At 53.1% G+C, this 71095-nt stretch overlaps 1 protein-coding gene across 1 annotated transcript; it reads right to left on the bottom strand.

Annotated features, from left to right (window-relative positions):
* Positions 1-14565: 14565 nt before the first annotated feature.
* Positions 14566-54855, bottom strand: WDR1 (WD repeat domain 1). The gene is made up of 15 exons (XM_029234959.1): positions 54646-54855; positions 54058-54179; positions 43929-44019; positions 39260-39407; positions 37887-38067; positions 30611-30688; positions 30179-30259; positions 29612-29845; positions 26351-26438; positions 24683-24839; positions 23859-23946; positions 20500-20610; positions 19228-19401; positions 17131-17275; positions 14566-15435 (listed from the first exon to the last, which is right to left on the bottom strand). Exons 1-15 carry the CDS (start codon positions 54659-54661, stop codon positions 15329-15331), a joined length of 1821 nt encoding a protein of 606 aa, XP_029090792.1. The 5' UTR covers positions 54662-54855; the 3' UTR covers positions 14566-15328.
* Positions 54856-71095: the final 16240 nt, after the last annotated feature.

Here is a 71095-nt window from a genome sequence, read left to right as displayed (position 1 = left end):
GGCTCAGGCGTTCATGTGTTATTAGAGATGCTTAGATATTCCTAGTGTGCAGCCAGGGCTGGGAGCCTCTGGGCTGAATGAACATTTGATCCCCCACCTCACCCCCTGCTGGATCGCCCGGTGGAGATGAGCACGGGCTTTGCAGCAAAGTGCGTTGGGTTTGAGTTCCACTTCCTTTCAAGGGAGTTACGAGCCGCTGGGATGGTCGTTTTACCTGAGGCTGTTGGTTAAGAAGATGTCCCTGGAGACATAACATCTGCCATATGTCAATATATGTCTGCTCCACCACCGAGCTTGGGATTAACAACCGGGGTGTCCCCTCCCTGTCATTCTAACGTTCCTGTTAAAATATAATAATAATCACACTTTGTCTAACATGTATCAAGCTTTGAGACAGATGCTGTGCTACAAGTAAGCATTATGAATCTTCACAATAGTCCTACGAAGAAGATTCTTATAAATAAGAAAAAGTGAGGTACAGAGAGGTTAGGCAGCTTCTCCAAGGCAGGAGCAAACCGTCTGAGAGTTATCTGACACAGAAGGTTAAAGTTTTAAGGAACTTGCTTCAGGAGATGTAAATCAGGGTTACGGCCTCAGGGAAGAAGGAAACAAAAAATGGCATCGTTCCTACATGTCACCATTGTGTACCTAGAAAATCTAAGAAAATAGAAATAAAAATTCTTAGAATTAATATGGGAGTTTAGCAAAAACTTGGTGCATATCCAAAACCCAGATATGTTCCTGGTGATTGTCAACATTCAGTGGAAATCATATGTGAAAATAAAGAGCTCATTCAGATACAGCCATCTAAGCAGTGAGATGCTTTTTGCCTGACTGTGCCTGGGCACACTCAGATCCAAACTAATTTATTTAAAAAAAGCTGCTTCAGAGTTAAAAAAAAATTTTAATTGTGAAACAAAGGTTTAATTGTGAAAAAATCTTATATACATATTTATATATATATCTTATGTATAATATATACATACACACACGCACACACATATATATACACAATTGTATCTATATATATACAATTTTAAAAATAATTGAATGAACACCCATATGACCACCTGGGCAGACACACTCTTAAGGAAGCCCCATGATCTGGCTTTCGTGTGCTTATGTGACTCATTCCTTTGAGCGTGGATAGAACCTGTGACCTGCTTCTAAACATATGGAATATGGCAAAATATAAAAGAGCTTCTTAATATGTGTAAAAAGAGCTCACACTGACACTCCCAAGACTAAGAAATTCATATCTGGAAAAACAAAAATCATAAATAGATTAAAAATGATCAGCTTCACTGAGGCCAGTTGAATTTCGGTGCCATATTGGCCAAGTTGGTTTTGGAGTTAGGCTGAGTTATGATACCCAAAGTTGGCAAGCACACAATAATACAGGCCCTTGCTCACTGTGGAGAGGAGCACAAATTAGTAGAATGTTGTCGGAGAGTAGTTTGGCAAAATAGTTCCCGTGTCTTAAAAGTGTGCATAGTCTTTGTTCTAGTTATTCATTTTTAACATCTTTTTTTTTTTTTTTGCGGTACGCGAGCCTCTCACTGTTATGGCCTCTCCCGTTGCGGAGCACAGGCTCCGGACGCGCAGGCTCAGCGGCCATGGCTCATGGGCCCAGCCGCTCCGCGGCATGTGGGATCCTCCCGGACCGGGGCATGAGCCCGTGTCCCCTGCATTGGCAGGCGGACTCTCAACCACTGCGCCACCAGGGAAGCCCTAGTTATTCGTTTTTAATAATCTATCCAAAGGCAGCAATCCTCAATGCAATGACTGATGTGAAAACACGTTGATCAAGACATTTGCTCTGGCAAAAAATGGAAATCGGAAACCAGCCCCAAATGTGGAGGGCAGGGAAAGACCCAAGAACAAAGCAGACCACTCAGATTGGTAGGTATCAGGCTTGATAAGCGAGAAAACTTACTTACCAGGCTTGTCTTGGGCAGCTGCAAGACCCGTAGATTTCTGCACCCGCCAGCCAGAATCTTACAAGTTTACAAAGATGCCTTAACTGGAGTCAGTCACATACCCAGTTAGGGTAGCCTCAACTCCACATTTCTATTTCAAGGCTGTAGCCTTAGAGCACTTTTGGGAGCGGGGAAGGCAAGTGGAACATGCATTCCAAGGGCAAGAGGAGGGGGCAGTGGTGGGGGACAGCCTCCAAGTGCCTGGGTCCAGCTCATGGGTCAGCTGGTGGTCATGTCTTCTTGATGACCTTATTCAACAAATATTAGTGGAATGATTACATATATTGTGCTCTAACCATCCACTTTTTGGATAATATGCAGATATTAAGATGACGCTTGCTTATAACTTTTAATGACAAGGATAAATTCTTATGGCTGAAAGTTAAAACTAAAACAAGACAGGAATCCTTAGTAGACTCTTCCCACCAAAGCAACAGCAATTTTTCAGTGGAGTTGGACAGATCAGGGTCAAATCCCAGCTGTACCACCTATTTGCTGTGTACTTATAGGGAGTTGCTGGATCCTTTCAAGCCTCGGGTGTGCTCCTAGGTTTGTTTTAGGGATCCAACGACATCACATAAGCAAAATAGCCTTACATATTCTAGACACTTGGCGAATGTCACCTGCCTGTTTTTGTTAATAATGCTGAACGTGGGGATTATGACACATGGAGAGAAGAGGACAGAATCAAAAATCATACACAGACTGATTATGCCTTTAAAATACATATGTGCCCACTCAGAAGTAGAAGGATGGAAACAGCTTTTTTTTTTTAAATTTTTTAATTTATTTATTTATGGCTGTGTTGGGTCTTTGTTTCTGTGCGAGGCCTCTCTCTAGTTGCGGCAAGCGGGGGCCACTCTTCATCGCGTTGCACGGGCCTCTCACTATCGCGGCCTCCCTTGTTGCGGAGCACAGGCTCTAGACACGCAGGCTCAGTAGTTGTGGCTCACGGGCCTAGTTGCTCCGCGGCATGTGGGATCTTCCCAGACTGGGGCTCAAACCCGTGTCCCCTGCATTGGCAGGCAGATTCTCAACCACTGCGCCACCAGTTAAGCCCCAAAACAGCTGGTTTTAATTTTTAATTTTTTAAAAAAAGCAGAGAAGAGTTGCTGGTCTGTATTTCCCTGAGAGTGTGGCTTCTGCCTGGGGTAGAGACCATGACACTCTTGTTCACAGGATCCTAGTACCCGACCTTAAGAAGGGAGAAATCTCATGCCAACCTTATTCCCTAGTGAGAGCAGAAGTCTTGTAATATTCCAAGCCAGATGGGAAATGGAGTGTGGTGTGCTCTGGGGGACAAAACACCATCTGTGGACCATCTATACAGCCCACATCACTGGCAGTCAACCTTCAATGGGCATTCACACCACCAGGGATACAAAATGCAGATTCCCACGTACCCATACTGAGAGATTCTGATTTGGTAAGTCTGGAATGAGGCTGGAAGTGTGTGTGTGTGTGTGTGTGTGTGTGTGTGTGAAACATATAGTAAAGTTTGTAAATCTTAAGCATAGGGCTCAATTCATATGTATATACCTATGAATGTATGTTATGTACGTAACCGTAATATACCATAGGTAAATTCCATATAGGTATCTATCTACCGATCGATTGATTGATTGATCGATCAATCTATCTACCTATACATAGGTATATACCTGTATAATCACTATTCAGATCAAGATACAGGACAGTTTCAACACCACAGATGCCCTTACCCACCTCCGCAGAAGGTAACCATTATTCCAACTTCTGTCAACTCAGATTCGCCTGTGCTTGAACTTCCTATAAAGGGAACCACGTAGGACTCCCTCTTTTGTGTCTAGGTTATTCCATTCAACATCATGTTTATGAGTCTGTATCGGTAGTTCGTTGAATTTTATTGCTGAATATGGATAAGCCACAATATCTTCTCTGTTGTCCTGTTGGTGGGCATCTGGGTTGATCTCAGTTTGGGGCTCTTTTGAACAGCACTGCTCAAATGTTCCTATCCATTCTTTTGTTAGACATACACGCTCCATTCTCTTGTATGTACTTAGGAGTGGGATTGATGGGCTACAGGGTGGGTATGTGTTTAATTTTGGTAGACACTGCCACACAGTGTAATCCACATTTGTATAAGGAATTTCTGATGCAGCTGGTCTTGGACCACACTGAAAAACACTACTTCGTTGAAAGCCCTATTTTGTGAGCAAACATATTCCCTTTATCTCACCTTTCCTTGGGGTATAAGTGCGAACAAACGTGCTTACATTGAGATACCAGCTAGGTGATTTGGAGAAGGGGAGAGAATGAGAAATTAATACCAGCCCTTAGCACTGCCTGGGGACAAATATTTGCAATTTACTCTTTTGCCCAAGAGAAAGAAGCTGAGAACAGGGATGTTTGATGGGGTTGGGAAGGTGAGAAGTCAGGTCACTTTGCCTCATCAACTGAGCCCCCTCCCACCCCAGCCATGAGCTAGAATCAGGTCCGTTCATTTGCTGGTGAAAAGGTATCTGCTTGGGACCTTGGGTTATCCCTGTGGGGAGCGACTGTCTCTTTTGCTCATTTTAAACAACTGCAAAGGGGTTTCCTCCGTTCTGATAGCCAGCCCATGGATCTTAACCAAAGAATAGCTTGCAGGAGATGAAAGAGATGGCATTCCTCCTGCTGCGCCCAGCGTGTTGGATCTGACAACAAAGGCCAACCGTCCTTTTCGGATGACACAGACCCAGCCAGCTCCTCTGAGGTCAGGAGACCAAAAACCAGGGCTTCTTGCTGGCAGAGGCCGAAGAAGGGCTGTCCTGGAGTGTTGACTATGCGTGGCTTCCTTGGTCCCTCCGCCAGGAGACAATTTTCCTTCCCTGTTTCAGTGCCTCCAGCAGGTCGGCCCGCCTCCGAGATGTGATCTCAAGCCGCTCTCTGCTGTTCTTAGCCAAACACTACAACCAGGGGCTCAGAGACCAGAGACAGCAGGGCTCCCGAGATGGGAGAAGGCTGGGATGTGGTGGGAAAGGAACCAGGCTCTGTACATCCAGGATCTCATAAAGCCGGAGGGGTGGGCTAGAATCCCCACCCACCCCAGGCTGGATCTCACGTCCCTTATTTAGACACCCATGACACTCTGAGCATCCTCTACCACAACCCTCCTGCCCTGGATTCATTTGTCTAAACTCTCCCCCGCACACTCTGTAAATGGAGAGAAACAAGACAAACCACGTCTGTCTGATCTCAAGGCTGAGTGTGTTGCCTGGTACCTAACAGATGATTGATGAATAGTCAGTCAAATAAATGAGCGAATAAAAGGTTGAGTGGACTTTGAATGAATGAATGAAAAAGCCGAATACCTGATTCATGTTCTTTTTAAGGGAATTAAGCTATTAGGATCATGGAGTTGTAAGCACTTCTACGTAACAACAAAACCCTAGCTCTTTCAAAATAAAAAGGGACCCTCAACAAGTGAAAGGCACGTACTATATTGTTGCTAACACTTTAACTTGCATCATTACCTAAAAAGATTTTCTAAGCTCTGCACCCCTAAGTACCTTGTCTTTCAATAAACCTATGAAAACAACTTCTTATCTTCCCTCAGATTCTGCTTCCTGGTGGCTGCTAATTGGATGCCAATGGCCCCTGATTTTAGACAGGATTATGATAGCTAGGGATATCTCAGAAAACAGCAGACTCACGGAAACCTAGGACTTAAGGCAACAATAGAAAAAAACCCCAGGGATTTTAATAGTAAAGATTATGAAGCTTATGCAGACGATGCAACCGACAAGGGATAAATTTCCAAAATATACAAACAGCTCATCCTACTCGATATCAAAAAAACAAACAACCCAATCAAAAGTTGGCCAGAAAATCTAAGTAGACATTTCTCCAGAGAAGACATACAGATGGTCAACAGACACATGAAAAGATGTTCAACATAGCTAATTATTAGAGAAATGTAAATCAAAACCACAATGAGGTATCACCTCACACCAGTCAGAATGGCCATCATCAAAAAGTCTACAAATAATAAATGCTAGAGAGGGTGTGGAGAAAAGGGAACCCTCCTACACTGTTGGTGGGAATGTAAATTGGTACAGCCACTATGGAGAACAGTATAGGGGTTCCTTAAAAAACTAAAAATAGAGCTACCATATGATCCAGTAGTCTCACTCCTGGGCATATATCTGGAAAAAACTATAATTCAAAAAGATACATGCACCCCAGTATTCATTACAGCACTATTTACAATAGTCAAGACATGGAAACAACCTAAATGTCCATCGGCTGTTGAATGGATAAAGAAGATGTGGTGGGATGAATTGGGAGACTGGGATTGACGTAAATACACTAATATGTATAAAATAAATAACTAATAAGAACCTGCTGTATAAAACTAAATTAAATTAAAAAAAGACTATGTGGTATATATACACAATGGAATACTACTCAGCCATAAAAAAGAATGAAATGTCATTTACAGCAGCATGGATGGACCTAGAGATTGTCAAACTAAGTGAAGTGAGTCAGACAGAGAAAGACAAACATCATATGATATCACTTAGATGTGGAATTTAAAAAAATGATACAAATGAACTTATTTACAGAACAGAAGTAGACTCACATAGAAGAGAAATTTATGGTTACCAAAGAGGAAAGGGGTAGGGAGAGGGATAAATTAGGAGTTTGGGATTAAAATATGCACACTACTATATATAAAATAGATAACCAGCAAAGACCTACTGTATAGCATAGGGAATTATTGGGTGGGCCAAAAAGTGCCTTCTGTTTTTTAGTAAAGATAAAGGACACATTTTTCATTTTCACGAAGAACTTTATTGAACAATGTATTCACCCTTTTGTTCCACTACCTTCTGCCATTTTTCAGGCAACTTCATAATGCCATCTTCCCAAAACTTCTTATCTTTTTGAGCAAAGAACTGTTCCAGATGCCTTTTACAGTCTTGCAGGGAATTGAAATTTTTTCCATTAAGAGAATTTTGTAAAGACCGAAATAAATGGAAATCCAGAGGTGCAGTGTCTGGGGAAGATGGTGGATGAATCAGAACTTCCCAGCCAAACTGTAACAGTTTTTGCTTGGTCATCAAGGAAACATGTGGTCTTGCGTTATCCTGATGGAAGATTATGCGTTTTCTGATGACTAATTCTGGACGCTTTCCATCGAGTGCTGCTATCAGTTGGTCTAATTGAGAGCAGTACTTGTTGGAATTAATCATTTGGTTTTCTGGAAGGAGCTCATAATGGAGGATTCCCTTCCAATCCCACCATATACAAAACATCACCTTCTCTGGATGAAGACCGGCCTTTGGTGTGGTTGCTGGTGGTTCATTTTGCTTGCCCCATGATCTCTTCCATTCCTCATTGTTGTACAGTATCCACTTTTCATTGCCCATCACAATTTGTTTTAAAAACAGAACATTTTCATTACGTCTCAGTAGAGAATCGCATGCGGAAATATGGTCAAGAAAGTTTTTGTCTCTTAACTAACGTGGAACCCAAACATCAAAGCGATTCACATAACCAAGCTGGTGCAAGTGATTTTCAACACTTGATTTGGATATTTTGAGTATGTCGGCTCTCTCCCATGTGGTATAACGTTGATTGTTCTCAGTTAATGTCTCGATTTGATCACTATCATCTTTAACTGGTTGGAGCATCGTCCAGCGAGAAATCTCTGGCACGGAACTTCGCAAACCACTTCTGACACATTCAATCAGCCACAGCACCTTCTCCATACACTGCACAAATCTTATTGTGCGTTTCAGTTGCGTTTTTACCTTTCTTGAAATAATAAAGCATAATATGCCGAAAATGTTGCTTTTTTTCTTCCATCTTCAATATTAAAATGGTTACACAAAAATTCACCAATTTTGATGTTTTTTAAATGCATGCTGATATGACAGCTGTCACATACAATCTAACAAAATTGTTTCAGATGAAGTTAAAGACAACTAAGCACTCCTAGAACCATCTTATGGAAAAAAACGAACGAAACTTTTGGCCCACCCAATATATTCAATATTTTGTAATAAACTATAATTGAAAAGAATTATATATATATATATTTATGTATAACTGAATCACTTTGTTGTACACCTGAAACTAACACAACATTGTAAATCAGCTATGTTTCAATAAAAATTAAAAAAAAAAAGACTGAAAAAAAAAAAAAAAAAAAAAAGACTGTGAAGTTTATAATAGCTTACCTCCATAGACAAAAGGAAGGAATGAATCCAAGGAAGAACATTGGATGATATTAAGCCCCGCCTTGGATATTTTCCAGGAATGTCACGTCCTGAGTCCTGTTGTGCTTTCTGAAAGCATCCTCCACAGCCTCAAGGGACCACCTGCTCCAGGAAGCCCACCCTGATTTTCCTCCTCGAATTCCCCCTGGACTTCACGTGGGCTCCTCCTGGGGCACAGGTCACTATGTGTTGTATATTATCATTAATTGGATATTAATTTTGTGTCCTGCATTCACAACAATAAGTGCCATTTATAGTTTGCTAACTGCCTTCTGTATCTACAATAATGTCTCATATTTATTGCGTTTACTGTGGGCTAAGCACTGACTTAGGGCTTTCCCTGGAGTAGCTCATGAGTAGCCCTATGAGATGTGTACCATTAGTATCCCCATTTTACTGATGTGGAAACTGACTCACAGTGTCATAGACACTGCTAATAGCCCCAATATGCATCCCATTCTTTTTTCTTTCTGAGAAGTCAGCTTAGGATAAACTGTGTTGTGGTAACAAAAAATGACATCTTAGTGGGTGGAATAAAAGTTTACTTCTTGTTCATAGCACAGTCTGCTGCAAGTCCGGTGGTCTTCCACCATCTAAGACAAGCCTTTCTGGAATATGTGGCTGCCAAGGTCAGTGCTGGGAAATAGAGATGGAGGATGAACACTGAACGGTCTCTGCCTGAAGTGCCCACACTCCCCCTCCTGGCCACAGGGCCCCAAATGAACTGCAAGGAGACTGGAAACGTAGGGACCAACCCATATTTGGTGAAGCACAAAATGGCTCTGTCAGTTTTGCTCAGGGCGACCAAGTGTCCCACTAAGACACACGTTCCCCAGCTTTCCTTACACGGAGCAGTGGCCCAATTCTGGTTCATGAGACCCAACTGGAAGGCAGCCGTCATTCTAGGAAGTCTTGCTTCCCTGATACAAGGACAACCTCTTCCTCCTCCATCTTTCTTCTTTAGTATCCTTCCTGGAATGCAGATATGACATTGGAGGGAGAGCTGCCTAAAAGAATATGAGGCAACAGCATGAGAATGAAAGACACAATTTAAAGATGGCAGAGCCAATGGGTGGGAGCTGGGACAGTGATGGTTTCCTGGAGGCGTACACAGGACTGCCCCCTGTTACTCCCTGATTGCTCTGTCCTATCTAAGCATCTGAAAGCTGTTGCTAAGGGGGACAGTCACAGAGCCGGGGAGGGGAGGAACCAGGCCCTCTGGCTCCTGTTGGGTTTAGCCAATGGGAGGCACCAAGAGTACCCCACTCCCATTCTTGACTGCCGCTCTCTTTGTGAACTGGTACTAGTGCCTCCCCATGTGCCCTCAGGCCCAGCATCCTGCTGAGTGAGTTCCTGGGTGCTTCACCACCCCTTCATGATCTCCTTAACCCCACTCACACCTCTCCAAATAGCCCTTCATTCAAGTATCTTCAATTAACCCTTTGAGCTGCCGTCCATTTCCAGCACACAAAGAGGAACAGGCAGCTCACTGCTTCGAAGGCAGCCCATCCCACTGTAGACCCGCAGTTAGTCTCCCCGTGTCTTCTACTCTTTGGTCTTCACTCTGCACTCTCACATATTAAAGAATTTCCAGGCAGATCCAATTTCAAGTCTATATTCTCCTCTCTGCAGGAGTTCAATCATTTGCCCCAAACTACCCAGCTGATAATTCTCGGTTGCAGCATCTGTTATGTGGGGATAACACCCACACACCACATAGGACTATTGTGAGAATTAAGCAAAATAACAACATACGTAGCAAAAAAGTACAGGATGTCCAGTTACATTTAAATTTCAGATCGACAATGAATACTTTTTTAGTGTAAGTATGTCCACACAATATTTGGGATATACTTGTATTAAAAAATGATTTGCTGCTTATCTGAGATTCAGTTGTAACTGGGTCTTCTGTATTTTATCTGGTGAATAGCACATTGCCTGCCCTTTTCATCATCCCCAATAAATAGTAGTAGTTGATATTCTTCTTCTTAATCCTTTTCTTCCCCCAGCCCCTAACACAGTACCAGACACAATGCTCAAAAAACATCAACTTTATTTGAATAAAGAAATGAATGAGCAAATGGAGAAACTGAGAGCCAGGGAGGTGATTTGTTTGAGGGGAAAGTTGCCCAGCTGATACGTGAGAGAAAGGTGTGGAATTTGGGCATCCTTACTTCTGGTCCAGCATTCCTTCCTCCAAATCACGTAGTGGGACACAGTGAAGGAAACTGCCCAGCAGGGAGGAGATCCAGGGATGGCACTGAGTGGCTGGGCACGGGGTGCTACATTTCCCAGCCCCCACCCCCTACTCCAGCCATCCCGGTCCCTGCAGGTAGGTGTAGTCAGATGACTGTGTCCCCCTAAAATGGGAGTAGAAATTATGGGTGTGCAGGCCCTAAAGACCACCTGTGTGCCTCTTCCTATTGGAAGGTGAGACCAAAATGCAGAAGCCACTCGACCTCAACCAAGACAACAAGACAGGAGATTATGGGAGGACCCCAGGGAACAGACACACCCAAGGACCTAGGTTATTCATTTGGAATTCTTAAGTTCCCTGAGCCGGACAGCTTCCTTCCCAATAGTTAATGATGTTTCTGATAAGGCTGGCGATGATCTGAACAAATATGATTTTTTGATATTGTACAAAATGTGTTAACATTGGAAAGCTCTGCACAAGTCATGGACCAGTATTTTTCAAATAGTTAAAGAATGTTGCAAAATTATGCACGAATCAAAGATGCATTCAGAGTGGATTTTAAAATAACAAAGTACAAAAAGTTCATTGACAATGGTTTCAGATTCCACCCTGAAGATAACCTTTAAGAAATTTCCACTTGTCGAGTTTTGGTATGGTGTCAAAGAGGAATATCTGCAATTTTCTGAAAACGCTATTCAAATACTTGTCCCTTTTCCAACTGTGTATCAGTGCAAGGCCACGTTTTCTTCATAGACTTCAACTAAAAGATGTATTTTGTAGATTGGAGAAGCCAGACCTTAAAGACATTTTCCAAAATAAAAAACAATGTCATTCTTCTACTATTTTTATTTTCAGGTTTTGGAAAATATAATTATTTTTCTTAAAGGTGTGCTAACATGGAATGGGTTTATAATTGTTAGTTTTAGATACATACATTAATAACTATTTTTTCCTTAGTGTTCAATTTCTAGTCCAGTATATATCGATACATATAATCCACATAATCAAAAGCTCTTTGGGGTCTCTAATAATTTTCAAGACTGTCAAGAAACCATAGGTCACTGCACTGGTTTATATCACAAGGTGGGGGGGTACCCAGGCCTCAGAGGTCCAGGTACGTGACGTGAAGCTGTAACAGGCTTAGGGTCACACACACACACTGGGTACAATCATATACAGCAGGACCCAAGACATGCTTTTTCCAGCACAGGAATCACTTGGAGAAGTATTTTCATACCCAACTGTTGGTTGGTTTGGTGATCAATACAACAATGTTAATGCAGTGACCAGTGGTCAGCAGTAAACTTGGAAACAATCTTTTGTAGCAGGGAACTCCATTCTAGCACATCCTCATATTCAGCACAGGGATGCACACAGACGCACTGTTCAAAAATTGACCAAACTGTTCAGATGCATGTTATCGACATGGTTGTTTAAGAAAGGCAGTGCTCCCAAAGAGGCCCATAGGAGTCAACATTCTTCTAATTGAACTTCATCTCACCAACAAAGAGGAAGGCTTGGAGAGGATGGTGACTTGCCGCGAGGTCACACCATAAAGTAGCAGAGCTGGGACAGAATCCTAGATCGCTGACTTAGTTCAGCTTTCTCCCCACATTGCCTCTCTAGGGCAAGTACAAGTCTGTGCTCAGCCCTGAGCTGGCAAACTGAGCAGGATAGATGTGTGCCGCCCCTCCAGGTGTGGGTCCTTGCCAGGCATTGCTGATCGATTTCAGATCAAGCACGGTTCCAGGCAGCCTGGCAAGGTCCTGGGATCCTCGTAACTCTCCCAGACTACCAGAGCTGGCCTGCACCAGTGAGGAAATGACACTGGTGCACAAAGCTATCACCCCTGCTTTGTGTGGAGGGCAGGTCCCAGCTGGGTCACCCCTGTGGGCGCAGCTTTCCTGCCCCCCACTCCCCAAACAAGGAATGTGACCTGGGGCTTGGGCTGTGAGCACAGATCACCGGCAAACTGTTAGCTCACAAAGGCTGCGTTCTCTCTCCAAAGATAGAGAGAAGTGGCTTCTTTATTTCCACATTGTTTTCTTGTTAAGGCTTTTGAGTATAAATGCCTCCCTCCTTGAAATGAATGGCGTGTTGGGTGTACTCAAGCTCTTCTGTAAAAAACTCTAGTCTATGAGTGAAGGGACTGAGGGACGGAGGCAGCCCTAGGGCTGGCTGGTGAGCACCCTCCTCACCCCTCCCATGTTTTTTTTTTTGCGGTAAGCGGGCCTCTCACTGCTGTGGCCTCTCCCGTGCGGAGCACAGGCTCCAGATGCGCAGGCTCAGCGGCCATGGCTCACGGGCCCAGCCGCTCCGCGGCACGTGGGATCTTCCTGGACCGGGGCACGAACCCGTGTCCCCTGCATCGGCAGGCGGACTCCCAACCACTGTGCCACCAGGGAAGCCCCCAACACTTTTAAATTCTGATCCTAGTGTCTTTTTCATAACTGTGGTCAGTCTATATGCATTATTCTGAGTTTCTGGTCATATATTTGGAAAATTTTCCCATGGTAAACATATAATTCCCATTTAAAAAATTACACCAAGCATCAAACATACTTACGTATCTTCTTGTCTGGCACGTGTTGAAGGTATTGGTGTCATTTGCCATATTTTAACATTTTATGGTGTTTTTTTTTTCCTCCTTCAATGTAGATTTACAGCCAGGGACTTCCCTGGTGGTGCAGTGGTTAAGAATCCACCTGCCAACGCAGGGGACACGGGTTCGATCCCAGGTCCGGGAAGATCCCACACGCCGTGGAGCAACTAAGCCCATGCGCCACAACTACTGAGCCTGCGCTCTAGAGCCTGTGCTCCGCAACAAGAGAAGCCACTGCAATGAGAAGCCTGTGCACAGCAATGAAGAGCAGCCCCGCTTGCTGCAACTAGAGAAAGCCTGCACGCAGCAATGAAGACCCAATGCAGCCAAAAATAAATAAATTAAAAAAAAAAGTCAAATGTACCAATATTTTCTCCTTGACCATTTTTGTCATTTTTAGAAACACTCAGGTTTGTATGACTATACAAGGTTGCATGTTTTCTTCCAGCACTCTTAAACTCCATGATTTAAATTTCAAAACTTGGATCTACTTTTAGATCTTGCATCTGGTGTAAGGACAAAACAAGTAATCCTACTTTTTCAGATTGTTAACCAGTTTTCTCCACAGTTTACTGAATAGCTATTTCCCCACTGATGTGAAAGGTACCTGGCCCCAGTCCAAACACACACAGGACACAAAGCACAGTCCTGTACTTTGTGTCCTGTGGTGGCCCCAACTTCTTTTCCATTTTTAGCTTCTTTTTATATATGAACTGTAGAGGCAATAAGAGAACAGAAGGGGGAAAATTTTTATCGGGACTGCAAATTTATAGACATCTTTATGATGTTATCTTTCTAGCCAAGAATAAGATAGTCTTTTTTTTTTTTTTTTTTGGCGGTACGCGGGCCTCTCACTGTTGTGGCCTCTCCCGTTGCGGAGCACAGGCTCCGGACGCGCAGGCTCAGCGGCCATGGCTCACGGGCCCAGCCGCTCCGCGGCATGTGGGATCTTCCCAAACTGGGGCATGAACCCGTTTTCCCAGCATCGGCAGGCGGACTCTCAACCACTGCGCCACCAGGGAAGCCCAGTCTTACCATTATTAATTTGAATGCTTGGGAATTTAGTTTTTTTCAACATCGGAATGCATACTATTCCTTATTTTCGAAGGCAGTACCAGAAAAGTCACTAACTGCCACAGGACTTGAGAATCAGGCAGGATGGATCAATCTCACCTGGTCCAGCGCTTTCTGTTCACAAATCTAGGCGCAGAGAAGTGTGATGGCCCAGGTCACACAGTGATTGGGGAGTCAGGATGGGAGGGGATCCCTAGGTCCCATGCCTTCCCGAACCATCCCCTGAGGCTGCAGCCTGGTGAGATACCCAAGCCATGGGGTTCCAAGCAGCTTCCCAGTCCCCTGCCCCCACGTGTCCCTGTCACACAAAGTCAGCGACCCACAATGAAGAGAAAAGGTATTTAATTATTTCTCCATCTAAACTCTTAAAGCGCTCAAAGTGTTTTCACAAGTGCCAGCATTTTACCAGTGATTCCGACATTCGCAAAGAAACTCCAAATCACCGTGCTTTATACTTATTTTAATTTCTGCACTGGAAAAGAAAAGGAAGGTGTAAATGACAGGTTAGTTTACAGTGACTCCATCTTTGCCTTTAAATTAATCTTTGCTCTTGGGAACAGAGGGGGATAGAAAGACAGGAAAACATCAAAGCACGAGAGTGAACCGGTGACCAGGATGCCTCCCCGTCCTGCTAACTAGGGATCTAACAGCCTAGAGGCAGCGCCGTAAACACTGAGAGACATCAGTTAAGATACATTAAAAAAAAAAAAAAATCCCCACGATTCCATTCTCAAAATCAAGCACAGAAACTGACAGTGAAACACGGGTTCCATGTGCGCCCATTGGCCCTGAACGAGCGCCACTTGCTCTACAGCATCCGCCCTGCCGGCCAGGAAGGACCCGCAGGTGGGGAGTGGGAGGGGATTCAACCCCCCCGGAGCCACAGGCGGGTCTGTGTGCTTTGGAGGCTCTGCCTCTGGAATGTTCTGCGCGGGCAGGCGGTGGGTTTGAGTCACGCGCCACACGTGATTGAAGTGCTCACTTTATTTTCCATGTGCAAACTGTCACCGTCTAAAGCTTTCAGAAGGACTTGTACAGACAGCATCACCCTGCGAGCGGGGCAGGCGGGCAGGAGGCAGGGTCCTCCCAGGGGGCGGGGCCGAGGGCGGGCACGAGGTGAGGCCCCTCCCCCAGGGGCAGGGTGGGGGCGGGGCAAGGGCGGGACACAGAAGTGACTGTGGAGCTGCGTTCAACCCAAGTCCCTGATTCCGTTGGTCCCGAGGAGGGCTCCTCAGTAGGCGATTGTCCACTCTTTGACAGAGGCGTCGTGGGAGGTCGTGACCAGCGTGTGCTCGTCCAGCCAGGCCAGGCTGCTCACGTGGTGGAGCCGGTGCGCATCTGGGGAGAAAGAACATGCGTTCTGAGCCAAATCCAGGAGCTCTGCTCCCACAGGTACCTCAGACCAGAAGATGGGAAACCCGGGCCGAGATCACCCACAGGGCCACCGAGAAACCCAGCTGGATCCTGGTCAACCAGACCCTTTTCCTCTTCTCAGTGGGGAGCGTCTGGGTAATGGGAGGGGAAGCAGGTGTTCCCAGCCCCCCACCACTGACACTCCCTGACCAGCAGCGATCCTGGCTGCAGCTCCCAGCGCGAGCACAGTCCTGACAACCACAAACGCCCCTTGGAGGCAAAACTGCCCCTCCCCACAGGGGGTGAACAAGTCTTTCTACGCATAAAGCAACAATGTACAGACAATACACAAACAGTGCACAGTATATCTGTGGTGTTAAAATGGGGAGATGAGGAATAAAACGTTGAGAAACACAAGGCTGGGGTACCTGTGCACACAACAGCCCAAACTCAGGCCAATGCACGTCCAGTGACCTGTGACCCCATGGCCCAGACAAGGACCGGACTTTCCACCCTCTACCCTGCGAGCTCTTGCTGCCTCTTGAACTTGCCCGAGTCTGAGTCTTACTACGAAACTGCTGCTTTCTGTGGAGACCAGGATGGCCCATCTGAGTCTGCTCTGTCCCCGCCTCCATCCTGGACCAACCGCCTTCCCACCCACTTGGGGTCAGCTTGCTGGTCCCCTCCCTCCCCCTGCTGGGCATGGTAAAAAGCTCTGTGGGGTTGAAACAGAACAATTTTTGAATAGGAAAGGATCCCACTTACGTTCAAGACAAAAGGCTGCCTGCCAGGTAAAGAATGGATGGAAAGGGACCAGAGCCCATGTGAGGCGGTGACACGGGAACAGGAGATCTGAGATCCACCCTGGATGGGTAGGGTCCCCACCAGGGCCATGAGCCAGATGTGACTACAGTGCCCCTGAAGTGAGCTACTGCCACATGTGGAAATATGTTGGGTTAAATAAAACTTACTATTAATAATTTCACCTGTTTCTGTTTTAAATGTGGTTGCTTGGAAAATGTCAAGTCCACGTGTGGTTCTTGTTATACTTCTATTGGACACTACTGTCCTAGAGTGAGAACCCAGTTATGAGTTTATATTGAAGGGGGGTGGGGTGTGTGGGAGAAAGCAGGTATTACAGTCTGAATGTTTGTGTCCCCCCAGAATTCCTAAATTAGAAATCTAATGTCCAAGGTGACGGTGTAGGAGGTGGGGCCTTTGGGAGGAGCCTACGTAGGTCACAAGTGGGATGAGCGCTCTTATACAAGAGGCCCCTTCCACCACGTGAGGACACTTGACGAGAAGTCTGTGACCTGGAAGAGGACCCTTTCCCGGCCAAGCTGACACCCTATCCTCGACTTCAGCCTCCACAACCGTGAGCAGCAGACTTCTGTGCTTTAGGGGCTGCCTAGTCTGGGGTATATTGTGACAGAGGCCCGAACAGACTAAGACGAAGGAGATGCCAGGAAAACCCTTTTACTCAGTGTGTGTCCCAGGTACCGAGACCACCTGCTTTCACGCTGGGCACACGGGCGTCCTCTGCCCAGACCAGCAGAGCTGATGTTTGCTGGAGCGCCAGGCTTCCGTGAGGCCACCTCCCTGAAGCACAGAAGGGACCCTTGAGCCCTGGGGACACCTCTCCGGAGCTGCCTGGGGAGCCGAGGAGGGCACGTGAATCACCTTGGATCTTGACCCTGGTCTCGGGGTCACTCAGGGTCCACACGTACACCATCATGTCCATGCCACCCGAGGCGAAGTGCTCGTTGTCTGGAGACCAGGCCAGGCAGACGATCTTCGCGTGGTGTCCATAGAAAACGTTGTTCTCCTGGGTGCAGATTAGAAACAGGTGGCGGGTCAGGGTTCAGGCCAGAGTGAGTGGGCAGCACGTCACCTAACCTTCACGAGGGCCAGTGCTCATGAAACACTTTCTCTGTGCCTGGCTTCTGAAACTCTCACCAACTCACTGACTCCTTGTAACAACCCCAGGGTGCCCACTGCTTGAAGGCACAGAAAGGGGCAGCCCAAGATCAAACAGTAGCCACCGTGCCCCCCAGGACCCGGGACTCCAGGGCTGCCCTTGTAGCATCTATCACATGGGCCAGATGTGCCCATTCGCCTGCACAGAGCTCTCAGCCTAGGGAGCGGACAGACAGAAGTGCAAGAATGGGAGGCGCGAGAAGGTCTTGCCTGGCGTGGACGGAGCTCTGTGCATATGCGGACGGAGGAGGGGGCTGCCCAGACACACGCCCTCACCCTGGAGCCTGGGTGGGGTGGGTGTGGCCTGCAGGTAAGCAGACGTGTCTACAAGAGCATGTGTCTACCGCATGTCCCAGCCTCGAGCCACTGCCTTACCGAGCGGTCGACATGACCAAAAATAACGCTTTCTGCTGAAGCTTTAGGAACGCTTTTACTTCAGAGCAGTCCATCTTGTTCTTACTCCCTATATTAACCATGATCTTCTTCTTCAAGGTTGCCTCTTCCATCTTTTGTTGATTCTACTCTGCAGATTACTTAGCACGCTGTAAACAAGGCTTGCTACATGCAAATGAAATTGCTTAAAGTGTGATAAACGCAGAATCTGATAAATGTGATACTGAGGTGGAAAGAACCTCCTGGGATGTGATGTGTTCTTTATGTTAATGGAGGTGTGGGCGTACGTGCAGGTGCAGGCATATGCACAGCGCTGGTGTATACTTATGTTCCCACTCATCCTTCATTATATGTAAATTTTACAGCCAAAGATAAAACTACTAAACTCTAGTTAATAATATGTAGGCTGATATATTATACAGATGCCTGTAATTTACTTTAAATGCACTAAAATATTAGATTACTAGATGGATAACGTGACATAGTAAAATGGTAATGGTAGAATCTAGGTGGTAAATTCTTTTGACTCCGCTGTAGATTTCAAAACTGTCCTAAGTGTTGGAGGTTGGGGGGAGGGGGCCAGGCTGACTCCATGGGAAGGACTGGAGGACGCTCCATCTGCCCCACGCCCTGTGGTCCAGTCACACCCAGCGGGTGACCGAATCCCTCCAGAGTGCAGTCTTGTTTGTGAAATGCGACTAACACTGCCCAACAGGGTTGGCTGGTGACACGTGGGCACTCTCACACCTCACACGATAGTGTCCTTGGCTGTCCTGCTCAGAGCGGGAAGAGCTTCCAGGGCCTTGGCAACCGGGTCCTCTCTCTCACCCATCCACCGCTAGGGAACCTCCCCGCCCCCGAGTGCAAGGCCACATCCGGACGACCAGCGCTCACACTTTATAGGACTTGAAGCAGCAGTGAGATTCAAGGGAAAAAAAAAAAAAAAATCCAGCCTAAGCCTTTTGACAGAAGAGAAAAATAAGGCTCCAGAAGTCACTGAACCAGGCCGCCAGGTGAGCCAACCAGCCCGATTCCACAGCAGCTTTGCTGCCACCAGGTGAGCCAACCAGCCCGATTCCACAGCAGCCTTGCTGCCACCAGGTGAGCCAACCAGCCTGATTTCACAGCAGCCTTGCTGCCGCCCAGGTGAGCCAACCAGCCCGATTCCACAGCAGCCTTGCTGCCGCCCAGGCCCCTAACCTTTTGACAGCTGTTCTGTCTCGGGCCCACAAACTGCTGGACTGCAGGGTAAGTCTCCTTTTCCCACGTCATTCACGCTCTAGGAGCAACGAAGCTGCGTGTCCTGGGCACCCGCCCGGTCGGTGATGACAGGGGAGAGATGCCAGGGCCCCCTCCAGCCGTCTGCGCTGCCCAGTGTGGAGACAGGGAGGGGGCATGCCCACTCACCGAGTAGCCGTCAGCAGTGCTGAAGACCGTGACCACTTTGCTGGCGTCGCACACGGCGAGGAAGGCGCCGTCATGGGAATACGCCAGGTCCGTCACAGGGCCCTTGGCCTCCAGGAGCTTGCCCTCCTCCTTCAGCGTGCTGCCCAGGATGGAGTATAGGCGGACGTTCCCATCCTGTGGGAGGACAGAGGGGCAGTGGGTCACTCCTGACACGTGAGTGCGTGCGCGCACGCATGCACGCACACACACACACTCCCCCGACGCCCTTCTTTTTGGAGGGAGGCACCAGGGTATCAGTAAGAAGCAGCGCCTTTCCTCCTAACCACTGCCCTGGCTCGGCCACCTGCCCACGCGCTGGCTCCTGTGCCAGGAGAGCTGCTCCTTTGTCCCCCTGGCACCAGAGGGCAACTCCTACAGCCCTGCGGCAGCTCTCGTGGTTGCACAGGCACAGTGGGCAGAGTTACATTAAGATAAGTTTAATTATTACATTAAAATTACATTAAAACGCAGAACCCCCCAATTGTGATTCTGCGTGTTTGGGGGCTCACGAGTCTGCTTTTTCCACAAAAACTCCAGTAAGTTCCAGCGCAGGTGTCCACAGGCCAAGCTCTGAGAAGCACCTGTACAAGAGTTACCTCTCCAACAAGGGCCCCTCATCTGCCCCGTGCCCTGTACCCCACACCCGGCAGGTGCCCTCAGGCACCAGGCTCCTCTCCCTGCTCTGTCGAGCCCGGCTCCTAGCAAACGCCCCATCCTCGTAGGGTCCAGGCACCTCTCCTCGGGGGCCAGGAAATGAGGGGAAAGAGCAGGGGACAGAGGAGCCGCCAGGATGCGGGCAACACGAAGTCCGACTCAAGGGGAGCTGAAACCCTCAGGCTGGCACTCCACTTCATGGGTGTGAAGAATCTCCTGTCGCCTCCCTGAGCCCAGCGAGCCCGGCTCGGGACGCAACTCCTTTTACACGTGCTCCATCCACGAGCTCCCCAGGCCAAGGCATCCCTGCCCTGTACCCGCACCCCAGCAGAGCCCGTCTCACTGCCTGGGACCCTTGGTGTCCCGGGAGGCTGCCGTGTCACCTGGGGCTGGCAGCCTGGGGGGAGGGTGGCCTCGCAGGGCAGCCCAGGGAGGCTCTCTCTTGGGCGGCAGGAGGCACCCCAGCTGGTTCCCGCCGCCATCCCTCCTGCCCTGAGGCAGCCCGGCACTCACACAGCTCACAGCGCCCCCAGCCCGGCCACATACCCCAGGGCGGAGGGTGTGGGGACAGGGCCTTACCGCACCCCCGATGGCCACCGTCTCGCCACCCGGGTGCACAGCCACCACCTCGGGCTCATAGCCGGGGCTGTCGATGCTGAAGCACTTCCTCTGATCCTTCAGCAGGACGATCTGGGAAACACACAGGCAGCCGTTAGAGAGAGGCCCCAGGACCGACGGCCCAGGCCCGGGCTGGGCTCCATCTTCAACCTTTTGGGGGCCAGGCTGGGGCTCCAGCCACACTAAGTGGGACTGGCCCCGGCCCTGTGGTGTTTCTCCCTCATCTGTCAATATGAATGGTGCTGTTATCGCCACCTGCACGGGCTTCGTCAAAAGCCATCTGACGCCTGAACTTTGGTTCCTCCAACTCTACGTCGAGTGTAATAAATGATCTTTGCTGAGCCGAGTTCTCACGGGTTCAAGAGGATGCAGCCCTCGGAAGTGGTGAAGCTATAAGCTGACACGGGAAATGAACAGGACAGGCTAGACTTCCAAGTTCTGGCTTCTCGGGTCCAAAAAACACCCTCTGCGACCTTGACCCGTGGTGTGTGAAAAAGCTGATGATGTCAGTGAGTGAGTCCCCGCAGCCCAGGGACACTGGGCTGGCACCCCACCTGCTGGGAGGGAACCCAGGTGCTGACTACAGCAGGTAGGCAACAGCGCTGCGAGGCTCTCCGCTAGCCCTCAGCCCCGGAAGGGAAGGGAGGACAGGACAGACGGCTCACGGGGAAGTGGCCTGGAGGCACCCAGTGCACCACCCCCTTGCCCCGTCCCAGCCAGCACCTGCCAAGTGCCAAGGGGCTCACGAGTCTGCTTTTTCCACAAAAACTCCAGTAAGTTCCAGCGCAGGTGTCCACAGGCCAAGCTCTGAGAAGCACCTGTACAAGAGTTACCTCTCCAACAAGGGCCCCTCATCTGCCCTGACTGTCCTCGGCCGAAGCCATCTGCCCCGTGCCCTGTACCCCACACCCGGCAGGTGCCCTCAGGCACCAGGCTCTTCTCCCTGCTCTGTCGAGCCCGGCTCCTAGCAAACGCTCCCTCCTACTTGACAGGGCAGCACACGGTCCACGGACGGGGCTGAGCGCTTGGGTGTGCAGGCCCCACTGAGGCGCCCTGATGGCCTGGCTCAGCCCCCTGCTGCTGGGGGTTGGCGGGGTGGAGGGGATGGGATGGGTCACACACACCGGTTCATGAACTGAACTGAGCCTTGGCCTCCTAGGAGTAAGAACCCAGCAGTGCCTAGACGTCACGGAGACGGAATGCAGGGCTCAGAATAAACACCGGGCCTAGCAAAGGCAAACAAAAACAGCAGCTACAGCCCACCGTGTGGGAGCCACGCGCCTAATTAAGCGCGGTGTGTCCGTCCCTGGCATGACAGGGTCACCTCCCGGTGTATAGGAGCAAATGAGATGCAAGCCCCGCAGCTCTCAGGGCCATGGGGTCCCAAAGCCCCGCCCTGGCAGCCACAGTGTGCCTTTGCCCTCTGGCGCACAGCCCAAGGCCACCTGGCACGGTGACCTTCCACCGTCCTCACCCCCTCTCGCCCCTCGCTACACCCTCCTGGTTCTAATTCACTGGACCGTCCCCAACAGGGTAGCCTCTCTCTGTGACAGCTCTGGCTTCACCCCATCACATCCCTGCTCAAACCACCAGCTGTCCCAAGGGCAAGCAGGCCCCTCCCCACCCTCGGGGTGCGTTGCGGCCTGTGCTGTCAGGTAGGGGAGGCAAAGAAGCACCAGGCGGATGGGCGGCAGCACCCTCCCTAAAATTTGCTACAGAAAACGCACCTTGAGAAACATTCACCTGCATCACCTGCCCGACTCCGGAAGCGCACTTACCCACCTACACCTGACAGGGAAAGCCTGAGGGCACTGGCCCAAATCTGCCTCAGAGGCAACACTTGAACGTGGCTGTTCCCTGACCTAAAATCGCGGGCCCCTCCAGGACATTGTGCGGACCCTATGACCAGCCATGGGGAGTTCGGGTCAGGACGCCCTAGAGAACCAGGGCAGAGACAGTACATCACAGGACAATCGTCACACCTGATCCCATGGGCCCTGGACTCCTTGGAACCTGGGGGTTGGACCCTGCACTCGCCAGCCCCTCCCGAGCAGAGCCCCAGGCGGCTCTTCCCTGAACTTCCCCACGTGAGCCCAGCGTGAGCCTCAGAGGCCACAGCCTGTCCCGACCGCAGCTCCAGACAGGAATCTGAGGCCAGTGGAGGAGGCCGAGCAAGGCCGCAGAGCCCAAGGTCTCACCTCTCACCTACAGGCCAGGTGCTCAGACACGAGGCTGGGGGAGCCCCCTCCATGGAGCGGCAGCCTTCCCGCCCGTCCTTCTAGAAGGTCCTCGTCCAGTCTTTCCCCCACTTGCTAAGGCGCTCACGGCCCTTGATTCCTCTTGCGCCCCTGCTGACTGCCCAGGCTGTCTGCAATAACTGCTTGACAGGAGGTTCGTGTTATCTAGGACACACAGGAATCCACTCTCCCCAAAGCACTGAAGCTCCCAGAATGGAGGAGGGGTGGCGGATCTGAATGACAGCTTTCGGCGGCGGGTCTGTCACTTGTGCCAGTGGGCGGGGGCTCCGTCACACCTGCCTCCTCTGATCTGCACGCTGGGATGCCCAGCCCGCTGACAAATGGCGTCTGCTGCAGAGCAGGATCCTGGATAAAGTGGGTCAGGCTTGGGTCTCAGTCAAGGGTGCTTCGTTCCAGAAATTCCAGGAGACGGCGTGTAGAGACCTTACCGCCTTGAATGAGAACCCAGGCTGCGGGGCTGAACGCCAGACCCCACTGTGCTGAGGAGCGGCCCTCTACGCCACCCGCCCATCACGTGGCCTCAGGGAGTCATGGTCACGATCAGCCTCCTCGCTCATGGAGATGGTACAAGGAGCCCGACACATACTTCCTCATAATCCTCCCCGTGAGCTGCGATGGGTGAGAAAACTAAAGCTCAGAGAGGGTGAGGAAAACGCCCGCAGCCACACCACCCCAGTGCTACAGGGCTGGGATTCGAATGCGAATGGACACAGCTGCCTGGGCCGTGCCTCTCGTGGGCCTCACGGGCGAGGGATGTGCAGGGTGTGTGACCCTTGAGCGCAGGCTCTCACCAGGCTGCCCGGGTTCAAATCCCAGCTCGGCCCTTTGCTAGACGCAGACTTTGGGCAACTTACTCTCTGTGCCTTGGTTTCCTCACCTGTAAGGTGGGGATGACGCCATGCCTGACTGATAGGACTCCAGAGGATTCAGTGAACACGTGGGAAGCCCTCAGCACACGCAAACGGGGCTCAGGAGAAACGGGGTTGAATGCGCCTGAGAGGGGACGCGGGGACCAGACACTGCGCAGCGTCAGCCTGAACTGAACCCGGGTGGGAGCCATACCTGACCGATGCACACGACCACAGTGTAGCCCCCGGGGCCGACAGCCACGCACTTCGGCTGGATGTCCAGTTTCACGACTCCCTGTCCGCTGTGGAGAGGAGGAAGTCGTTATTTCAGTCTCCAGGGGCACAGGGTGGGTGTAAATACACACTCACCGCAGGACCACAGCACTCGGGTGACTCAAGGAAATTCCACCTTGATCTCTACTGCATGAGCCTTTGCTAAAACACAGGAGGGGGTAAGGGAAGACTCTGCCTCTGGGAGAGAGATGCGGAGTCATGATGGGGGCTGGGACGAGGGGAAGGGGGTGGCGAGAGGAAGTGAAGGGATCACTCCCTGTTCCTACGCATCTGTGCCAAGCGCCGCCCCCACAGCTGCCCTGTCCTGGCTTCTGCCCACGTCCACCAGCTAGAGACCCCGGAATTCCCCGGGTACGGACAAAACTGAGCTCTGACCCCACCCGCCCACAGTCATAACCAGTCTCCTCTGCAGGGCAATTAAAATAAAAAAAAAACCTGATACTTCTAATTGGTGAAAATTGTGTTACCTTTACTTTTGGTTAAAACTATGAAAACACAAACTAGAAGAAGTTGCACATGCAAAGAACTTCTTGAAAATGGTAAATGGAGAAAAATTCCACGTAACTGGCAAGTGTGGCGTCCCCAAGGCTCAGTGAACGGGCCCCTGCGACCGGGTGACCAGGCCGTGGCTCTGCCCCGGGTCCTCTCATAAGCCGAGGCTCAGAGCAACAGCCCGGCCCCGCAGAGGGCTTCACCAGGGACGTGCTCAGGGAGGGGCATGGACTGGCCCCAGGCAGCTCTCACCTGTAGTCCCGCAGCGTGAGGTTGGTGTACCGCACCGTGTCGTCCATGCTGCAGCTCACCAGCTGCCCGCACTCGTCCACGGTCATCCTGGACACCTGGTTCGTGTGGCCCTTCCCGGCGAAGGAGTCGTTCTCCCCCGTCTCTGAATCCCAGTAATGTGGAGCAGGGGTTAAGGAAGAGCCTGACGTCCAGGGCGCGGCGCGAGCCCCCCAGGGAGGCTGCAGCCAGGCCCTCGTCCCGGGCCTGGGGGACTCCTTGTGCACGTCCAACTCCGAATTTCAGGCAGCAGACGTTCTGGGGAGAGGGCCAGTAGGCCATTTACAACCCCACACACCCAGTTAGACACAGTCCGCCCGTCTTCAGAACAGGAACCGGGCAGTTCACGGGACTGCGCTGCCCTGTAACAATGCAACAGCACAGCGTCTCCCTCTGAGAGCGGGCTCAGAAAGAAGATACCTTTCCCTGGGACCCTGCGCAACTGGGCCAAAACACAGCCCCCCTCCCCCGGCTCTTTCTAGCCTGCTGTCCAGCCCACGGCCCTCAGCAGGAGGCTGGCTGCGCCCCGTGGCTCAGCCGATGGCCACCTAGGTGCCACCAGGTAAATGGGCCTGGGGCTGACCCACCTGGGCAGGGCCAGCGTGTGGACTCTCAGCTTGAGGGGCTCAGGTGTGAGGTGTTTTAAGTTACAAGGTTCTCTTTTTACATCAACAAATGAGAGTGTCATTTGCACCGAAGACTGTTCCCTTAGGAAGCTGCATGTATATTCCACTCCTGACATGGTCTTGTGAAGGGACCGCCAGCCATCGATACCACAGGAGGTTAATGTATGAGTGGGGAGGAAGGAGCGGCTCCAGGAGGGGGGACGCTGGGCAAGACCCTCCGCTGTACCATCTCCTTACGTATGATGGGGTGGAGGATGACTTCTCTGCCCTCCTCCCTCGGGGCTGAGGGAGACCTTCCCAGGGAGGAAACCCTACAGACCAGGCGGGTCTGCGGAGGTGGGAGAAGCAGGGGTTCTGGAACAGCCCCTCCAGGAGGCAGGGCAGCCGCGGACCAGGAGCCAGGCTGCACGAGGGCAGGCCTCTCTCGCAGCCACGACACACGCACTGAGGCGGGCCCCTCAGACGACCCCTCCCACGCTCGCCATCCTGGGAGAAGGAGGTTGGAAGGGCTGCCGGGAACGTCTCAGAGGGACTGCAAAGCCCCTCAGCGGGGAGCGGGGGTTCGGTTCCCGCCCAGCTCAGCCGTCGCCAAGCGGTGCAACGCTGGGGAAGGCACTTGAGGCATCTGAGCTACACTTTCCCCATTTTTACAGTAAGGGGACTCTCCCAAAAGGCTCTAAGTCCTTTGGGATTCTAACACACGTCGATTCTGCTGCTGCTCGTGAGAGGGAAGAGGCCGACACCAGGTCACAGACGGGGAGAAGCAGCTCAAGTTCAGGGAGGTCCAGCAACCATTCAAGTCTGCACTACGTGACCCACCAGGTCAAGGCCGCGGCCTGGAGCTGGAGGCCCCGAGTACGGACACGGCACCTCCCGGCAGCCAAGACCGGTCAGAGGAGCCCTGTGGCTGCCAGCCGGCTGGCCTCGCCTCTGGCACCGTGGGAACAGGAAACTCCCGACTCTCCTGCCAGGGGCCCCAGAGCCAGCGCTGTGAGTCAAAGGATATTAATGTGTCCGTCGTGGCTCCCAGAGTAGATGTAAGACTTGCCGCCGTTTTTATGCACCGTCAGGCACTGGATGGATTTGCTGTGGCCCTGCGGAGGAGACAGGCGGGGGGGTGAGCTCAGGACATGCCATCCTGCCTGTGCTTGTCAAATGCTCTCCACCGGCTAAGCCCCTGGGAGGGGAGGCAGAGCCCTCAACGCCGCAGCCCCGGTGGGCCCGAAACAGCCCCAAGCTGAGCGACCACCTGACAAACCCTTCAAACCCTCGACATTCGGGCCTCCCCACCGAGCCACTCAATCCGACCTGGGTGGAGGATGGGGGTCTAGTGGAAGCCCCAACAGCGCGCCTGGTCTGTGCAGACGGACCCAGCTACCCTCCCTCCCCACACAAGGAGGAAACGGCCACAGAGGGTGAGCCCCTACCCGAGGGGAAGCAGCAGTAGTGGGGAGTAGTCTTGGGAGGGACCAACCCTTGCAGAAGCAGGCAGGGGGACCCCCAGGCCACTCGGAGGCCCAGGAGGTCCCGGGTGCTGCTAACGGTTCGTCCTCTACCCAGAAGCACAGCTCGCGGCTCCGGCTCCAGCCCCTGGCTCGTGAGGTGGTTTCTTCTTTCCCAGCTCTCCCCTTCCCCCGGAGACTGTCCCAGGGCTGGGGCCCCACAATTTCCCCGACCGGCAACATGGTGGGCCCAGATCACTCATTTACAACCAGTTGTTTGCTTCAAGAAAGGCACTTAACTTCCCCCATAACTGCTCCTTGGATGGAAACAACCCGGAGGTTTGGTCTAATCATAGTTCTTTCCCCTCACCAGAGGCAGGCGGGTCCCTCTGAGCTTTGCTGACTGTTGCCACAGTGTGGTGTGTATCTTCAGAGAAAGGTACACACCGTTCCCAGAGACGGGAGAACCAGTGAACAGACCCCGAGTCCTTTCCACAGGGCAGCAACCCACTGGCCCTGCTACTTAAAAGCGTGGTCCTCAGACCAGTGCTGGCCTCACCGGGAGTGTCGCCCCATGCAGCCTGGAGACTGAGAACCTGCGCTCAACAAGATGCCTGGTGACTTGTGCACGCCCCCCGCCTAGGGCAGCAGCCTCGCCGGGAACTTGTGAGAAATGGAGCTCTCCCGTGTCCCACAGATGAACCCTCTGAGCGCCGGGGGGTCGCCCACCTACCGTGTGCTAACAAGCAGCCTGGCTCAGGTGACTGATGCGCCTTCAAGCTTGAGCCGCAGGGTCACCTGGGTGCGTCTTAAAAGTACCGGCACCTAAGAGCCATCCGTACGGTCTTGGTCTCTGACCGCACCCCGCTGGGCCCGTACAGAGGCATCAAGCCCTTTGTGGAAGCTCCCAGGTGATCTATGTGCGCCGGGGCTGAGAGCCGCTATTCTAACTATGTTCTTCTAACTCCAGCTTGCTCCTGGGTTCACTCACAACCCGACATTAGCACCAAACACCGCTCGGGACTCACACGTGTGCGGCAGGAGGGCTGGGATGTTTTCTCTGACAACTGTAAACGCCCATGAGGTTCCTGAGCTGACCTGGGGGTGGGGGACAGGAGCCTGGATAGTAGCGCCTATGCTGTCGGCGACAGTGACATCAGCGGGAGCAGTCAGGCCCAGGCCTCCATCGCTCCCAGGGCGCCAGCAGACATGGGGCGATGCCTGGGACAGCCACCCGAGCCCAGCAACAGGGCAGCTCACGGGAAGCTGCTCTTCTGGGCAGAGGAAGCAGGTGGACAGTAACGCCTGACTCTCTCCAGCAATTTCTCACCATGGCACGGAGGCCCAGAGAAGTGACTGCGCCGGGAACCCCTCCCAGCTCCCCTGGGCTCTGTGCCAGGATGTATATACCTTCACTTTACACTCATCACACTGGGCTGGAACCTGTGGAGCAAGTGGCCCCAATGGCCCCATCCTCAGGGGGATGTGGAAGTACTTCTACTTTGTGGAAGGAGAGGGTGCAGGGCCAGCACTGAGGGCCGAGGCAGCTGTCGCTCTGGATCAGCCCTTCCCGTCAGCAGCGCCCCACCTGAACGGGATGCAGCAGGCACCGAGCCCACCTGGGCCTCACGAGCTAGTCACACAGGGTTAAGGGGGCAGACAGCCAGGCTCGGCCCCTTCCTTTGGGCAAGGTCATCTGCACACCGAGTCCACAAGGGCCGCGACCTCAGAGACTGTGGGATGGGATGTACAAAGCACTGCAGGGCCGGGCAGCTGGCCCTCACTGGGCCTGAGGGGAACAGTCCCAGGCTGGCCAACCCCAAGCCCACAGGGCCCAGCCGTCTCCCAGAGCCTGTCTGCAGAGCCCTGAGGCAGCTGAGCGAGCAGGCTGCGAGGAAGCACTGGGGTTTGGCCCCAGGAGGTTCAGCTGCCAGGACGGGGTGCAGCGTGGAGCTGGGCTATGGAAACCCCTCCCTTGAGGGCACAGCTCATCCAGGGTGACAGAGCAGGCGAGGCCGACCCCGAGTTCCCACCGCAGCCCACCCTCCAGCAGAAGCAGGTCTGCAATGGGCAGTGCCCAAGCAGGGCCCCAGGACACAGGAGCTTCTAGTCTGGTTGCGATTTCCTGAGAGGCCAAAAATTCCAGGGCTGACGGAGGGGCAAGGAACAGTCCCCACTGGAGGGGACACTCAGGGCAGACCCTGGTGATCAGCCAACCTTGAGTGAGCCGTTCTGGGAGACGAGGACGGGAGGCAGGCTCTCCAATCACTCCCTGCTGCCCAAACCTCACGCCTCGGCACCTTGGGCTCCGACTTGTCCATTTCCTCCCAGTCCCCAACACCCGCTCATGCCTGCCCTGCTCTAACCACAGAGGACAAGTGCCTGCCCACACCCATTCCCACGTTCAAACCCCGCACACTGTCAAGGCCCAGCTCCAAGGCCTGCTGGCCACCCACGTCTGCGGTGATGCCCCATGACGTGCCCTGTCTTGGGCTTCAGCATCTTCCTGGTCCTGCCTCACGAGCGGACACAGCCAGTGGCCTCCTAACTGGGGGAGGCTGATCCCCCCGAGACAAACAACCCTGACAGCAGGGGCACGGGCTGCTGCCCTGAACCCCAGGCCCCGAGCATCCAGCTCCACGGTAGCTCAAAGGGGAACGTGGCATCTGGCCTCCCACCCCTGCTAAACTCACATCCCCAAAGCAACCAGCATCCTGCCATTCCACTGGGCCTCACTTCACCTCAGTTGCCCTACGTCTGGCCGGGCGCCCACCTCCCCTCCAGCCAGCCCTTGCACACACAGCAGCTCCACAGCCCGGCCATACCTTGATGACCCGCAGAGGTTTGCTGGGGTTGTTTTTGTCCAGGTAATTGATGTAGCCGGACAGGGAGATGCTGAGGAGGTGGTCCTTCTGCCACAAGCAGCCCAGCTGCTGGTCCAGAACGTTGGAGCCCATGGTAAACGTGTTGACAACAGAGTTCACATTGATGTCCCAAATTTTAGAGGTTTTGTCTCCGGAAGCAGAAAGCAAGTGGGTGCTATCGGGACTCCAGCTGATCTACTCAAACAAACGGTGGTCATGGGTCAAGCATTCCAGAGGGGGGAGAGACTCAGACAGCAGCTTGTCCACAGCCCCCATTTCTGAGCAGGGAGGATGGCCCAGAAGGTGGTGGGACACACCAGGGCAAGGACAGGATGAGCATCCTGGCCACTGGCCTCTCCAGGCCACGTCACCGTGTCCCACGTGACCCTGAAGGTCTCTGCCACTGCCCCTACTTCTAACCCCCCATCTCAAGCTTCCAACTTTAACACGTGTGTACAGATGACAATAAACGCAGACACGGCCCGACCACGACCACAGACCACGTTGTGAACACGGACCCATACTTACAGCATAAATGCCACCATCGTGAGCCTTGCTTCCTCCCAGGGCACACAATTTCTCCCCTGTCTTCCCGTCATAGATGTAGATCTTTCAGGAAACACAAATAGATGCAGATCAGGCGTGCGTGTGTGGAGGCCCAGCAGCTGGCACACTAAATGAGCTCCTCATTCCTGCTCCACCATCAAGAGGGAGGCATCAAGACTGTGGCTCTTACAACAAAGAATCTAAAGACAGATGAGTTTCGAGCTCCTTTAAAAGGAGAGAGATGGAGAGACGGGTCTACCATGCTTTGAGGACAGAGCCCCTTAACTGAGCTGCATCCCAGGAGTGGGAAGGAGGGAGCTGTACATCGACACCAGCTTTACTAAGTCTGCCTGTTCTGAACCATCGCAGAGGACCAGGAGACGAACCCCTCCCTCCAGGACCCGCAGCCCTTACCTGACCGTCGGCCCCGGCTGTGGCAAATCTGTTCCCATCAGGAGAGAAGCGCACACAGTTGACGAAGCGGCTGTGGTCCTGCACGAAGTGGGACAGTTATCCGGTGACAGGCAGTTCAGGAAAGCTCTCTATGCACCACGCGGTCCACAACCACCACGCGTGTGGATGCCGGTCCACGGAAGATTTTAGAGCTCAGCGTGAGTCCCAGCCCGCCTGCCGTGGCCGGGTGCATCTCTGCCTGGAAGGCCTCCCTCTGCTGTGACGTGCTCCCTGAGCTCCGTAGACAGTAACGCCCCCCACCCGCCCTCCAGCCCTGGAAGGGGGCTCAAGGCCAGAACCCTTAGGCTTATGAGGCCGGGACCGTGAGGCCTCATCCCCGAGTCCTCAGGGCCTGGCCCAGGCCCGGCACACGGCAGGTGCTCAGCGGGCATTTGCTGAACAAACTGAGGTTTTCAAGAAATTAAACAGTGGTGATGACCTTTGTGGGAACAAGAGTCTGAGTGACTGAGGGGATGTGACCTCCAGGGGCGGCTCTGTTGCCTGAGTAAGTAAATGAACTCATTCTTCCCTCAGTCAAGAAGGGTCTGCATCAGAGAATGATCCTCTGAAAACCCCACCAGCCACCCATGCAAAGCCTGGCTGCTCTCCCACCCCACCTGCAAGCACGCAAGCAGCGTTAGCTATCAACTCTCCTGAAGGCACGTGGGGTAAACTGCCCCTGCAGCCACGGACGCCCAACCTGCAGGAAAAGCAATTCAACTCAAAGTGTATCACCTGCACCCACCAAGGTAAACCACCAACAATTTTAAAACAGGAGCTGCTAGGGTGGTAGGAACTGCATGTGTTTGACTGTGTAACGTTATGGGTTGACTTGTGTCCTGAAAAGGTAGGTTGACATCCCAGTACCCGTCAATGTGACCTTATTGGAAACAGGGTCTTTATAGGTGTACTCAAGGTGAGATGAGGGCCTTAGCGTGAACCCTGATCCAACACCACTGGTGTCCCTATGGGAAGAGGGAGATTTGGACTCGGTGCAGGCACAGGGAGACCACGTGAAGATGGAGGCAGAGCCTGGGTTATCCCCTCACAGCCAAGGCCTGTTTTGCCTTCTTGGTTTCTCGGGTACATCTATCCTGCTTCCATGGCCGAGCTTTCCTGCTCTAAGGTTTGTGTTCTGAGCTGGAGGATGGCCATTTCCCAGGAGGCGCACAATGCAACAAAAGCAATGATCTTTCCAAACTGGGATCTCTCAGGCCCTCTGACTGTTCTTCCCCCATGACTGTCACTCACCCATCATCCACCTCGAGGAGCCCTGGGGAGCCTCGAGGGGCCCTGGGGAGCCTCGGGCACTCTTCCTTCTACAGGAGACAGCCCCAGCCTGGAGAGGCTGGGTTCTGAGAGCCCAGGTCTATGGTTTCTCGTCCAGAGCTCTCTACGCGAGCAAGCTGGCCCCGAGCCCTGGCCAGGAGGCAGGCAGACCGGGCAGGGAGCCAGCTGCACAGCCAGGGCCCGGGGCCCTCTGTCCCTCGGGTGGTTCAGAGCCCGTGGTGGGAGGGCTGCTGAGACAAAGCCCCCAGGTCTCTCCCAATCCCCCCAGGACCACTCTGTGGGAAGGGGAGGATGGACAGGCAGACACAGCTCCTCCTGGAGGAGGTCAAAGGCAAAGCTCTTAAGTGACAAAACCTCCCACACAACTGCCCAAACGTCTGGTCCTCTTGTCCTGACCTCTACTGGCTGACCCGGCCCTGCTGCTCCGGGGGAGGAGGCTGGAGCCGGCTCCCTGGGACGGACGGAGCCCCGGCCAGACCCCCCGAGAACCGAGGTGCCGAGAGCTCCCCTGGGTGGAGCAGACCACAGGGCTGAAGGGGGGCTGCGGTGGGCGGCGTGAGGAACACGCCGTGAACCAGAGGGACCCTCGGCTACACTGCAGTTCTAACTCGTCAAACTCCAGGCACAGTGGTTCCCTGAGAGAACAGGACCGCCCCCCCCCCCCCCAGCTCAGGGTGCCACAGCGGGGCAGCACAGACACCAGGCCAGAGCCACCCTGCTTACGCCACTGCCCCCGCTCCCCTGACCACCTGCCCCCCTCTGCGCCCCTGGTGCTACAGGGGACGTCACGCTTGTGGACGTGTCTGTCGTCTGTCTCCCTGCCAGGGGTAGGGTGCCCTTCCCCAGGCCCAGAACAACACGGGCTCCCGGGGTTCAGACTGGACAGGGAAGACGCCCACCCTGGGGACCAGGCGCTGTGGCTTTAGAAAGTTCTCCCTGTCAGGTTTTCTTGCAACTTGAGCCAAGAGGCCAAATGAGCAGGAGACTGATGTCTGCTCCTGAAATAGCCCCTTTAAAGGGAGGAACAGTGAACAGCCCATTAACCAAAAAAATGAGGGCTAAAAATAGCCCGGTCCACAGGGAGGGGAGGCCGGAGGACCAGGAAGGAACGGGCTTGGGGAAATATCATGGGGGGGCGGTTCAGACGAGTGGGCTGGGCTCCTGGCCCCCGTCCCTGCTAACCGTCCTGGAGGGGCAGCACCACTCCACGCGGCCACCTCCGGGGGTGGGGCTGTCCCGCCCGGCCTTAGTCACAACCAAGTGGAGCTCTGGCTGGAACCTCCCCACCGTAATCACCCCCCAACCCTGTTATCACCTGTCCCCCCATCATTACCTCCCTCACCCTGTCATTACCCCTCCCCCTCAGCACTGAGAAACCTGAGATGGGAGCAATTAGCAATCATTAGGTAATGCACCCAAGTCCACGTCACTGACAGGGACGCAGCACCACCGGGCGCCACGGCGTGACCAGCCCATCAGCTCAGGTGTCCCTGGGAGCCCTCCCGGCTCCACCAGCCTCAGCTGTGCCCTGCAGCAGGACTCCTACCCTCATGCTGAAATGCCCTGTGCCCACCTGCCGCGCTCCCTCGTCACAGGCTTGTAGAGGGACAAGCAGTTCAGATGCCCGTCCCCACCACCCCGCTGCCTTACCGAGAGCAGCATGTGCCTCCACGGTCCGCACTCCAAAAGTGGGTGTACACCCTGACCTGGAACGCTGCCTCGCCCTCCTTCAGGCCACCGCACCCTCCTAAACGGGGCTCCCTGTTCTCTCTGCGAGGTCCTCCCTTAAAGTGCCTGGAAGGGCAGCACCGCATCCCTCGTCCTGCCTTTCCCATCACCCAGCACAGATCTGCCTGCCCAGTTACCACTTTCCCCTGGAGAAAGAGAACCTGATGAAGGGATGAAAGGCTCCTCCTAATCCTCTATGGGCCACTGACCATCCACGGAGCTTCGCCGGGTCACTCCCTGCCATCGGCTCAGGAGTTCACCGGGAAGGAGACCGACCCTGCTGACCTCCCGGCACAACCACCACAGACGCACACACAGCTTTTTGAAAAGCCGGCACAGGGGCCATGTATGTGTGTGTGTGTGTGTGTGTGCGCGTGCGGGTGTGTTGGGGCCAGTGCAAGGCGGGCACCTGATACACACTTCAACTCAAACTTCCGATTTCTGCCCTGTTGTAAGGACACAGGGAACAGGAAGAAAACAACCAGAAAACCTTGCATTTTAGAGCTCAAATTTTACTTGTCTAGGAAGGTGATACCTGTAATAACAGCAGAGACAGAGATTCCTAGAAGGAAGTGTAACTCCCCGTTAGGTAACGTGTGAGACACACAGGTGACAGGTTGTGCAGCCCACCCGCGCGGAGGAGGGAAGGCCAGGCGTCCCCTTCGCCGCCAGGTGCGGTTGGGTGACCTGCTCTCAGAGGCTTGGGCAGATGCGGCAGGTAGCTTCCAGTCCAGATCACACGGTCACAGACTGACAAGCAGGCCCAGGGCAAATAAGAGTCCTGACACTTGTTGCTCTGAGCAATCATTTCATCAGACACACGCTATCCCACGTACTGTGGACATAGCCCTCAGAGCCGCCCCCTCCAGGAGTGTCTGCGGTCACCTGGGCAGCCAACCTGCTCACCTGACAGAGGAAGACGCAGAGGCTGGAGAGGCACAGAAACTCGCCCAAGGCCACAGCGGGCCAGGTGCACAGACACACGGGTGAGCTAGAGACGCTTAGTGGGGCCTGTTACTACACATCCAGACGTGTCTATCACAGGAATGCACTCAGCAGGAAGAAGGCTCCACGGGAGAGGCAAGGTCCACCTGCCCACTTCTTTTCAGACCACCCTTAGGGCCTCAAAGGGGAACCTAAACCCCTGCGCACAGGACACCAGAGGTGGACACCGTGCTGTCCATGGCCTCTGTCCCACAGCCGGTCCCCTGTGACCCTGGAGTCACTGCCCTAGGTGGACTGGGGCTAATTCTAGGGGAAAGCGTCTTCCACCTGGTGTTCCTACAGCCTCTCAGCCCGTTTCAGGTTCAAGGTAAACAAGGACAGAGGACCAGGCGGGAACCAGGGTAGTCCGGCTAAAGTTGGGCCATGAATCAGCTTCGTCTTCACTCTTACTCTGCCACCATGAGAAGCCGGTTTAAGCTAACGAACTCATGAACAAGAAGGAAAAGCAACTGGACCCCTGCACTCAGGCCAGCAGGGAGGACGGGTGGCCTGACTTGCTCCACACGGCCGCCCCACGTGTCTGCAACACTGCTTTCCTTCCATGCGGGGCTGAGCCTCCTTGGAGTTGTTCTGGCCTGTACTGAAATTCGGAACACCACTTATTCCTTTTTGAGGCAGCAATTTGAACTCGACCCCTCTGTGCTCCTAACATAATCACCCCTTACCCCATGGTCCTGAACAAGGTCAAGAGGAAGGTGGCAGGAGCTGGAACGGGACGGAAGGGCAGCCCTGCATGCTACAGCTTTACTCTGCGGCCGTGAGGGCCTAGGGTGGTTACATGGAAAAGTCACAGGCTGATCTCAAGTTGTCAGCGTCTTACAAGGCTTTTCAGGTGGGTGTGGGGGACCCGAGTGTCCTCCTGTCCTTCCTGCTTGAGGCCAAATGAGCCTGTTAGTCCTTTCCAGCAGAAAGAAACCCAACAATTCCTGACGGACACTGAGACGTCCACCAGCATCTCTCCTGTTGTCCCCACAGCTCTGTGGGGCCACTGGAGGAGGGTCATCTTCACCCCGTTTCCCGGGGGCCCAGAGGCACGGCCAGCTGGAGGGCCGCAGAGCCACCACCTGCAGCACTGGGCTGCCACCCCATGTCCCCCATTCTTGGTCCACAGCCCCTTCTGATCTCTCACTAGGTCCTTACGCAGGAAGACCTGGGGACAAGCTGTGTGCCCACCCTGGAGACAAGTGCCTGCCAGGGCCACAGGGTGAGGGCAGCGCTCTCAAGTTAGAAAGGAAGGGCTTCCCCGGTGGTGCAGTGGTTGAGAGTCCGCCTGCCGATGCAGGGGACGCGGGTTCGTGCCCCGGTCCGGGAAGATCCCACATGCCGCAGAGTGGCTGGGTCCGTGAGCCATGGCCGCTAAGCCTGCGCGTCCGGAGCCTGTGCTCCGCAACGGGAGAGGGCACAACAGTGAGAGGCCCGCGTACGGCAAAAAAAAAAAAAATCTATGAAAGAAAGGAAAACGGAAAGAGGAAGAACCTTTGGACACGTCCCCAAGTGAGCACACGGGAAAGCCCGGCAGGGTGGTGAGGGGCACAGATTCGGGACAACTCTGGACTCGAATCCTGGCTCCAGTCACCCGCCACCAAACCGCTCCGTGCAGGGTTTAACCCACATCTGCAAGGAAGAAATGAATCCTTCTGGGGGGGTGGGGACAGGGAAAGGAGCCCCGCCCATCCACAGCCCAGATTATGGCCACGTGAAGCCAAACAGAACACGTGTGGCGGGCGTGGGGAGCAGGGCTACTTCACGGGTACGAGCTGGGACGGCCTCTCGCTGCCAAGGAAACCTCCCCTCCCACCTCCCCTGGGCGCCGAGCAGGAAGCCCAAGTACTTGACTCAGCCTCACTCACCGGTGTCCCAGGGTACTTTACCCCACTAAAAACACATCGACCTTGAACCATGGCCTCCAACATAGTGCCACCACCTCCCCATGAGCAGCAGCCCTGGAGTCAGCCTCTGGGAGATGCGGGGTGTCGGGAGGGACTCCAGGCTGCCCGCCCTGCAGGGCGCAGAAGCCAGCCAGGCCCCACTCGGTGGCCCCGGGATGAATCCAACCCCATTTTACTACAAACAGGTAACCTGGAGAGCCCCTCTGCAACTGAGCTGAGATCTACCTGTGTCTGGACATGCTGCCCACGGCCCGAGTCTTGTCCCCAGGGACCACCCCTGGGGACCCACCGAGGACCATCACCGCATTCCCAGCCACGCCCTGCCTGCTCTTTGGGCTTCACTGCACTGTCATCAAAGTTAACAGGACTCCTCAGCCAGCCAGTAACATTCGAGACACGTCCCCAGACCTCGGCCAACCCCAGCCCAGCCGCCTCCAGAGGAAAAGAGCTGGCCGTAAAGCACCGCGCATCCTCCGCGCTGCGGCTCAGCGCGGTCACTTCCACCTCCACCCCTGGTGCTGGCTGCCTTTCAAGTGTTTTCACAAGACAAACTGGGAGGGCAGGTTCAGAACCATGGCTGCCATGACACTGGCCTGAGGGCCATCCCCTGCCAGGTGCCCTTCCTCTGTGCTCCAGCCTCAGACCCCAGGTCAGGAAACAAGCATCATGGGCCGCTCTGGGCCTGCGGGCCCTATGCACAGATCAAATCCATGGTTAAAATGCTCTCATGTCCATGTCTCTACGCCCATCTTGCAGATGGGAAAGGTGAGGCTTCGAGGGTTCAGACACTTGCCTCAGTCAGGGAGCACGTACAGAGCTGGGACTGAGGCCCCGAGCCATTTATACCCAAAACCTGTGTCACTCCACTGGGGCGTTTAGAGCACATACCCACAGGCAAAGCACCTAACTCTGTTCACCCTGTGTCACTTTACAGGTGTGACCCTGCCCATATCATCTCTCCCGGGGAGGTGCAGGAGGGAACAAAACCAGACATCCCTGGAAGCCCACCTCCTCTGCCACTCTGGTGGCTCAGTGGATCTCAAGCTGGTGCAACTAGAGGGCAGGCTGCCGCTGGGCCTGGGCTCCCCTTTCTAACAAGGCACCTCCGGGCCAGGATGCTCGCCTGGTCTCACAGCATCAGAGTTGTGCTTACCCCCACCCAGAAATACACCCATCATCCCAGGGCGACCCCCGCCCCACCCTGGCATTAATCCTGGGCGCCCGTGACCTTCTGCCATCAGCTTCTAACAGGTCTAGACTCCACTGGCTTCACATACAAACCATAAAGTTCACCGGAAAACCACCCTCCGGAGAAGCCCACTCACGCCAATTGTGAACTTGAACTTGAATGGTGGCCCCTCAAAGAATGCAGCGCAGTTGTCGTCGCTGCCGGTCACCAGGCGGTATGGCCGGCTCTGCTTGATGTCCACGCTGTTGATGACTTTGTTGTGTCCCGTGATCTCGCCCACAGAAGAGCCGCTGTCCCACAGGAAGACGGCTCCGAACCTTTACCCAGGAGGGGAGTCACAGGAGAGAAAAGTCAGTCCTGGGAAGGTCACCACGGGCAGTTGTGTCCCCAGCAGTCAGAGGGCAGTGGCGCTGGCAGGGCAGCCCTGCTCACAACTGTGCTTCATACACGCTCCCCAAAAGAGCCAACACTGACGGCACCCAGGATTTGTCTGAAGGATCGGAGAACAAGCAGAAGCAGTCCCAAGTGCCTCTGGGAAGGGACTGCACGTCTGTGTCTTATGGCCCAGACCCAAGGAGCCTCCCACATGAAGGTGCCTTAAAAGCACCTGCCAGGGAACAGCTCGAGGCTTCATCACTTTCAGTAAGGGGTGGGGGGCGGGGGAGTGGATGGCGGGGGTTGGGGTTGGGCTGGGGACCAGGAAACACTTTGGTTACCATCCCCTGCTAGAACGGAGATGCTGCCTTGCTGTCAGCCAGCAGTCTACAGTCAACGAAAATGTATTGTTTGGGTTACCATTTGTGACCAACAGGAATGACCTGAAGAAAAGCTATGGAAGAATGAACACCTATCAGAACACACATTACGAGGAGCCTCTAGGAAAGGGAAACAGATATGTGTCTGACAAGTACAAGTGATTGAGGGCGGCAGAGGTGCCGGGGAGGGAACCCTGACTGCACTCGGAATAAGACACCTGGGTTGCAGTACTGACCCTGCTGGTCACTGGCTCCGTGAGGGCAGCTGCCCCCCGGGGCCGCCCACCCAGCGTCCTGTCGCCCCCTCCTCCCTCCTCAGTAAGGTGGCCATGGGGTGTGCCCAACTAGGGAACACATCCGGCCTCACTCTTGGCAGGTGTGGTCGTGGCGTTGCTGCTGGGAGGGACTCCGATAACACTTTTAGGAGCTGCATCGCTTTCACCTGCTCCCTTTCCTGCTTCCTGCTGCCTGGATCGTGGGCAGGACAGCTGGGGTTCTGGGAGGTGAAGGGCCAAGGACATCAGATCAGAGAAGGTGCCTGGGCCCAGAGACAAACCCTGGGAGTTCCCCGTGGTTACGTGTGGTTTTCCCTCGTGTGTTGCCGAAGTCCACCCTGAAGGAAGCCCAGCACCCACAGGGCTCAACACACACCAGTCCAAGCTGCACCGACGTCAACGCACCCCTCCCACCGGGGGCGTGCGGGAAAGAAAGCAAAGCAAGGGATACAGGCAGGAGGGGTCGAGGCCAGACTCACTTCTCCCTTCCTTCCCCGACCACTGCGATCCTCTTACTGTCTTCCGTCCAAGCAATGTCCTTGATCTTCCCAGCGAAAGGCTGATACTCATACTTCAAGAGGTGCTCCTTCTGCGTGGTATCCCAGACCCTCAGCTTCCCAGATACATCTGCGGACACAACAGGGCGGCGAGAGCCACGTTCACCACTGTGCCGGGGCCACGTGGGCACAAGGCATGGCCACCCAGCACCACCCAGGGTTTTGGAGCTGGCCGGGCGTAGCTGGGAGAAGGCGTGTGTGTTCATCAGATAAACAACACCCAGCCACCATCAATCAGAGCCTGCTGCCTCCGTGAGGACCAACAGGGGGTCTCTGCATTTCTCCAGGCATCACAGGGATCTCAAGCCCCGCATGGGTGTCAGGAAGCCCAGGGACGCACGGTGGCAACCCCTCCTCCTCCCCGCCGCCCAGGAAGCAGCTTGGGATATGACTGTATTCCTTTCCTTGGAGGGTTACCTAACTGGCATACGGGCCCCGGGACACTCAGGAGCTAAAGATCCTCATTTGTAAAACATGACAGTACTAGTGACACTGCATCTCCCGTGCAGGGGCTGCAGTCACCAGTACAAACGAGGGTACTGCTGTGCGTGCAGCTGGGCAGCCTGGGGCATGCTGGGTCCCGCACGGGGGCCCCACCTGGGTCTGCAGGCCCCATTCCCCTCCCAGCTCCTTCCCCGCCTTGGGCAATCGGCAGCCCCTACTCGGTAGAGCAAGGCACCATCCCACCACTCATGGCTGAGCCATGAGTGAGACCCTCTTGTGAGACAAGCAGGTGGCTGCTGGAAGGAGTCTCGCTACAGGCAGAACTTGACGCCAGGCCTGTTCTCACCGCAGCATTTGCAGCAGATCGGTGATAAAGTAACACCCCCTTCTCTCCCCACCACCATCCCAGCACCAACCCCGACACACCCCCTTCCCAACTGAGCACTGACTTCCCAAATAAGGAGGAAAAGTGGAGCATTTTAAACCAACTCTTGAGGCTAAGACCTCAGCCCCGCGTAGGTCTGGGCCAATTCCCCCCAGCATGTAAGCTCGAGTTGTATCCAGGACCCCTGGCCACTTTAGCACTGAACGCAAGGTCTACAGACTGTTCCAGTGGGAACAGCTTTCAACTTCTGTTTGGGTCCAGTCGAGGGTGGGCGTCGGCTGCAGACATGGCCCCTGCCCCACACGGCTCTGTAGGCCTAAAACACCACCTACAACTGCATCCACAAGAGGGGGGATAACATGCCACCAGAGGGCTGCTGTGACGATAAAATGAGTCAACACGTATAAAGCCTTAGACTAGCCCCCAGGACACCGCAGACACTTGTAACGAGTTAGAGTTAGTTCTGACTGTCAGTGAATTAACTAAGGCTCTGCAGAAGCCACTGGAGACCCCTCCCCGTGGGCAAACACGTGGGGCTCATGTCCGCCGTGGCACAGATGAGACGCTAGCCTCCCTGTGAACAGCACTAATGAGGGGGTCCCGGGGGCCCTGGTCTCTGGATGAGGTCCAGCCAGACTGCCTGGCACGCTGCCCGAGGCGAGCTCCAAGGCTGACCCGAGCCAGTTAAGTCCCTTGGCTGAACAAATGGGCCAACGGGGAAAGAAAAGGAAGGAGCAGAGGCCGGAGTCAGAAAAGGAGCACTGTGTGTACAGGAAGGAAACACACACTCACGCGTGTGCTCACATTCACGCACACGCCGGGCTGTGTGGTCCCCGTGCTCAGGTCAGCCCAGGGCGCTACATGGAGTCATGGAAAACACAGTGTCTGTAGGCACAAGGCCGAGCCTGTTCCCCTCCCCACCCCTAGACAGCAGGGAGCCGCTCTCCACCCCTTGAACTCAACGGGCAACCCGCTTGTACCTCCCTCAGCCCAGCCCGCCTCCAGGCCAGGCATCCTAGTCATTCTCCCACTGTCTCCCTGCCCAGACCATCAGCCTCTTCTGATGGGCCCAACTCATGCATTTGATTCTTTTCAGAAGCAGCTGGGGCTGGAAACAGACAGTGGGGCTTGGAGACCAGGCACTCAGGCCCCATCCGATGAGGGCGGCCCTGACAAGGTGCACCTGGGTACCAGGCCCTGTGCCAGGTGCTGGGGGCGCAGCACAGACCAGGCATCTGCTGGCAGACACACACACACACACACACACACACGTCCACGCACTTACAGGACTACGGAGAAAAGCACCGCAGTGCAAGGGGACAGACGGTGACAGCGGGGAAGGGGCTCCTTCCCTCCAACAAGGCCTCCTTGCACCACTGGGAACAGGTCTCCTCCCGGACAATAAGCTGCATCTGGTAATGGCCGTTCGTGGTGAGCCTGCCCCCCACCCCGCCTTGGTGTGGAACACACACCAGCATTGCTGGGGCAGCAGCGGCGGGGGCGGCCTCTGCTCACACCTGCTCTGGCTCTGCGGCCTGGTCTCTCCTCCCACGTGCCTCACCTGAGCAACCTTCACATCCTTCTCAGGGCACGGAGAACCCTATCCACGAGAGCCTCTACCCCGCAGCCTGGGAAGATCCCCTAGAAAGGGAAATCGGGCCCTGGAATGGCTCTGCCCTGAGAACATCACACAGGACCCAGGGTTCCCCAGGGCACAGACTGCCGTCTCATTCAGAGCTGGGGGTCCAGCCCCTGGCATGGGCTCCTCCCACGGGCCTTCCAGAAGGTCCGATCATCTTGCAGAACATGGACCAGCCAGACTTACAGGGATCTAAAGACTCGCAGATCTGAGGTTGGAAACCGGTCTGGGAGTGACTGCAGGGTTCCCGAGGTACGGGGACCCCTGCCCTCAGGGACCCCAGCCCCACCCCAGGCACACCGGGTGCCAGGTAACCCACTTAGCCAGAGGGCACAGCACCTCATCTCCAAACCCTACACACCACACTATTTTTATGTTTAGCCCAGAGCCCTAATCTCTGCAGTAAATGTTTTGTAGTCTTTGTTCCATTCAAAGGGCCAGCTCGCTAGAAACATAAAATACACCGCCCACGCCTGCCTGCAGCCCAACCTCCCTCACTTCCCCCACCAAGTCAGGGCGCTTGTACGAGAGGAAAACGTCAGATGGAGCCTTTACTTCTGTGGACTGTCCTTTGCAACGGTCTCTGCACCAGCATTTGAAGACCGTGATTCCTGTCTGGTTAAACTACCTGCCTGGGGACCGGAGGGCAGGCCTGCGCTCGTGAGTGATTCAGCAGCCGGGCCACAGCTCAAAGAGCAGCCAGGGAAGCTGTGCCAAGCACACTTCTCTCCTGAGAAGACACGGTTTTAGAAGGCACCAGGCCCAAATCACGGTTCTTTAAATGAAGGGGAGTTCTGCTGGCAGGCAGGGGTGGGGAGGGCGGGGAAATCACAGGGCTAGAGTAAATCGTAGGATGTAAATTAGAGCAAGTTTTACAGATGGAGTCAGAGTAGGTCTAAACATAAAAATCATTAAGTGACCACTTTGTGCCAGCTCCTGGCCGAACCCTTCACACACAACCCCGGGCGGCCAGCATTAGCCGTCAACCAGCACGCCTGTCACCCTGGTGCGTCCGGGCATTCAGTGACAGACACCACAGTCCCCTGTGGTGCCCACCAGTGCCAGGGCTGCCCCAGGCATTGTACATGCATTGCTGCACCGGGTCCTCCCCAAACCGATCTGGTAGGAACTAACAGTCCCAGTTTACAGAAGAGGAAATTAAGGCCCACGAAGGTAAGTTATTTAGGGAAGGCTGCACAGCTAGGAGGCGCGGCCCCTTCCGGGACAGGTCTGCATTGCCTGCCATGCAAGGAGTGAGGGCACTGTAGACAACCGGCCAGAGGGGTGTATGATCCCGGCCCTCCCCGACCGGCCGTTAGCTCTTTCAGCAATTTGCTCATTTCTGTCACTCTCCAGGGAGGCTGACGAGGCCCACATCAGCTCATCCACCTGGCTCTTCATGGGGCCTGAGACCAGGCTGGACACAGGCAAGACAGCCAACATCTGCTGAGTGTATGAATGAACGAATGAACGAATGAACGAATGGGAGGCTCGTGGTAAGCCACGCTAACTTGTGTGCCTCCCTTTCTCATCTGTAAATAGTAAAAGACCAGCCTCGAGGAATCGGGTGAATAGAGCATCCTACAATGTGATGAGCTCATGTCCCTCCTCTTGCCCAGCCTCCCACTGAGCCACACAAAAGCCTGGCTGGATGGAGCCAAGGCCCTGACCACCAATGGAACAAGTGCTTGCCTGAGGCTGGCGGTGTGCTTGGTACAGGGAACGGAACAGCAAAAGGTGACATGAGACAAAGCTACAAGTCAGAAACACACACACACACAAAATGGGCTCCGATACATCACGGTACAGCTGCCCGCACAGGCCTCCAGCCAACCTCACGTGAGCATCTCCACTGACCTCCGAGTTGGAACCAGCTGGAACACGGACAGCTAGAGTTCTGGAAAGGGGCTTTTGCTGGCTTACCCTTTCCTTGTCAGCCCCAAATGAAACTCATCATGTTCGCCCCACCTGCCATCCCCATCCTGGAGGGTCTTCCCTCTTCCTCCCTGCCTCTTCCACCCCCCACCCTCCCAAGCCAGGCGCCCAGCTTGGCCCCAGGACTGGGGGGAGGGGGGCGGCACACCACACGGACCAAGGAGCCATGCGTGAGGACAGACAGGTACCTCCAGAGGCGATGTAGAATCCGCTGGGCGCGTACTTGGCCACCACCACCTGGTGGGCGTGCTCCGTGTAGATGTCAGCAATGGCCGGGTTCTGCAGGGAGGAGACCAGAATGAACACAGGGAACCAAGAAGCAGGCAAACTGCTTTCCACTCTCTGGATTAATGGATTTGGGTGGGAAAATAACACACACACACACACAAATACTGAAGTCAAAACCTCCATAAAAAAAATCCCAGAAGTATACTTACCTGCCTGGGTGATAGAATTCTAGGTAGTTTTAACTCTTTTATAAAATTCGAGGTGATTTTCTTGCCTTTGTCTGCTTTTCCTTCCTTGCCAGAGTACAAGCAAATATGTACTTGTGAAATATATACAGGAAATACAAGTTTCATTAGAAACTTAGAAAAAATTAGAAAAAAACCTATGACTCTTATTTTCTCCCACTCTGGGGAGCTGCCGGCTGCTGCTGCCTTCTCTGAGTCCAGTTCCCCCAAAGCGGGTCTCCCCTGTTCAGAACCAACTCTATCACAGGCTGCCAGGCAGTGTCTGACCCGAACCAGAGCCTCTGGCCTGGAGGTGCGGCAACAGAGGGGGGCAGGCAGCCAGGAGCCTCTCCTCGTCCAAATCCCTTGTTTGGGAAACTGCCTTTTGTGGCACAAATCCAAGGCTGGCTGGACTCTGCAGCAAGAACAGGGCCAGCGTCTGGGACCAGGAGCACCTCTGCTACCCAGCAGTAAGGTTTCAACGTAGAATTTACTCTAAGTAGATCACGGCACTCCCTCCACCCCTGCACACACAACCAACGGTTCTCAGCAAACCTGGAGCATGTGCTGTGAGATGCTCTCCATCTGTCTCCACAGCTGAGCCTTCTCCCAGGAAAGAAGAAAGACGCAGCCATCTAACCCCTGATACCCGTTGACAGCTTTCCGCGAGCCAAGTGCCCGTGGAAAAGAGGCAGCTTCCCACAGGCTGTGGACACATCGGGTCCCAGGGAGGCTGCTGCAGGCACACCTAACCTGACCCCCAACTGACCCCAACTCTACGACCACCCCGTTGTCTCCCCCCTCACCCCCTCCTTATGCCCCTCGACAAGGTCAGAGGCCTGGACTCTTCTCAGCCTCCCGGCCACTGGATCCCGCCCCCCATCCCACCAGAGTAAGCCCGGAGAAGCGCCCCCTAAGATCTAGCCCCGGCAACCACACTCCTGCCTTTCCTGTAAGCCCCCTGTCTCCGTAAATGCCATGCCCTCGCCAGCAACACCTCTCCCTGCCTGCTAACACCCACTTATCAGGCCTAACTGAGGAGAAATCTGCACGAAGCCTCCTGTGCTTCTCTCTCCTGTGCTTGCAAAGCAGTTCACACGTCCCTAAGGCAGTTATGACATACCAGTCCCTGGCCTTCTTGCCCCTCTCCTCCAACTTTTCTTTGACCTGCTTCATGTGCATTTATCTCTTTAGCCATCACAGCAGTTGGCAAATAACAGATGCTCAATAAGTGTTTTTTTGGGGGAAAAAGGTTTACATGGTCCTTCTCCCCCTAGGACTTAACACTCAGCATCATATGATACAGCATGTATGTGGTTCATAAATTAATCCATTGCAGAATAAACATTTGTCTAATGAAATTAGAAATGTATCAGGCATCCAAAGATATTCTGAATGGCAAACAGGCACATGAAAAAGCGCTCAATGTCGTTAGCCTTCTGGGAAATGCAAATCAGAACTACAATGAGAAACCATGACATGCTCACTGGAGTCAATAAATTAAGACTGATGTCACCAATTTGGCAAGGATGGGTGGGGTACAGTCTGGAATGCTTATATATTGCTGGTGGGAATGCAAAATGATACAGCCAGAAAATAGTCCAGCGTGTTATCTATGAAGATTCACTTATACAAAAACGCAGCGACCGCACTCCTAGGTATTTGTCCAAGAGAAAAGCGCATGTCCACAAGAAGACACACATGGTTGAAGGTTCGTGACAGCCCCCAAGTGGAAACAACCCGAACATCCACCCACAGGTGCCTGGAGAAGCAAACCGCACTGTTCATCCAGCGGAACACGACTCGGCCAACAGAGAGCAACAAACTGCTAAATACCCTCAACCACAGGAAGGAGCCTCGAAAGCCTACGCTAAGTGACAAAGCCGGACGCAAAAGAGAACACACTGCGTGGTTCCTTTCTGATCAAAGTCTAGGAAAGGTAAGCCCACAGTGACAGAAAGCAGGTCGGGGCTGCCAGGGTCTGGGGGGAGGGTGGAGAGGCCGACAGAGTACAAGGGGCAAGAGGGCACTTTTGGGAGTCACTGGAACGTTCTGTACCATGATCATGGCGGTAGTGATGGGACAGTATCAGTTTGTCAAAACTCACGTTGTGCACTTAAAACGGATGGATTTTATTGTACCTAAATTACGCCTCAATAAAATGATGACCCCCAGGATCCATTAAACGTCCGTCTAACCCAACCTGTCCCTGCCCAGGTTAGTCCTTTGTACCCGAACATTCTAACGGAGACAACCTCCCTCACAGAGAAGCTGGCAAAAGCGGTCTGTGGCCAGGCCGCCACAAGGGCTCTTGTTCAGTTGTCCATTTCGAGGCTGACCGAGGACTCTCACACCCACATGTGGGCACTACGGATGGGAAAGCCATCCCCCCGAGGGCAATGCCCATGCTGGATGTACAGCCTGGCATTGCCCTTAGAGGGTGAGTGGGTGGCTGGTGGAAGATGAGTAAGCAGCTGCTCTGGGAGGAAGTTCTGCCCCTAAAAGTCCTGCCCCTAAATGGTCAGGGTGAGTGAAACCCCAGGGTCATCCCAAGCAGGCTCGGCCTCCTAGCAGGCTCTGGGCTGGATGAGACAGCACCTCATCCGTATTCCCAATACAACTGGGGGCAAGTTCTCCAGGCTGAACATAAAGAACATAATACATCCGACCAGCAGCAACCCCTCCCTGCTGCTCCGCACACAGGGAGGCCAGCTACTTGAGCCAAAGATGATGCCTCCCTGTGCCCAACGTGTCCACTGCAGGTCAGGCTCATCACAGACCAGCAGGGTCAGGACTCAGACACTCAGGGTGGGCAGCAGTTCTTCCCCTACCCCTCCATGGTCTCCAGGGAGAACAGGATTTGGGGTGTGCAGTTTATCTGGGGAAGCACTCGGGAACGGGGAATGAGACAGGAAGGGAAGGAAGCCAACTCCAGGAGCCGCGGGAAGACCTTCAGAGCGGGGCTGGGTTTTCTGCCCTGCCAGAGGGTGCAAGGCTGGCGTGCCCCTCCCCTGGGACTTCCTTCCTGCCGTGCCCCCATCAGGGGACAAGGGACTTCAGGCAGAAACCAGGAGGAAGCCCTGGCATTTGAGGCCCGTGGGTCCCTAGCAGATATGGGCAGAGGCAGGCAGAGCCCGTGAAAACCTCCTGTCATCTCACCGAGACCCCAGGCTCACCTCAGCCTTGCCCCTCACCCTCTACCCTGGGACTGTCCCTGCCCTGCTCCCCACCTGTGACCCCCCCACCCCGCAGGCGTGCCCCAGCCCTGTCCCATCTTCTGCAACAGCTCTCAACCCCACCTTGTCTTTCTGCCCCAGCCAGACTCCATCCAGTTCTTCCTGCCCCTCCTGGAACCGGGACAATATCCTGACAATGTCGTTCGAACTGACCCTTCTGCCTTCCATTGATCCGCCAGGCTCTAAGTCCCAACTCTGATCGCATCATTGCAGAGGGCTGGTTCAGGGCCCAGCAGTGCAGGTGCCTTGGAGGAGGAGCCCCCGCCCAGCAGCAAGCTAAGCAATCTCCCCCCACACCTTTCCACAACACAGGGGGGAAGTCAGTAAAAGAGCCCCTCAAGGCTCTCTCACGTTCCTTTGTCCTGAGGCTCAGGTGCTGAGGTCAGAGGTCACCACCACACTTTACAGGTAAGGTTAAGGGGTGGCTCCGGCCACAGCACATGGCGGCTTGCCACGGCACACCTGGCCCCCTGTGAACCCAATGGACATGTCACGGATCGGGAAGGCCGCCCAACCACTGAAGCTGCGGCACACAGCACTGCGGAGGCCTCCAGAGAAGGACCTGGGCCTCCTCCAGACCAGGCAAAGTGAGCACGACCTTCAGGAGGATTAAGTTTCCAGAGCACTGGCTTTCTAAGCACACAGCCAGTTCCTAAAAGCAGGCGCTGGTGGTGGGACCTGTGCAGCAAACACAACTTGCAGGGCCCTCTGCTCACTGGCGACGAGGGCTCAACTCGAATGACTACAGAGCGACCCGGCTGCCAGGCAGCTCCACAAACCTCTGCGCTTCCAGACCTGCAGGTCCGAATCCAGAGGCTCAGCCTGACCACAGTGCCTCAGAAGGTGGTGAGAACACACCAAGCATTGTACATTCACTCCTCCAAAGAACTCCCCGCACCTGCACCTCCTCTGGGCTGGCCCAGGGTCCAGCAGTGAACCAGTGACTTCATACACAGTGCGATCAGCCTGCCCTGCTCAACCTTCAAGGCTCCCTCTCACCCAGAGGAACGCAGCCATACGTCTGGACCTACGGTCCAAAGTCCGTTTCCCATTCCGCCCTCTCCCTCCTCTATCAGATCGCTAGCTGTGACTCTTCCCTTTATCTGCCTCAGTCTGGAATATCTTCCCTACTTCCCGGTCCCAGATAACCTTCTCCTAATTATCTTTTAACCTCAAGCAAAGGTTACCTCCTCCAAGAAGCCTTCTCTGATGCTCCAAGCTGGAAATATCTCTCCCAGCCCAGAAAGCTCACACTACCTTCCCTAACCTCCCTCCCCACTGCCCTTAGTACTTTCTTCCTTGGACTGCATGTCATTCTTATATCCACAAAGCTTCCCACAGAGGGCAGGGCCCAGGTCTGATTCACCACTTCTTCAACCTCCATGCACTTGTACTCCCTGTCTAGACTCCCCCCATCTCTGCTGTCTCAATGCCCTTCCTGGAGAACTCTTACTCACCCTCCAAAACCCAACTCAAAAGTGCCCTTTCTCCAGAAGCCTTCCCTGCGGCTCTGTGGCACAGCTGGTCCTTCCCTCTTGCTCCCAAAGCACTCAGAACACACTTCTTTTAAAGCGCTAACCTGGTGCATTAGAATGTTACCTACTGGGGTTCTTCAATCACCCCTGCTGACACTTTAGGCTGCAGGACAGCCCTGTGCATGGTGGGATGTTTGGCAACACCCTGGCCTCTACCCACTAGATACCAGTAGCACAAAAATGTCTTCAGACATTGCCAAGCATCCCTTAGCAGGGTGGAAGCGGGGGCGAAACCGCTTCACTGAGAACCACTGACTTAATCCTGGGCACTGTGGCTGCGGTCAGGGCTCGGCAAGATGGAATGTGTGTGGGCAACACCAAGACCGAGGATCGGATGAACCAGCTGATGATGCCTTAATCTTTGAGCAGCTTCCTAACCGGTCTCCCTCCCGCCTCACATCTTAGATACAGAACCAGTTCTCTACCCCACTGCTTATCTGCTGAAACTTTTCAAGGTTCTGGTGGCCTCCGGTCAGGGCCGGGCTGTCTCAGAGCCACCCGGCCCACAGCACCAGAGCCCCGCACCCTCTCCTGCCTGCCTGTCGCTCCCCCCAACCCCAGTACTCCAGCCACAAAACTCCACAACCTCTGCGGGTCCCTCTCGCCACCCCCTCTCCACTGACTGGTCCCTTCCCGGGCCCCCAGCTGCTCAGAAGTCCTCACGGCACGTCTCCTCCTCTCAGCATCAGTCCCGTCTGAGTGTCGGTTTCCCTGGGAGACTGCAAGCTCCGTGAGGACAGGCTTTTGCTGGGGTGTCTCCAGAACTAGGCAGGGGCTTCACTACAAAGCAGGTGCTTATAAATACTTGTAACAGGATTAACTCGGGCTCAAGTAAAGGAGGTGGAGGGGGAAGGGTGGAGGAGAGAGAAATGGAAGTGCCCACCCGGAGCCAGCTGACACGTGGGGGGCCGCACCACGACTGGCAATGGGCGGGGGAGGGGGTGACACTGATGTCACATCCAAAGCACCTGAGGGCCACTGGCCTGGGAGCCAGTGAGGCACGTCCCCACCACTCGGGCTCCACTCGGCTCCGGGGCCTTCTCGGTGCCCGTTTCCTCAGTGCTCTCCTTGCCCTGGATCCCACACGTGTGCTGCCTGCTGGCTTTCTGTCCAGGCGGTAATCAAACACGCCACTTCCTCCTGTCACCCGGGGGCCCGTTTCACTCCCACCCGAGGAAGCGAGCTCCGCGCAGGCGGGTCTTCTGTGTCTGCGCTCCCCGCGGGGCGGTGGCCATCCCGGGCACGTGGCAGGGACTCGGAGGCACGTGCAATGGGACAGAAGGGACAAGGTCAGTCCTTCTCCCCCACCTGAAGGGGACGCACAAGGGGCCCTTCTGCACATGACTGGCAGCAGATCATTAACTCAGCACTCGAGTTCAACACCTCCCAACCTGGTCTATACTCTGTTCAACGAGATGAGTCCACTGATCCTGTGACTGGAAGCAGAGCAACGTCAAACTGCTACAAACACTGCGCTCCCTGGAGTTTAACTTTATATAAATCATTTTTTCCAAATATATATATACACACACACACATGTGTATGTATACACGTGTGTGTGTGTGTGTGTGTGTGTGTGTGTATAAAATATATATATTAGTTCTGGAATTTAGGGACTGGGTATTTAAAAAAGCAAGCCCCAAACTTGCCCTTGTAGCAAATCTGCTGGCTGCTTCTGGCAGTGGAGGGGCCTCTGCCGGGAGGCTCACTTGCCAAAGCTGTTTTACAGGGAAGTGATCCTGGGTGGTTCAGAATATGAACAGGCTCCTTCATAGCCACTGGGAGGAACCTTCCCAGACTACATCTAGGTGATGCAGGCCTAGAGTTAAGAATGTATCAGGTTCCCTCCTTCTGGAATACTCCTTTCTGAACGGCCACATCACTGCATGCTTTTAACTGTGGAGAATTTCCTCTCCAAGGTGTGGCAATCAGATGTGTTGAAAGAAAATAGATAAGAAACACTCTTTTCTACCAGCTTAAGAAGTGCCGTTATGCTGGGTTCACAAAACAACTTTCAAGGAAATAAAGTGAATGACAGCCGTGGCTCCAAGTGGAAGGTCAGCAAGGGTCTGATACCTGCCTGGTGTTAATAAAGGTGGATGCCACACAATTTAGGTCCAGCAGCCTGAACCAGGCTAAGCCTTTCTTACTTCCATGCAGTAAAACCTTTAGTGGCTGCCTATTATCTCCACGACACAGCCTGGCTTTCAAGGCCTTTCAATCAATAAATGACTTACTGAGCACCCACTACATGCCAGGTACTGTGCTAGGGCAGGACATAGCAGGTTAGGGTGGCTGCTCGCTGGCTGGCTCCCAATGCACCATTAGCACCAAAGGGCAGAGAAGGCCAGGATGGGAGCGCTATTTAGGAGGGGCCCCTGCCACATGGCAGCATCTAAACAGAAACATAAAGCAAGACAGGGAGCGAGCCATGCAGCTATCTGAAGAAAGAATATCCAAAGGGCACAGCAATGCCCGTGTCCTGAGACCCATATGGAGCGTGCTCCAGGGAGAGCACAGAAGCCGGGATGCCTGGAGCCCACGGGAGAAGGTGAGCAGTGAGGTGAGATCAAAGGTGCAAGGCTGGACAGCAAGGCCCTATCAGCCTCGGTGGGTCGGGGAGAGCAAAGGAGCAACTTGATCTCATATTTTAATATAACTGGCCCAGCCGTGGTGCTGAGAGCAGACTAGAGGAGGGCCAGGGTGGAAGACCAGTTTGGCCTTTTGTTTTTGCAATCCAAGCGAGAGAGCATGGTAGCTTGGATGAGTAGTTCTGTCAGATTCTTAAGTCTTTGAATGTAGAGTCAATAGGATTCACTGAAGAACTAAATACGGCATTGAAGGGGGAACTAAAGAGAAGTCCAAGGTTGGGGCCTGACCAGCTGGGGAGTGGCATCGCTGTTCTGGGGACAGACACATGGGAAACCCAAATATGGTTTGGGCACATTAAGTATGAGCTGCCAATCAGACATCTGTTGGACATACCACGATCTGGTCCCCTCCTCCCTTTCATGTCTCTTCTCTACTCTGAGCCTGTATTCCAACCAGATCACCTTCCTTCCTATTTCCGGAATGTTCATTAGATTCATGTCTTTTTCCCAGGGGTACTCTGCCCTAATTAAAAATGTACCCACCTTTACTCAAGTACCAGTGGCCCACCCCCATTGAACAAAAGCCTAAATGCCTGATGTATGTCCAGAACAGAGAGGAAGGAACACATCAGCATCCCAGTGCTGGCCCTGTAGAAACTTACAAATAGATGGGAAAGGAAAGCAGATACGCCCTCAAAACAGAATGGTAAACTCTGGAGTACTGATAAGAATAGAAAGCTCAGAAGAACAAGCAGAATGGGTTCCACAAGTCAGGGAATGCCTCCTGCAAAGAGGGTGCTTGTCTGTGGCTATAAACAGCTTCTCCACTGGAAGCAGCTCCCTTTACTGGCTACCTTCACCTCGCGGAGCCTGACCCCAGTTCTGAGCAATGGGTCTACTGCAGGCGGGGCAGGGTATAAAGGAGATGCTGAAGGTTAAGAACCTTTCATGGTACCAGACACACAGTAGGTCTTCAGGTGAGGTCTCCCATCTGGAAGTGAGTGTAGCCTGCCACGATGTGTGTGTGACTTGTTAGGGACAAACCCAAGCATTCATTCCACAGTACTGTATCCCTACGAATGCTTTCGCCCATTTTATTTGACAAACTACAAGTGAGTATCTATCTACTAAGGGCCATCTCAACTTTTATTTTCTCAGTATCTCAGGACCTCTCTGGAGACCTCCAGATCTTTATGATCTAAGTCCTTGGTGATGTTTCCCCCAGTTCTGAGCAAGGCGGGATACACTTTCTAGGAATCCGTATCTAGAAGAGGAGTGTTAGCACCTTCAAGGCACATTCACACCCACCCACCCCCCTTCAGCGAGATGCTCAGCCATCCTGGGCAAGGGAGAACTGCCAAATGGAGCTCTGTCTCCCAGCAGACTGCTTGGCTTGACCAGAGAGATGGGGGCAGAGCCAGAAGTACCTCATTCCACACGGGGGCCTCTCCTCTCACAGACAAGGAAACCAAGGCCCACAGAGCCCCTTCATTCTCTCAGCCAGCCCTGAGGTTCCTGAGAACACGGGCATCTCAGAAGCGACAGTTCCAACCCCCCAAGGGTAATCATGCACAACACATGTGAATTTAAGGTGACATCCCTTGGGGGCATCGCCAATCAAAATCACCCACCTACAAACTGTGCACAAGGCCCCACCCCAAGCTCAAGAGAAACCCCCCCATACACCCCCAAATGGTCATGTTGGTACCTCTGGCTTCCATACCCCACCCCACCACTCAGCTGAGGCAGGCAGAAGAAAGATTTCTGCGTGCCGTCCCAGCAGCCGGGAGACTGACCGGCAGACTGGGTCATTTCAATGATTACAGAGCAGTAATGGAAAATCTCCAGGATTTCCCAAGGAGTGGGCTCTAGAAAAATTCTCAGCCTGGGTACAGGATGCCCATGCAGGTGATTCATGGGAAAACACTGGTTCCCGATTTTGCACTGGGGCTCAGATTTGTAGGTGGAAGATCAGGCTGAAATGCAGAGGCCTGGCTGTGAGTCCGGGCTCTGCCACACTGGGGGGACCCTGGATGTGAAATGATTACACACGAGTGCCATTTAACCAGTGCTGGGTGTCTGCCAGGCATGCTGGGCTGGAGGGATGTAGCGTCTCACTCAGGGGGCCCAGGCAGACGGGGGAAGTGGAGGGGAGCCTCATCTCATCACCTCCATTTTACAGATGAGAAAACTGGGACTCAGCGAGGCCAAGTCACCAACCACCCCAAGGTCAAGGTCCCACCCCTCGAACCCAGAGCCCTTCTTCTCTTGAACTGAACTAATCTGAGCCTCAGCTTCCCCACGAAGAAAGAGAATTGGGCCTGTATAAATTTGAAGGTGTCTTCCTGGGCTTCCTAGGTGTCTTCCCAAGGCTGAGGGGGCGTGGCGTCCTCTCCCCAGGCCGCTGAGCAGCCGGTGAGGTGGTGGAAGGGGAAGAATTCACCCAGGAGCTGCGCTCAGGGAAGGAACTAGCGCCTGGTGGGGTAAGCAGATAGGTACTCACGTCGATGTTCCTTAGGATGACGCACTTTCCATTGGTGTAAAGAAAATTGTTGCCCCTGGGGTCGCCGCCGATGATTTTGGAGACACCCCTCTCCACCTGGGGGAGGCTGGCGAACACCTTCTCTGCAGAGACACAAACGCAGCAGGGCACATGAGGGGCAGCCCCTGCCTCGGCCCCCCGCCGGGTTGAGGACAGAGCGCAGGAGAGGGGAGGGGAGGGGGAAAAGGAGAGGGGCCCTGGGCCGGTCTCAGCCGGTCACCTGTTGCCTCCACCCGGAGGGGCGGTCGCCACTTTGAAGAAGCGCAGGGGACGGCGCGACTTCCTGGTCCGCGCTCTCCACCACGCCCTTCAGGGATGCGGGGGCTCTGCGGGGCTCCGACCGCATCGCCAACTTTGGGGCGTCCCCCTGGCCGGGGATCACCGCGCGGTGCCCCCGAGGGCGGCGGGTCGCTCACCGGCTTGCGCCCGCACCCCTCCCCCGCGCCCCGGGGACCCCTCCGGGCCGCCAGCTCCTCGCGCCCCGCCGATGGCCGAGGGGGCCAGGCAGGGCCAGAGCCCATCCTGGGGGCACCGGGCCGCGGCACTTACTGATCTCGTATGGCATCCTTGCCCACTTGTTACCGCGCAGCGCTCGCCGAGAGCCTCCGGGGCCGCGCGCGCCGAGAATCAGACGGGGCCGAGGCCGAGCCGGGGACAGGGGCCGAAAGGCGGTGCCGGGCGTGCGGTGCGCGGAGGGGGCGGTCCGAGGCCGGGTCTCCGAGGCCGGCTCGCGCCCTGCCCTGCGCGCTGCCGCTGAGGACGCGCCGAACCCGGAAGCGCGGCCCCGCGCGCGGCTCGCCCCCAGCTTTGACCATATATAGTCAAGCGCTCAGCTCGGAGGCTGCGGCCCCGGCGAGCCTGCGCGGACCTGGCCGCGCCCCTCCCCCCGCGCGGGCCCCGCCCCCCAGCCAACCCGCCCCGGAAGTGACGTCACTCGAGGCCCTGTGAAAGGGCGGGGCCAGCCGCGCTGGGCGTCAGAATGCTCTTGGGAGCTGGTGGGCGAGGTTTGTGAGGGTGGGGGTCGCTGGGGAAGGGTGGGCGGAAGGTTGGGATACTCGAGGTTGCTTCTTGCTGAAGTTTTGCGGCCGCTGAAAGCAGCGGAGCGCTCCGGGGAAGCCTTTTTCCTGCCGGTGTTTGCGTAGCGGGCGTTCCCGAGCCGCCAGCCTTCCGGCCGGGTGGGCGCCTGCTGTTTGCAGAAGCTGTGAGGCGCCAGCTTGGGATTTGTAAACATAGGAGAGTGCTTTTTCTTGCTTTCTTTTTAAAGCGAGACTAACTGGGAGTCGCCCTTCCTCGAAAAAAGCAGCTGGCAGGAGGAACTTTAGAGATGTATCTTGCAGGGACGGGCTCTCTCAATACTTCCTTTTAGAAAGCTAGGAAGCCATAGAGCAAAGGAGATGTACGTTCGAAGAAAAAACTAGAGCTCATTTTCTAATGAAAGCAGAAGGGAAAGGGAGCGTCCACTTGTAAGATCGAGGCAGCGGCTCGTTGCGAGGGGAGAAGCAAGGGTTCTGAGGTGTTATTAATACTTTGAACCTCACCTTTCAGCAGGGGCTGGGGGCTGTCTTTCCATCGGAATTGGGGGGGGAGGAGGGTAAATGTGAGAATATGCTAAAGGGCCTGAAGCCCAAACTAGAAAACCTCGGGGTGATCCTTGACTTTATCTAATCCACTGGGAAATCCTGTTCGCTCTACTTTCAAACCATCCAGGTTCATTTTTTGCGTCCTCCACTTAATAGGCCTGCAGAGCCCTGAAGTCTTACTTGGGTTAACTCAGGTGTTTCCTATCTGGTCTCTTGGCTTTTGCTCCCCGACCTTCACCTTAGTCTGCTCTCCCGACTGCAGCCTGTTGGTTTCAAAATTGAGGATAAAATATGTTCCTCAGTTTAAAACTTGTAGGTGCTTGGAATCTCAAAATTCAAGCCTAAGGGATTAACATGGCCTACTGGGCCCTGTGTGATGCGTTCCATGAGACTCCATCGTACTCTCCTTCGCCTTCAGCTCTGCTCCCCCTTGCTTGCTTTCTGCAGCACCCCAGCTTCCTTGGTACCCTAGGAATGCCCCAGGCTTGCCCTTGCACCTGCGGGGTCTCCCCCACCTCTGTTCGCTACCTGGAATTACTCTGAAAAGTACTTAAATGCTCTGCTCGCGTCATTTTTTTTTTTCAGTGAAAGTCCCCTACCCTGACCACCTTATTTTGAACTGCAGCCTTCCAGCCCTTGCAAGTGCATTCCTGATTCTCTGTTCCCTATTCTTGTCGGGAGTGTGTCCCTGGCACAGGGTAGATGGGAAGGTAGTTTTGTGAATTGAAGGATCCTAGAAATGTTGTGTCTTTGTACATAAGGGTGAGATTTCTAAAGCAGAAATGAGAAACAAGTGTTCTACAGGTGGGAGCTGTAATTAATTATTCTGAGAAACCAGGATTTAATTATTACCCTTATTGGGACTGGGTTAAGAGCAGGTGTGGTAACTTAAGTTCATCCCTAGGGCATCTATGTAATGCAAGGACTGACTTGAAAGTAAAACTCAGGCCTCAGCCTCAAGCCCTTATGCATGTAGGTAAAGCCTCATTGGACTTGGTGAAAATGAGACTATAAAGCAAACTTACTTAGAATTAAGTTCCAAACCCCTGCAGGATACTAGGCTCTATGGCTCTTTTAGCTTACAAGTAAATTAGGTTGGTCTGGGGGCTTGAGAAAAGTTTGGGTGCGGTGGGGATGCTGGCCTTTATAAAACATAAGTCGCAGACAGTGTGACTTGTGACTTGGCAGGGAGTTGCCGCAGTTGGAAGGAAGAGGGATGCAGGGTGCTCTTCTCTGGGGTGATCCCGGTCTGGTTGTTTCAGCTGTAAGGGCTCTGATACTTGAGCTGTGGCTAGCTGTGTTTCCAGCTCTCCTCGGTTTCTCCTACTCACCCACGCCTTTAATACAACCACCTAACAATGTGACCTTGGCCTCCAGTGGGGACCCTGAAATGACTGTACTCTGGTGACTCACTGCTGTGTTAGTCCAGCCACTTTTGAGACCCTCACTTCTGAAACTGCCTTCTGGCACGTCGGGAATGTCCCAGAGAAGCCGCCTAGGACCAAACCAAAGCGAATGAGACTGGACTCCTTTGGGGGGGGTCCCTTCCTGCAGTGACCAGTGACCCCATCTCTAGCTGCACTGGTCAGAAACCTCATCCACCCATTCTCACCCGCACATTCAATCCTTCACCAAATCTGATCTAGCCTGGCTCTCAAGCTGCTCTTTCACCGAGTCTTTCAGCCCTGCCACTGGCACAGCGCCTGCCTTGGGGCTACTGCACCTGTTTCCGGGCCTTCCCTGACACCCCAGTTTAAGGCCAGAGTCCATTCAACTGAATTCTTAAACTGTATGTAAGCAGCATTTAACATTTGTTGCTGTGCCTGCTGGATTAATCCAGCTTGCTTACCCCTGCCTCCGCTGTAAACATCATGAGAACGGGGACCATGTTTTTCCAATACTGAGTGAAGGGTCTACCAGACAAGCTAAAGGAAGCTGCTGATTCTCATCCTGGAGAGAATGAGCCACAAGAGCATCACATGACTTTGCACTGAATTCCAAAGCACGTAAAATAGTCTCTTAAAAACATGCACTTTGGGGCAACTCCTTAAGTCTTTCTCCAGGAAAACTCCTAGGCTGCCTTTGGGGAAACTGGTTGCAGTTACCTGAATTGGGTAACTCGGAGGAAACCTTTAGTCTGGCTCTAGATGTGTGTATGAAGAGGCTTTACCTTTGCCCCCTTTGGTTTTGCCAACTGTAGTGAAAACGAGGGCTCAGGATGTGCGGCCCTATGGGAATCTGCCTCAGCCCGTGTTGCCTCCTCCATAAATTGGGAGTCTATACAGGGAGTGTATACAGAGCTTTGGGGAGAAACAAAGGAGCAGCTGGACAGGCGTTCTGAACTTCTGCTTGCTCACTTTCAGCACTCGTGTTCTCACGTCAGGCTCTGAGGAAAGGGATCTCCTTCCTGTTCGAGTGCGCTGGGCCCCTGCAAAAGGGCTCCATGGCAAGTGCTGCAATGAGGAACAGGGAGCAGGGTGGGCACTGCTCCCTCCAGGAGCTCAGGGTTGGACTGGCCCACCTCTTGGAAGGGGATGTCGGGATGTGCTGTGCACTAGGGTAAACTCCCTATTACTAGCCCTGCTCCTCTAGGAATCTTACTTTTTCCTGGGTCCTTCTCTGTAACGTGTAAACAAGCTCAGGTAAGCCACACTCAGGAAGCAGCTCTATAAAGTGTCCCTGGAAGCGATCACCTCTGTCTCTCCTACCTTAAGCCAGTCTTACTGCCGTCACCTTCAATCTGCTTCACAAGCAGACCCTCACTTCCAGATTCCCCGATAATTGAGCCCAGGTTGGATCAAGGGTCCCTCTGTTGCTGAACCAGTTTCATTCGCCTGAGTACAGCAAGCCAAATGCTGAGACGCTGAGGTTTGTAGCTGAGAAATGGCTTATTCAGGAGGCCCCCAAGTGAGAGAAGACTGGAGAACGAACCTCAAATCTGGCTCCCTGAAGGTGAGGGGCTTGGCATACTTATGGGTGAAGAGTATAGGGTGTTTGGAGACGCAGGGGAAGGTGATTGGAGGCAGGAAAAGAGGTAATCGCTGCTCTGCACGTGTATCTGAGTTGCATGGTTCACGGGACTCGTTCAGAAAATGGCAATATTAACATGATCTGAGGGTGTTTTTGGCCCTGTGACGGCAAAAGGTCATCCATCAGACACTCGCGCAGGCCCAGTTGAATGGTCAGTGGTCTCGACTGGTTTGAGCTGGGCCAGAACTAGCTCCAAGTTCCTGAAAAACACTTAGGCAACTCTTCACTATTACTGACCCATGTGTCAGCTGTTATCTATATGGGGCAGTTAAAGGAATCTCTTGATAAGTCTAGGCTCCATGAAACTTGGAGGGGATGCAATTTGCAAGAACAATTACAGCAAGCTTGATGAGTAAAGGCAAGTTACAACTTATTCAAGCAAGTTACAGTACAGTTTAATGGATCTAGTCCTCAGTTTCACAACCATAGTCCAATTAGCTATGAACTGGGGTGGTGAAGGCGCACGGGCAAACTTAGCTACATGGTACCCACCTTGTGTCCTGGAAGCCTGGGGTGGGGCATGGGGCTGCCCTCCTAGAAGGGAGAACTCTTGAGGGCCGTGACAGCAAAAGCTCTGCTTTTGTCCTCCACACCTTTGTCAGAGGATAAATAATGCAAAACCCTGACCCGCCTATATAAACCTATGAGTGTTAACCTCTGTAAGTTCTTCCAAGGCAAGAGCAAGAAGTGAATTCTTACCTCCAACCCTGTGTGTGAGCTTGTTACTGGGTCCCTCCTTGGGCTGCTCAATTGAAGACAAGAAACAGTATTTCACAGGCTGGCAGAGCTCTGGGCTTTGCAAACAGGTGAGTGTCTAACACCTCTAACTAGTTCTGTAAGAGTTTGCAATTCCTTGCAAGCTATGAAACCTTGCATACAAAACTTTCCCCTTTGAGGTTATGTCCAGTGGATGTACTTCTGAGAACTTAGTAGCACTGCATAGCTTCGGCCTAGATTTAATAAACATAGCTCAGGGGATATATCCTCCTTACTCAAGTTACTGGCCTATCCTCACTTCTTTAAGCCATCACCTCATAGACAACAACCTCCATTATCACCTCATAGACAACAACCTCCATTATCTGATCCTTCTAAGATCCAGGAGAGGAGCCCCGCACACCTGGTTTCAGAGACTTGGGCCTAAGTACTTCACTCACTCCTCCCCGCAGGGCAGCAGTCACTCCATTCCCCTGCTCCCCTTTGCTTTTTGCACAAAGAACTCCCATGAGTCATACAACTAACACAGCCCCACTTGCCTTTCCGCTGCTGCTTGAGACTCAGCATGGTGGGTGAAGTGCCCTGAGGACAGGTGACAGAGTCCTGTCCTCGCCCCAGCCTCCCTGGTTCCCTTTCTGGAACAACAGACTTCTGCCCTTGCACTCACTTTCTGTGAGTCAGGTACTGGTTTTTTTGCATGCTCTTGGGTAGGGTTATGACTTGGCCCAAGTTCAAAAGCAAGGGTCACAACCAGGATTCAAATTTGGGTCTGCCTTCTCCAGAGCCCAAGCTGTTCTAAGCACATGAGAAAGGGCTAAACTGGACAGACCAACACTTGTCAGCCTTAGTTGTGTTCTTGAATAGGCAACTTACTCGATCGTGTTCCAGGAAATGGTAGAATCCAGTAGCTCTTTCAGGCAAGTTCAAGGATGACGTCAATTATACTTCATTTGAAAAGGTTTGCCCTTTTTGGGCAAATATTCAGAATCAAAGTGCTTCTGCCTCTCAATCCTGATGCCGGATGACCCAACAGTCTCTGGCTGGATGTGTGGTCGGTTGTGATGCTGGGCTCTGGGCACTGTTCTGTCCGGGTGGCACCCAGGAAGCAGGCACTTGGCTGCAGGATCTCTTGGCATCCTGTGTTACTGTGGAGTGTCTGGTCTGAGAGTCATGCTGGTGCCCTTGGTGATGACATGGAGCCTTGGGTCAAGGGGGCTTCGCTTTGTGCAGAAAGCTTCCCAGGTGTGTCCTTGCATTCTAGTCTGGTCAGCACTTGGGTCATTCTCCCTGGCCACTGTAGGCGTGGAAAAATTCTGAGTCTCCATAACTGAGTGCAGGGTGTCTTCAAGTCCCAATTCTGCAGAAGTGGCTCCAACCCCTGCCCCAGATAACTGAGGATCTCGGACTGCCCAAACATTCTAGAAATTCATCCTGGCTTCTGCCAGCACCTACTCCAGGCCAGTGCCTCTGACTCTTCGGGGCATCACTGCTGGCCATCTCCAAACCTGCTTCACATATATTGGTTTTTTCTCTAGTCTGCCTCTAAGATGTGAGGAGGCCGAACTCCTCAGCCTGGCTGGCGTGGCCATGAAGTACTTCCGCTTCCAAGGGCAGAGGGAGGGTGGTGTCTGCGGCCCAAGACAGCTCTGCCTCGATGCCCCCAGCTTGAGTCTGGGCTTGGAGAAGGCTCACGTTCCTTGTCCCTGGTTATGTGGGCTCCAGTATCTACTGATGGCATTGTTGGGACTGGATAGTAAGGGCCTCTGTATGCAGACAACATGAACTTTGAAGTTTAAGTTGGTAGTTCCAAAGGGAGATTGCAGAGGGAGAGGCTGGTGTCAGAGCCTCAGCTTATTTATCTCCAAAGTTAGTGCATTAGGCAGCACCACTAGTGTATGTCTGGGAGTGGTTGGCATCTGGTTTTAATTTCAAGAGGCTTGCAGTCTCCTCTGGCATGTCCATACCATTTAAGCCCTATGAATCTTTGGGCTGTAGTTGTCGTTTCTCAGGAGGTTGGTGCATCTGTGTCCCCTTGAAATTCCCAAGACTGGAGGATGCTGTGGTGTTGGCCACAGCTGGAGGCTTTAGACATGCTGGGGAGGATGACTGTGGGTCCTTGGGAGGCTTGCTCCTGCAGGATCGAGACTATGTAGGTCAGGCAGCATGACTTCTGCAAGTCATCCATGCACCCGGTATCTGCCTGGTGTGCTATGGGTGTTGAAGTGATTCTCAGTTACTGCACCACTAGAAACCAACGGGAAGAGGTCGTTTAATTCCAGGAGTGGTGGAATCAAGAGAAATGTTCCCAGGAACACCACTGTGAACGTCTAAAACTTGGAAATTGTAGGTGCTTAATCCCAGGCAGAGTAAGTGTGGAGTCAGCCATTGAATGGATGTCAGTTTACTTTGTCATGATAGTTCAGGATTGGTTCAGAGGAAGTTTATTTCAACCCTCCCTTGGGTTCCCCACCCCGCAACCACTCCACTATCTAGTGTCAAAATATTGAGTATCACCCTTGATCGTGGGTGGAATTAAGAAAACATACTTAAAGGATGTTTCCAAAAAATTTTGGCCTGTGTCAACTCATGGGATCATGTTTGTTAGTTGAAATATCCATTGCATTAATCATGGGCGTTGAAAAATTAGACACAAATAGAAAACCTAGTGTGCACTAGGCCCTGGAATACTTTCTATCCCTTTGTAAAACTTGAGCTCCTCATGGGGAAGAAGCATAACCTTGCTCAGATACAGTTGTTGGAAGTACATAACTTGGAAGAATAGCATCTTGGGTGTCATCTCTGTAGCTGGAGGTGCTACAGAGACATGGGGCATGAGGTTCCTCACTTTCCTAAGGTGTTGGAATATCTTCTGAGAGAAGTGACCTTAATTGAAACTTACAGTGTGTGGGGTGTATGATGGGGACAGGAAGTAGATAAAGACGTGTAGGCAGTGGAATTTCAGGGTGAGGAAAGGAGCCCAGTGATGGCCGATTTCTGGCTTGGGCAATTGGGTGGTAGGTGATCTAGTCACTTAAAAGCTAGGCCACCAAGCAGATGATCTGACAACATGCTTTGTTGTAAGCTTGGGCTTCCAGGGGCCCTGCCATGTGAGGAGTAGAACAGCTTGCGGGTAGTCTGGTATCTTTTGGTAGTGCTTAAAACTAACTTCTAAAACACACTGCGTGTTAAACGTATAGTGACATTCTTAGAGTTGCGGTTGGACCATAATTTTCATGGAGTAGATGACATCATGCAGCTAAATCTCCCATGACTGTTGAAAGGTTTAGTTCCTCAGGTCCATGGAAGAGTCCAAGCTATGGATGTGGGGGAGATGTACATGTGGGTCCATGGTCATTAACACTAATAGATGAAGACTTTTCAGGGTAAGAGCATTGTTGGGCGCACTATGCTGGACAGTGGTCTTTGGCTGTGTCATGATAACTACCGGCAGCTAGAAGAACCAGTTCTCCTTGAGTGCCCTGAGGTGGGCCCTGGGACATGGTCCTGAGAAAAAATGAGTACCTTCTGTCTTGCATTGTCCCCACTTGATACAAACATCTAAATTTAGAAGGCACAGCTGTCTAACATCTCAACCTGGACAGAAAGAACTGTCTTTAACTTTAGAGGATGTAGAGTCCCAAAATTATTTCCCATAAAGCTACATCTGATTAGGTAGCAAATCAACCAGTTCCTTCTACGGCTGACTCGTTAATGATGATGAGCTAAGTTACGCTCAGTGTAAAGGGAATTGGCTGAGTTAATAGTGCTGGGGGCTTCCCTGGTGGCGCAGTAGTTGAGAGTCCGCCTGCCGATGCAGGGGACACGGGTTCGTGCCCCGGTCCGGGAAGATCCCACATGCTGCGGAGCGGCTGGGCCCGTGAGCCATGGCCACTGAGCCTGCGCGTCCAGAGCCTGTGCTCCACAACAGTGAGAGGCCCGTGTACTGCAAAAAAAAAAAAAAAAAAAAAATAGTGCTGGGATAACACATAAGACTTTCAGTGTCGATAAGTGAGCTCCAGACTAAGGGGGTGGGTATCTTGGCCATAAAAATACTTTCATTCCCATGGCAAATTAGATCACTAACATGACAACAAGTAAGACATTTAAATGAAACAGCAATTCTTGATAATCAGCAGCTGTGCACACGACTCAGTTTAGGTAGGTTTGCTTTTGTTTATGTTCAATTCCAGGTTAGCTCAAAAGAATCAAGGTACCCAAGCTTGAATCTGGCCCTGTGGACAGGAATCTAGACTGTTTCAGATGATCCTTTATTGGATGGAACGTACAAACGAGTCTCGGCCTCACAGATGTACTGTGACACAGGATATTTCTAGCTTCTTGCCTGTCTTGCCTTGCCAACTGTCTATCCAACTTCTATAAATGGTAGAATGGTATTTTGAGACTTCGAGCAGATAGCAGATAACGGTGCATTGTAAACTGTAGAATTACTCTCCAGGTGTGTGGCAAAATCAACACTGATTACACAGCTATTAAGTTTTTACTATGTTCCAGACGCTGTGCTGTGTGCCCAAGAAAAATCAGCTAAATGGCTGATCCTGCTAGGCTATGTAAGGACTGCTGAGGTCGGTCTGGTGTTGGAGACAAACTGCACTGGCGAGGGTTTTATCCTGCAAATGAGATTGGATTACTCATGGGGAGATAACAGGAAGGTAGTCTGTAACCAATGGAAGAGTCTGAATTCAGATGAGCAGGGCAGCTCCCTACCTCTTATGACCTGTGAGGATCTCTTAGGGGAAATGACTTTGGAGCACAGCATCACTTTAGGGGTTACAGTATGCAAATTGAGGCAAACCTTTTGAGGCTTTTTGGCAGGGAAACCTCACCAGACTCCTGCCTGAGTGCCTGTCACGGTCTTCCAGGCCCTGGCTTCTGGCTTTCTTGGTGCTGGATCCGTGACTGCACTGAGTCCTGCAGTATACTTCTCCTCCTGTAAACTCACCCAATCCAGGCCTCCTGTATGTGGGGTGGAGCTTTGGAGCCCAAATCCAACCTTCAATTCCTTGCACTTGAGGTTTCTAGAAGGCAGTGCCCTGCAGGAACTAATGACACATATATGAGCCCCTTTTGTAATGGTGAAGCTCTGTGGGGAGAACTTGTCTCAGACTCTGGGCTGGTATGGGATTAACTTCTCACCAAGGGCATTGTTTTCACGATCCAGGTGAAGCTGGAGGCCAGCCTGTAAGAATGAGCGTCCGGGGCTTCCCTGGTGGCGCAGTGGTTGGGGGTCCGCCTGCCGATGCAGGGGACACGGGTTCGTGCCCCGGTCCGGGAGGATCCCACATGCCACCGAGCGGCTGTGCCTGTGAGCCATGGCCGCTGAGCCTGCGCGTCTGGAGCCTGTGCTCCGCAACGGGAGAGGCCACGGCGGTGAGAGGCCCGCGTACCGAAAAAAAAAAAAAAAAAAAAAAAAAAAAAAGAATGAGCTTCCTGGTGTGGCTGTGAGGGGCTGCTGGTGTTCACTGCTCTGGATGCTCCTTGGCATAGACGGGGGCTGTGTATGCCGGAGTACGACTCTGTGTCCGTGCTGGCTGAAGTTTAGCAGCTCTTATGGCTATGACTGGCTTTAACCTGCATGGGTGTGTGGACTCAGAACAGCTGGAGTATCAAACGTGGCCTTGACTAGTGTCCTGAGGTGCTAGGCTCCATCTGGGTTTAAAACAGAAAAGGAGTTTAATCTGACTCACTTGAGGCACACTTGTCTGCAACCTCAGTCTAAGCAGAGCTCAGGATTGGAGCAGACTTTCCTTGTCGGGGTCTAAAGAGGCTTGAAAGCAGGTAGTGACAGGAGGACACAGCACCAGAGCTTGTGACCCAGAAAGGAGCCCAGCGGGCTGTCGTGTACTGAATGAGTCTCCGTGATGCCTTTGGTTGGCCCCCTCTTGCTGGGGCCGTGCTCAGTAGGAAAACTCAGACTTATTAAGATGGTGTGGGATGGAAGGAGTGTGGCATAGTGAGCTCTACAGAGCCCTCCAGAGGGTGATCCTAGTGAAATAGACCCCTGAGCTTAGAATTCATCCAGAAAAACCTGCTCAGGGATGCATCGCTGGCTGACTTTCAGAGCCTGCTCTCTGCGAGCCAGAACAGATGAGCAGATCAGGAGCACAGAGGCTCCACCCTTAAGTCTTGGCCTCCCCGGCCCAGGATTTGACTGTCCCCTGTCCTGAGTAGCTGGGGAGCTGACTCCGTTGTCTCAGGACCCCATTGAAGCAAACTATCAATCTCAGAGTAGCGGATGTTTATATACCCTACATGTGCTAAGCTTCTTCAGACCCTGCCTGTCATGCAGGGGTTGCTAGGCTTGGTGATAAGAACCAATAGGCTATGGGGGCCTGGCTGTGGAATTCAAAGAAAACAGAGCCCTGCTGGATCTTTCGTTAGCATACAGATGCCTGAGCTGGGGGATGGAGTCTTGGTCTGGGTATATGATTCCCGCTCCAGTTTCAATCCTATTTGGACGAAGACCGTACGAATTCATGCAGTAACTCGGATTCAGTGGTTCCTTATCCCATAGGAGATGGAGTAACTGTCATTGGAGAAATTCCCTGAAAGTCATCCATGTGAACAGCCTTAAGTGAGCACTCGTCCCAAAACACACCCCAGAAAACACCAGGACTATAGGGAATGTGGGGCTAGTGGTCCCATGGGAGTGACTCTCCAAACGCAGTAAATGTGGGGGCACCTTGGATGCTTATCCTTTAGGATACATGTGATTATCCACCTTGGAGAAGAATCCTGTTGGTTCCCATCTTGTTACATCCTTTGGGGAAAAATTGGCTCACACTGGAGAAAAGCCTCATCCACTCACTAAACATAATGAGTCCTCTCCTTTCATATGTGTCCAAAGCCTCACAGGAGGGCAAAGAGAATCGATGTGGAGGTACCTTCAGCCTTTCAGTTAGTGTGAATCCTGCTGCACAAACCTCATTGGGGTTTAACGTTTCGCTCTTGTTTGCTGTAGATAAGTTGGTCTGATTCGGCATGGAGATTTTTTTGCGAGACAGTGATGAAAATCCTATTAAATTTTAATGGTCCGAAATGTCGATCCTCCACAACCCCAGGCATGGCCCATTTAGGTGGGCCACGAATCCTAACATTCAGGTCACAGCATCTATTCTTCAGTGCGTTATACTGAAGACATTGAGTTTAAGATAGAAAATAAAGAGGGGTCCTACGTGAATTGTTCTGAAGTCTTCGTGGCCAGGAATCTGACTTTTGTGGGGACAGCACCTCGTGCTGCTGGCACCTCGATGGGACTGCCTCACCCTGGTCTTTGCTGAAGCTGCTCTTCTGTGCCTTGGTCAGTTCTCTGCTGGCCATCTGTCATGCTAACGCTCTCGTGTTGCTGATGAAGAAACCTCCCTTCTGGGTGGAGATGGCCTGGGAGGGCTATAGAGACAGACACAAGGCTGGCCAACTTTCCTGTTGAATCATGAGATGTCTTGTTAGCTGGTCTGTTGGTGTCCTCTTTCCAAATATGACTTGATGTTGGCTACTGAATTGCACGCGCAATAAATTACGGGTAGGTGAGATGGTGAGAAATGAGTCTGGCTGTGGGGAGCTGGACGCTACCAGGTTGTGATGGGCTCAGATGAAGTTAAATCCAAAAGAACTATAAGAACAAACACCTCCTTTTAAAAATCCTCCGTTGTGAGGGTAAAGCTGCAGAGGTTGGCTTTACCTCTTGTGGTCCCGCATCGTGGGACCTCCCCCAGATGAGGTGGGCCCCCCAGTCCCTCCCACTGGCAGTGCCTGAATGTGGACAGTGGTGTGATGGGGGGATCAGAGACCCAATCCTGGGAGAGTTGGGTCAACCGGCTGAGATGGGCAGAAGGGTACCAGCTGCCCCTCCCAGTAAGTCCCTTTGCAAATGGCTCCCTCCCGATCCTGGAGCCTGGAATCTGAGGGTCCAGGTAGGCCCTGGGCCACGTCCTCCCTATGGGAATGACAACCCTGAGCTAAAACCAAGCTACGGCTTCACGGGCCCCACCCAGAAAACACGTCTGGAACTGCCAAGCAACATAATCTGATTTTAAAACCTTGACCACCTTGCAGAAGCAGAGAATGTCCTGACTTTTGAGGCAGGTAGGCACAGGGGCCCTGGAGGTGGTGCTAACAGCTGGGAAAGGACACCACAGGGAGGGAGCTGTGAGCCCAGCCCGTGCTGGGGTTTGCGTGGCGGGTGGGTGTAGTTGAAGATTCGGTAAACGGATACTGAGTTTCCTTGGCTGTAATGGAATTGGCGTGTTTCCCCTTAAACAGAAGGAAGGGGTTGTAGGTGAACATTGTAGGATGCTGCTGACTTCATGGTAACTGGCTGAAATGGGGGAGAAGACCTAGGAATGGCCTCTCCAGCCCTTCATTTTCTCAGGTGCGTATGTTTGGGAAACTTATCCCAGGACAAAATGTCCAAGGTTCGGACTCCTGGAAAGAGGACAAGCTGTGTCCTCTGCTGGGCGCTCAGTACCCGCAACGACACACAGCTCAGCCTCTGAACACGCCAAGCAGGGTGGCCACGCCTGCCGCCTGCAAAGTTCTGATGGCTGCACCCTGGGGCCCAGGACAGGCTACAGTCCGAATGGGCTTCCTGGATCGCCTAGAAAAAAAGACCGGGGACAAGAAATTCAAGAGTTTTTTGGTAAAGTCTGATGCCCTGGCGCATGGCAGTCCAGACTTACGGGGGACTTTGGCTCTCTGCTTAGGGTGGTGGTGCGGGGGATGATTATGGCAGGTGGTTTGGGGGGCAGTCGCTCCAGTGGACGTGGAGTTCTTCCCACACGTGTCTTTACGAGTGAGAGGCACCTTGGAGCTTGAGGTCAGAGCAAGACAAAGGACTTCCTAAACGGAAGAATCTCTTTTTAAACCTAGGAATTTTGCCCTGGGCAGATGTTGGGGGCCTCAAAGTGGACATTCCTCGTGGTCCAGGCTGGGTCGGCCTCTTCCCATGAGATGTGTGAGAAGCAGTTCGCTGTGCTGGGAGAGCTGCTGGGGCAGATGCGTGTGGGAGGTCTGGCTTTTCCTACCCACCGTAAAAGGCTACAAACACCAGGAGGCAGAGAACGCCTGCCTTGGGAGAGGGAACTTGGTGACAGGAGTCAAGGCCATAATCTGGAAGTCTGATAACGTCACTGAATGCCTCTGCCTCTTAGTTGCCATTTGCATGGTACTTAATGATATACCTTAGTTTTAGTCTTTCAGAATGATTTCTACTTTCTTTTGCCAGGTTTGTGTAGTAAGCAAATCTGGAGAAGCACTGAGGGTGGTGTCCTGGAGCCATGATGGGGAGAGAGGCTGGCAGACAGTGTGGACTGCAGCCAGGATCCAGGGGAGTGCTTCTGCAGGGGTCCCAGTGGAAGTGGGACCCTCCCTCCCTGGAGTCGGTGCCCCACTGTGCTCGGATGCCATGATGGTGAACTTGCAGGACTTGCTGCTACTTGTCACCTGATGTCAAAGTTGTACCTTCTCAGCTATAGTCTCTGCCAGACTGCAAGCTCCCTGAAGGCAGGGACGATGTGCTGGTAACAGCGATGTTTCTGGTGCTCAGCATGAAGTTTCCTTCGAGCCTCCCAGGGGTGTTGAGTGCTTGGATGTTGCCTCTTATGTGATCCGGCTCAGTTGTTCCATAGGTTCTGTTGCTTCAGGATCACACCGGGCCTTATCTGCTGTCTCTCTTGTGAGCTCACTAAGGACAGGGAAGCAGGCTTTCCTTAGCTCCTTCCTCTCCCACCAAAAGTTTGGTGTAGCCTAACCCGAGGTGTTGAGGCAGGACTGAGCCCGTGCTGCTGCATGAGGAGGTGGGGTGTGGTTTCACTAAGTCCCTGGTTGGACAGGACTCACTGGCCCCATGGGGGCTGTCTTGTGACCCCTGGGTGCCAGAAACGCCTGCCTCCTGTCTGTAAGGGGCATGTTTCTCAAGGGTCCTGTTCTCTCAGCTTTCGCATGTCCAGGTGCCTTTTGCGGCAAATGTTGCCCCTTTAAGTGGAGGTGGAGGGGAGGATGTCTGGGTTAATGAGAATAAGGGGAAGAGTCTTCAAATGTGGACTCAGGCCTGATGCACGGGTGTTACCGAACTGGGATCTTTAGGCCGAAGCCCCGCAAGCCAAACGCTGAGATGCAGAGACTTATAACAGAGGAAGGGTTTGTGCATGAGGAAGCCAAGCAAGGAGACAGGATGAATCTCTAATCCACCTCCCCAATGGGGAGGGGCTCAGGGTATTTATGGGACAAAGAAGCAGGGTGGCCTGGGGAGCGTGGGGAATGGTGACTGGAAGTAAGGAAAAGGTGAGGTAGTCACTGTCCTGCACAGGTGCAGCTCAGCTACAGGCTTCTTCATGGGATGCACGTTTGGAAAATGGCAGTAGGATCTGAGGGAGTTTTTGGCCCTTTGATGTCAAAAGGCCATTCTTCGGACACTCGCACATGCCCATTTGGAGGGTCGATGTTCTTCACCAGTCTTAACTGCTGGGGCTGGAACTAGACAACAGCTGACTCCAAGTTCTTGGAAAACAACTTGTACACTAACATCTTGAATCCTATGTCAGATACTATCCATAGGAGTGGTGAAGGGGTCTTCTAACTTTAGACTACGTGGTGCTGGGAGGATATGCACGTTTTGGTAAACAAAGCGAGTTGACCAGTGAGGGCATCTTACAGATGATGAAGCAAGTTACAGTTCAATGGCTCTAGCTGGTGCCTACCCTTGGTTTTACAGGGAGATGCCTTCTAAACTGTCACCAGATGGCACTTTCTAGGTGTCTGGGTCCTGGCTGCCTCCCCATGGGCTCCTGGGTTTATGTCCTCATGGTGAGATGTGTGGCTTCAAGGCACGTGAAAGAGCCACACAGCTGGGGAAACTCCTCAGGGCACTCTGGTACAAGTGGAATAAGGCCACATCGTGTCCTTGTGTCTGCTTCACTTAGAATCTTTGAGGTTTATCCACACTTGTTACATGCGTCAACATTACTCCTTTCTAATGTCTGAAAGAGACCTGGCATACATGTATCATCCTTCGTTTCTATTCATCTGTTAAGGACACTTGGAGTTTCCTTTTGATTCTTTGATTCTTTACTCTGGTCTCTTCCTAGCAGTAAAAGGGCACTGGCCCCATCATGGGGCTCTACCTTTGTGACCCCATCTAAGCCTAATACTCTCAGAGCCCCCCCACCTCCAAATACCATCACACTGAGGGTTAGGAGTTCAACATATGAACTTTAGGGGGCATAGAAACATTGTCTATAACAGCTGAGCTTTTAGCTATCTCATCCTGAAGTAGGTGAGCTATTTTTTCCCCCAAAACATCTTTTGTGATAAAATACCTACAACATAAAACTTGCCACTTGAACTGTCTTAAGCGTACAGTATACAATCGTTACAATCAGTATGCAATCGGTGGCAATCATTACTGATGGTTGTACAATATTGTTAGGGAAATTTGAAAACTTGTTCAGCACTCTACAAAAACTCTGCAACTATTAAGCAATGACTCCCATTCTCCCCATCTCCAGCCCTTGGCAACCTCTAATCTATTAATTAACTTGCTTATTCTCTATTTCATGTCATTTGATCACAAAGCATTTGTCCTTTTGTCTGGCTTATTTATTCTAAATAACTTCAAATTTCATCCACGTTGTACAATGTGTCAGAAATCCAATCCT

Source organism: Monodon monoceros, unplaced genomic scaffold (assembly GCF_005190385.1).
Source record: "Monodon monoceros isolate NGI ecotype Baffin Bay Population unplaced genomic scaffold, NGI_Narwhal_1 Super_Scaffold_20, whole genome shotgun sequence".
Classification (NCBI taxonomy): Eukaryota; Metazoa; Chordata; class Mammalia; order Artiodactyla; family Monodontidae; genus Monodon; species Monodon monoceros.
Note: the sequence above shows the minus strand (reverse complement) of the source record. Positions and strands in the feature narration are given on the sequence as shown.

Excerpts from the sequence above, each read along its gene's own strand:
- WDR1 (XM_029234959.1), bottom strand. Across the intron at positions 26,439-29,611 it reads AACCTCTGCGGGTCATCAAG|GGCCACAGCAAATCCATCCA; the intron begins GTATGGCCGGGC and ends TCTCCTCCGCAG. Across the intron at positions 19,402-20,499 it reads CGGTGGCCATCGGGGGTGCG|GATGGGAACGTCCGCCTATA; the intron begins GTAAGGCCCTGT and ends GTCCTCCCACAG.